The 60,850-nt window shown below is 40.3% G+C and overlaps 7 protein-coding genes across 16 annotated transcripts; 1 reads left to right on the top strand and 6 right to left on the bottom strand.

Annotated features, from left to right (window-relative positions):
- Positions 1 to 8,279: 8,279 nt before the first annotated feature.
- Positions 8,280 to 12,804, bottom strand: hsd11b1la (hydroxysteroid (11-beta) dehydrogenase 1-like a). The gene is made up of 6 exons (XM_022191608.2): positions 12,532 to 12,804; positions 10,518 to 10,648; positions 10,072 to 10,275; positions 9,885 to 9,978; positions 9,080 to 9,245; positions 8,280 to 8,971 (listed from the first exon to the last, which is right to left on the bottom strand). The coding sequence occupies exons 1-6, from the start codon at positions 12,614 to 12,616 to the stop codon at positions 8,788 to 8,790; spliced, it is 864 nt and encodes a 287-aa protein (XP_022047300.2). The 5' UTR covers positions 12,617 to 12,804; the 3' UTR covers positions 8,280 to 8,787.
- A 246-nt stretch (positions 12,805 to 13,050) lies between these two features.
- micos13 (mitochondrial contact site and cristae organizing system subunit 13) lies at positions 13,051 to 15,967 on the top strand. The gene is made up of 4 exons (XM_022191618.2): positions 13,051 to 13,213; positions 13,638 to 13,794; positions 15,248 to 15,305; positions 15,441 to 15,967. Exons 1-4 carry the CDS (start codon positions 13,185 to 13,187, stop codon positions 15,536 to 15,538), a joined length of 342 nt encoding a protein of 113 aa, XP_022047310.1. The 5' UTR covers positions 13,051 to 13,184; the 3' UTR covers positions 15,539 to 15,967.
- An 85-nt stretch (positions 15,968 to 16,052) lies between these two features.
- Positions 16,053 to 23,570, bottom strand: LOC110949516 (spindlin-1-like). Of its 2 annotated transcripts, XM_051947034.1 has the most exons (6): positions 23,427 to 23,548; positions 23,044 to 23,113; positions 21,612 to 21,653; positions 21,017 to 21,264; positions 20,675 to 20,908; positions 16,053 to 18,126 (listed from the first exon to the last, which is right to left on the bottom strand). In XM_051947034.1, the coding sequence occupies exons 3-6, from the start codon at positions 21,629 to 21,631 to the stop codon at positions 17,921 to 17,923; spliced, it is 708 nt and encodes a 235-aa protein (XP_051802994.1). In that variant the 5' UTR covers positions 21,632 to 21,653; positions 23,044 to 23,113; positions 23,427 to 23,548; the 3' UTR covers positions 16,053 to 17,920. The 2 variants fall into 2 exon arrangements, with proteins under 2 accessions (XP_051802994.1, XP_051802993.1); XM_051947033.1 differs by lacking the exon at positions 23,044 to 23,113 and having other exon boundaries at positions 23,427 to 23,570.
- A 1,347-nt stretch (positions 23,571 to 24,917) lies between these two features.
- On the bottom strand, positions 24,918 to 40,908 carry LOC110949535 (serine protease 57-like). Of its 5 annotated transcripts, none has more exons than XM_051947030.1 (5): positions 40,438 to 40,908; positions 27,903 to 28,056; positions 25,883 to 26,018; positions 25,482 to 25,736; positions 24,918 to 25,364 (listed from the first exon to the last, which is right to left on the bottom strand). In XM_051947030.1, the coding sequence occupies exons 1-5, from the start codon at positions 40,496 to 40,498 to the stop codon at positions 25,212 to 25,214; spliced, it is 759 nt and encodes a 252-aa protein (XP_051802990.1). In that variant the 5' UTR covers positions 40,499 to 40,908; the 3' UTR covers positions 24,918 to 25,211. The 5 variants fall into 5 exon arrangements, with proteins under 5 accessions (XP_051802990.1, XP_051802992.1, XP_022047353.1 ...); XM_051947032.1 differs by lacking the exon at positions 40,438 to 40,908 and adding an exon at positions 33,752 to 34,777; XM_022191661.2 differs by lacking the exon at positions 40,438 to 40,908 and adding an exon at positions 28,227 to 28,356.
- On the bottom strand, positions 34,901 to 46,799 carry LOC110946316 (granzyme-like protein 1). 5 transcript variants are annotated; one of them, XM_051947028.1, is made up of 5 exons: positions 46,687 to 46,799; positions 46,460 to 46,604; positions 45,866 to 45,998; positions 35,403 to 35,657; positions 34,901 to 35,322 (listed from the first exon to the last, which is right to left on the bottom strand). In XM_051947028.1, the coding sequence occupies exons 1-5, from the start codon at positions 46,733 to 46,735 to the stop codon at positions 35,167 to 35,169; spliced, it is 738 nt and encodes a 245-aa protein (XP_051802988.1). In that variant the 5' UTR covers positions 46,736 to 46,799; the 3' UTR covers positions 34,901 to 35,166. The 5 variants fall into 5 exon arrangements, with proteins under 5 accessions (XP_051802988.1, XP_051802984.1, XP_051802985.1 ...); XM_051947024.1 differs by lacking the exon at positions 45,866 to 45,998 and adding an exon at positions 35,884 to 36,019; XM_051947025.1 differs by lacking the exons at positions 45,866 to 45,998; positions 46,460 to 46,604 and adding exons at positions 35,884 to 36,019; positions 36,112 to 36,256.
- A 4,410-nt stretch (positions 46,800 to 51,209) lies between these two features.
- On the bottom strand, positions 51,210 to 52,322 carry LOC110949548 (mast cell protease 1A-like; the record flags this gene model as incomplete). The annotated part of the gene is made up of 4 exons (XM_022191672.2): positions 51,210 to 51,371; positions 51,461 to 51,727; positions 51,919 to 52,054; positions 52,159 to 52,322. Coding segments are annotated over 4 exons (729 nt in total), but the record flags the coding sequence as incomplete, so codon positions are not given.
- A 3,507-nt stretch (positions 52,323 to 55,829) lies between these two features.
- Positions 55,830 to 59,796, bottom strand: LOC110949526 (duodenase-1-like). Its single transcript, XM_022191640.2, has 5 exons — positions 58,877 to 59,796; positions 58,648 to 58,795; positions 58,417 to 58,552; positions 56,984 to 57,247; positions 55,830 to 56,878 (listed from the first exon to the last, which is right to left on the bottom strand). Exons 1-5 carry the CDS (start codon positions 58,932 to 58,934, stop codon positions 56,714 to 56,716), a joined length of 771 nt encoding a protein of 256 aa, XP_022047332.2. The 5' UTR covers positions 58,935 to 59,796; the 3' UTR covers positions 55,830 to 56,713.
- Between the last annotated feature and the right edge of the window lie 1,054 nt (positions 59,797 to 60,850).

The raw sequence follows: 60,850 nt of genomic DNA, 5'->3' as shown, positions 1-60,850 counted from the left end.
CAGGAGATTTGTAAATCCTGTGCAAATTACTGTTTTCTCCCCGCCGTACTCCTCTTTGAAACTCTTCTTCTGAGGCAATCGCTCCCAGATGGAGAATATTAGATGTAATCACTTCCATTTGCCGGCTCTTTTACTCTCACTGCGAGGTGACACGCTGTCTCCCTCTGACATCTCCTCACAATGGACAATTACCGAGCACTCATCAATCACTTTCAACGAAGAAATTTGACACTCCAAATCTGGTAGAAATCATCTCATTTGATAACCCGGAGAAATCTACAAATCTGCCTCATAATAGATTCTCTCCACTGAGTGCCCCTATCTGAGCTATTTTGTATGCCGTTTCAAAAACTGTCAAGTGCACTCTATATAAATTCCATAAGCCCTTTGCTTACAGTGTCTAGCACATACATACTGGAAGAGTTCCTTTTGATCTGCTGTTTGACACAAATACTGTGTCAAGGGTATTGGCTCAGCTTTAAAGATAGCCATGTGCCTTACAGCTATTCTACTGTCGGGAATCTGTCTTTCACTCTGCCATATGGAAAAGATGAAGATCACAGATGAGGGAGACTGACGTGTGGAGTAAGTGGTATCCACCTCTCTACCTCCACACTTCTTTTTTCATCTCTCCAGCTCCCCACATGTGAAATCCTCTTCTCTTTTCCTAATTTCTAATTCGTTCCTCTTAATCTCCTTGCTCGTCTTCTTCTTCCTCTCTTGCACCAACCGCCTACCTCCCTCCTCTCCCATCCACCCTCTCTCTCTCTCTCTTTTCTCTATCCTTCATTCTCCGAGACAGACAATAAAGTAAGCTTTTCCATGGCTGACCTGCAGTTCACCCCTACCTCCGCACCATCCCAAACCCACAGACAGTGAGGGTGAGTTACTGCCCAGGATCCACGCTGGTGCACAACAGTCGTGCATCCTGGGCCAGAACTCGGGTCCCACAGGGCTTTTTTGAGAGGTCTACTCTGTTTTGCTCAGCGCTAAAGGGGGCCACGCAGACTCCAGACATGCACACACCACCGTTGGGGGAGAGAAGAATGTCAAAATGAAGAAAAGAGGAAATTCTATTTCACCGACCTGCAATCCCACTGAGGCCTCCTCTTATCGTTCCTCAGACAAAAACTTGAGCAAATTTTGATGTTCATCTAATTCTAGCCCCATTTTTGCTTTTCTCACGACCCGCATTTGACACAGTCACATCGCTGACCTCTGGATCTGTCATTTGGTGAGCAGAAATTACAGTTCATGCGAATCAGATGTTCCAGAGAGGAAAGCGAGTGCTCCTTTGTAGCTCAGACCGCAGGAGGAGCACCTGTTTCCAAATAAATCTTCCGATAAAAATGATATACTGTAGCTCGATCACATGTGGAAATCTGATTCCATGCACACTCATACTGTTTTTTCACTCCCACATGAATTCTTCATCTATCGCCTCGAGGTATAAGTTCCCATTTAGCACTCCCCTTATCTTAAGTAAAGCCCAGAATTCTGAATTTAAAGCGAAGGCCGGAGTCACATGCTTCTCCAGCCGCCTTCATCCTAGAGAGGCTGCATTTTGACCCTGGGGTTACCGGGTTTGAGGTAGAGGCCCAGCAAGCCCTCACATGAACCGTGTCAGGTCATGTCAGCTCTCTGCTCAGCTCCCCTTACTTGAATGTAAATAAAGCCAGACTGGCTCGGTTCCACATCGGCAGCACCGCTCAGCCTCTTTTGTTAGGGCTTGGATGACATCCTAACAGGAAGGCCTTTTATTTCAACTCCCTTGTTCCTCTGTGGAAAATAATAAAGTTGGGCAATTAATGTCACTAATTGAGAACTATTTCAGCTTTTTGATGCTTTTTTTTTTTAGATAATTTGACATCTTGGGAAATCTGATTATTTGCATTCATTGAGAGATAGATGAGAAGATGGATATCACTCTAATGTCTCGCTTAGCTATGTGGAAAAGTAAGACAAAAAAATCTCTTTAATTAACAGATGAAATGAGAAAAATGCTTCCAGTGAAGTTCAATCATCTATTTAAAATGAGCTATGTATTGTTTTCATGCTATATTGTGACCTAAAAGGACCCACAAAAGGAAAATCCAATTCAAACTTTGTTCCATCCCCAAGAATAACCATTTTAACTGGAGACCTCATCCCAAAGTAAAGAAAGAGGAGAGCACAGACCTGGTCCCAAGAAGTCGTAAATTTTCGAGGCAGACCCAGTTTAGGCAGGGAATTGAGTCCAAGCAGAAGCTCCCTTTAAAGAATCTAGTGGTCTCTGTTTCTCTCAGAGTTTAACCCTCTCACCTCTCCTTACTGGCCACTCCTTTATTCACCATGGGCTGATTTATTGGGGTTCACGAGGGAGAAAAACAAGCATAGCGTAGCCATCAGCCTCGCCTGTGATAAATGACCCACGCAGCTATCGTCATCTCAATTGGGACCTACAGTTCCAGTGGATGAGAAAGAGAACACGTGTGTATAAACTGGGATCATGTTTAGATTATTATTATATTTTCTCCATAAAATATGCTAATGACAGCTGAAAAAATGGAGAAAATAAAGCTTAGGGAGAGAATTTATAATACAAATATCTCAATCAGTGACAGAGATAAGAGTGACTGATCATTATATGCTTGCATAAGGGAAGAAAACCATTATCAGCACATGACGCTTTTATTTTTATAAAGGTCTTTTTGATGTCTTTTTGCTGCTAATTTGTAGTTTTTCTCTGTTGTCCCCCTCTGTCTCACCAGTGTCCCTGCTATCCCTGGTTCTAGCCCCTCTTCTCCCCAAATGAAATTCTTTGGAAAGTCATTTTATATCACCCTTTGACTGTGCATTGAACTGTAAAACCACCCCATTGGAAACAAAATAAAAGGACAGGAGAGGGGAGAGAGAAAGGGGTGGGGGGTGGGGGGGGTGGGGCAAGGAGGAGAATTATAATTCTTTGCAGGCCTTTGGTATTAACCCAAACACCAGAGCTGTCAGCAGTTCAGAGAGGGAGGTGCGAGGGGCAAACATTCAGTGTTAATTGGCACTTTGTAAGCTCTGAGCCTTCCTTTTGTGAGGGGAAGTGGAAGAGAGAGTGAGTGAGCAAGAGCAAGGGGGGAGGTTGGGGAGGAGTGGTCAGCAGAGGGGGGTGAGAGAGAGAGAGAGAGAGCTTGTTCTTGTAGGTTTGTTGGGCCTTGTTGAGGGTGTTTACGGTTCACTTCTTATCCTTTGTTAATTGGGCATTCTCTCCTCCAATGAAAAAGAAGAAAAAAGAAAAAGAAGAATTCATGTAACCCCCAGCCTGACACCCATGCTCCCTGTGACTCCCCCCTCAACCAGCAAGAGAAGGGGATAAATGACAAGAACATAACGAAGGGATTGTCCCGGGGAATATTATTAAAGTTTTACATGCTCCATATTTTACAGAAACTGGAATTGCTCTCGTTGTGGTAGCTGCTGCAGCAAAAACATGCTGGATTTGGCAAACGTGCATGCACAAAACCTCGAATTGTTTCATTTTTTTTTTAGAGAGAAATAAGCTATTTGTCATTTCTTGCGTGTGCATATTCCAAAATAACAGTTAAAAAACCCTTTCCCCCTAAATCTAACCTGATGCCCTGTGTGTTAATGGTGATACAGATAAGCAGGGATGCAGCAACGTCAGACCATTAGGTACAGGATGTAAAAACACCCCGTCTGTCCTCTGTGTGGATGCTCTGCTTCCGCCGACGTGTTTGGAGTTATCTGAAATAATTAGAGAGAAACAGATTGGCAGACAGAGAGAGAGAGAGGAAGGCACCTGTCTTTGAAACAGCGAAGGAGGGGAGGGAAGAGTTGTTGGCATGAGGCTGGTGCACTCTACTTCACAGCACCTCTGGCCTCTTTCTGTCTTCCCCTCTCTCTCCCACTGACTGATGTAAATAATAATAGAAGCAGGACTGAAAGGACACAGGTGTCAACCATTGTGCCGCTCTGAATGGACCTGGGGGAAGGAGGTCAGGGGTCACAGGGCCACCTCAGCCACCTCTCACACCCACAGTTTTTATTCACCCTGACGCTCCCTTTCATAGGTTTTCATCTCGCTACTCCCCCCCTCCTCTGTCTCCCTCACTCACTCTCTCCTTTTGTTATCATAGCTCAATGTTTTGTGAAAACTTTTCAGAGGTCATGCACAAGCGCGGTATTCGGGGAAGATTAACATTCTTTTGGAAATTAATCAGCTCGCGCAACAACGTGGATCAATGGCAGGTTTTTCATTTGAAGAGCCAATAAATGGATGAAATTTGACACATCAAAGAGAATCGGAACACTGAATGTTTATAGTATCTGTCGTAGAAGCAGTATCTGTTCATGGGTTTGGTTGACTCAGCAACATTATGTTTCAGCATATAACAGAACACTTAGCCACTGCTGATGCTATCTGCACAATAATTTCACAATAATTTCACAATATAACATGAAAGAATTTCACCAAAAACATTTGAGAAATAGCATAATATTCATTATGTTGATAAGATTTAGGTGAGGAGATTGACACCACACTCTTTTGTGCTGTTTCAGTATATTGCTGTATCAATTTGCCTAGCATAGCATGGGGAAACAGCTAATCTGGCTCCATCTAAACACAATTAAATCCACCTGTCACCACCCCTAAAGCTCACTTATTAACTCTTTGTTAGCTCATTGTAACTCTTATGTTTAATTTGCACAAAAACAAAAATTGCAGGGCAGCTGGTGGAGTTATTGACCTTTATGCTTGTCTAACTCTAGGAAAGAATGTCTGTCTTCCAAAATGTTATACTATTCTTTCAGGGTTTCTATAGGAGAATTTTAAGGGTACATTTGAATTGAAACAGTACAGTTGAATGATCAGTAAAATTCCAACACCGTTTAAAAAGTGCAATTAGATAAGAAAATTGGCACCTTGTCGCTTAAATAGGTCTCTAATGCAAAAAAAACCAAAACAAAACAAAAAAAACTGGCTTATCCTAGCATACAAATGAAAAAACATGGGAAAACAACTAACCTTGCTTTATCCAAATGCAACCAAATCCACCAATCACAACCTCTGAAGCTCACTAATTAACACATTTCTTCTCTTCTATTCAATTTGCACAAAAAAATAAAACATGCAAGCAACTGTTAGACTCCAGCATCTTTCAAAAAGTGCAATTAGATAAGAAAATCAACCCCATTTTCTTGTTTGCAAGTCAATTAGCTTAACTTAGCATATAGCCTAAAACACGGAGAAACAATTCATCTGGTTTTGTTCAAATCCAACCAAATCCACCAATCGCCACCTCTAAAGCTAGTTTTTTTTTAACACATTGCATCTCTTCTGTTCAGTTTGCACAAAACCCACTCAGCTGCAAGGAAACTAATGAGTTACTGACCTTAATGATAAAGCTAAGCTAAGTTGCTGCCATCGCTATATTGCTCACATACAAGACAGGTGTCAGTCTTCTCATTTAAGTCTGTTTTCTAGGATTTTGAACTATTCCTTAGTGTTTTCTGTAGGAGAATGGCATCATTCATCCATTTTATATGTGTCTTTGCATTTTTTTTCTGTCTGTGATTGAGTTTTTCAGTAATTAATTGATATCAGCAGACGGACTATAGAGTAAAGTCTTGTGCCACATTGTAGGTCTACTGCAATACAAAAACATCATGTGCTCCACCTTTTTACCACTCTTTCTTTTACATTTGCTTGTCACACGAGGTTCTGGATTCCCATTTTCATCATTCGGTCACCTATTCTGACCACAGCTGTAGGCATGATTCATTTGAAATACACGGAGAATACACACGAGCCAGCAAACATGCAAGATTCGGTATAGCTGTGTGTGCGCCAAGGTTGTCCATCCTGTAGAGCTCAATGTAAATGATGGATGAAGTTAGACAGAGATTTGTGGACCGGTGTCCTTTGTGCTCAAAGAAGCAGGACAAGAAAGAATCATAAACTGGGCCCGATACATGACGGTTGAAGTGCGCTGGATTATTTCCATGGATAGGTGACTATAGTGTGAAACATGACACTGCTGCATCAGCAAACTTTGTGTGTAGACGTAAAACTGTGTGCTATGTGATAAAAGATTATTGACTTCACATTTCATTTGATTTTACTACTGTAGCACACCTACAGCCTGTCTGTATCTGTAGATGCAGAGATGAAGCAATATGTTAAATCACCTCCATTACAAAGTTCATTAAATAGGAGTCTGATTGGCTAATCAGTCTGCCACCTTTCAAGTTTTATGTGCAGTCAGTAAAGCAGCCAGCCTCGGCTTCGGTCTTGGCCTTGACTGTTTGAAGTCACAATGAAAATGTTTGATCTTGAGATAGGTCCCAGGCTAAACCCTGTGGAAAACCTCCACGATAGGAAAAAAGTATAGCGATTATGTAAGAGGAGTGTAGTTTAATTTGCAGCAGAGGGATAATGACAGAAAAAGACTACATTTTCTGTGCCCATGTTACCAGCAGTGTTGTGGGTGGGTGCTCCTCAGCCTATGAGATCCATGCATGGTGGAGATAGAGATGCTGGAGAAGGGTGAGAGGATTTATTACCTTGCATTAGGAGCACTAATCTGTTGCAGGTGTTTCTGGCTGTTCTCCCAGGCCACGGCTGCTCGTCTCTCCAGGAGGCCCCAGCATTGTGTGAGCATGTGTGACAGAGGAAAAGACAGAAGGAGGGAAGTGGAAGGGAAAGATGTTTTTTTTTTTTTTTTGTTCCACGGTATCTACAGGGAGATTATACCGTCTTCACAATCCACTCAAATCATCAAGAGTGTCAAGATAAGGACAGAGAGAACATGTATTCCAATTACTTCATGCCGTCAGTCATATCAGCCACAGAAAACAGGCGAATCCAAGTGAGCTGTACAGACTTCTGTGCTACAGATTCAGGGCCTCCTATTCCTGGTTTACCAAAAGCTGATGCCCCAACTTTTCAAACTACACTACCAGTTGTAGTGAATTTTTTTTTTTTTTAGTTTTTTTTTAGGTGACAAGGACAGTGCACTCCTGTAGAAAACTGCTTTAACAGCGGGGTACAACTTCTAGGGTGCGTTACAATAGAGAAAGACCACCAGGATGGATTGAGCCAACAGCTTCACAGGAAGCCTGTGGTGCCTTTGGGGATGATGAACAAAGGCACAAAGGAGCCCACTGAGAAAGTGTTGCTCTGTAGGAAGTCTGCAACGCCTACTGTGGCTAGGACGAAACTAAGTGAAGTGGAGGAGGATGGAGATAGAGGAGAAGCCAGGGGTGGAGAACACGGGAAAAGGAATCGGGAGGTGGAGTATTGATATGGTGATGTAAAAAAAAGAAAAGAAAAAAGAAAGAAGACTCAAACTGTGACCACAGGGTTAATTAAGATAAAAATATTTCACACTAATTTGCTTTATCACAATAAAATACATGATACTCAGACATTTTTAGCTATAAATGGACTCCTCTGGCTGCTGTACGTTGTAATGTTTCTTCACTGCTTTGACACTACTGCCCTCATGTGGAAATTCAAAATACTTATCAAATTAGTTCAGATTCATGCCTAAACATGACGACTTGGTTTGCAGGAGTGTGTGCGACTGAATGGTAGCACAGAAAACAAAAGTGCTGGTAAACATGTGTAAATGTTGTCACTGCACCATTAAATGCAGCAGCCCCACCCTCCTGAACTATCTGCAGTCAAATATAAAGTCATTTACCTTTAGGATGCAATTAAACAAATGTTTCTCTGACAATGCAAATCAGATTATTTTGATCTACTGTTTCGGTTTTGCTTTTCTGTTCTTTCATCAGCTCATGATAAGTTAGTTAGCTTTACCATGTTTCCCACTACCCTATAATTATTTACTGTATTTGGGGTTTTGCGTTGTGAGACTGTTAGCTTCCTTCCTGCACTTCACATGTCCACTGAACTATATTACTATATTGTATGAAATTTTCATTGAGCAAAAGACTTACTTCAGTGGTCTGTTGCATGTCGTTCCCCGCTTTTTCTCTTTTCTTGTTTCCTGTCAATTCTAAAGTAAACTCTAACCTGATAACTTAATGGTACATAGAGTGTAGTAGTAATTTCCAAGTTTGATTTATGGTAAGAATGGCTCTTTATTGCATGTCATTCCCCTGTTCCCTTTCCCCCCACATAACCTGTCACTGTTACATAAAGGTGAAAAAAAAAATCTCAACTGTCCACTGTTCAACAAAAGCAAAATTATCTGTAAAAACTGGACAACTATTAACCACAAACTAGTAAAACAGCTACTAAGCACAAGAAACAAAGCCTGACCGAGGGGGAAATGTGTTTATTTGTTTTCCTCTTAGACCACAGAATAGCAATCATGTAAAAGTTTGATATTTCATTCACAGCCGAAAAAGAGGTGTTCTCTCATATTGTGTGCCCCACCATGTGCTGTCTTATGAGTAGTGAATCTGTGTTTTTTCCCCCTCAGTTTACACGTACTGGTGTAGTAGCTGGTGAACAGCGGGGGCTGTACTGTGCAGATAGCAGCTAATCTCTCTGAGGTAGACTAAAATGAAACAAACCCAAGCCATAAGCTTTTCTCCCTGTAGACATTTTAGAGCTGGACCACTCTCACAAGCAAAATGAGGAAAGTGGAAACCAAAGATTAGCGTACAAAATTGGGTGTACTAGAGTATGAAAGCTAAATTTGAGAGGAAAATGAGTGGAATTTACAAGATATAGACAGTGTGGTCCACGGTATAATTGTGTTTAGTGTGTTTATTATAAATTGTATATCAAAGCTCATGTACAATGGTGCTGCAGATTAATGTGCTTTATGGGCTGTAGGTGAAGGAGTTCTGGATAATAAAGTTTGTGACGGAAGGAAACATATCTTTGCAAGCTGCCACAACATAGGTAAACCAGGGGTAGAAAAGATCCAACTGTCTTGTAGCACCTGTAATGATGATATTCAAGGCAGCGTCCGAGGCAGGGTAGGCTGGTACGCTAATGACACCCCTAGGAGACCGAAAAATACTGCACTTATTATTATTGTTACTTAGCAAATGCAAACATATCAAATACTATTAGTAATGCTATTTGTTTGGGTAGATATATTTGACTCACTTGACTTTCTCCATAGCTGAGTCGGTGTCAATGAGTCCCAGTGTGCATATAGACACAGACACATTGCTTTTGTTCATAGCCAGCTCATGTTGAAGGGACCCAAAGAATCCATTCAAGGCAAATTTTGTTGAAGTATACGGCGCCACAAAGGGACTGGCCATTTTACCTGTGAACCAGTAAAAAGTGTTAGAGGTGAGGTAACTTTAGTAGCTTTTCTGGACTGTCAAACATACAGGATCTTTTTTTCTGAGCACTAGTAACAAACTTGACTCATCCTTAACATGCTGAGAAAAAAGGAAATCTGCTATTGAAGACCTTTTGGAATGACAGAAAGCTCCAGAACTGAACTTCTCAACTGCTATATCGTCAGCTGTTTTAGAGATAAGAAAAAAATAAAAATACAATTGAAAGCCCACTTCATCTAGCCACAAATTCATTTTCACTTCTTTCTTTTTTGTAAAGTATTTTGTAGCTTTACAAAGAAAGTCCTGGTCTCACACACTCATTCATGTCTACGTTTGCTGTCAGGTTGTTGACTGTTTTGCTCTGTCAGTGACAGGTACAGAGAGTTTTCTTTCTGAAGCTGCAAATAAAGCGACAGACACTAAAACAGCCTGTTTAGAACAGAACCAAAACCTAGAGTTAGACAGTAAAATAAACCATCTTTGCAGTGTTTTGAGCTGTGAAATTGCAAGACACATTATAAAGACTTTCATTCATTTGCTGAAAAGAGGCACAATATATGGCCTGTAAAATGTGTGTCTGTACAGCTTATGTTTCACAGTTTGTTGTGAGATAAACCTACCCAAAAGCGATGAAACAATCACCAGTGATCCTCTACTTTGCTCAAGGGCAGCCAAGCCTCTCCACGCCATCTGAATATAGCTGAAGAAATTGACCTTTAAAAAGCACACAAAGACATTCAATGACTGAGAGAGAGGAGTCCTTAACTTCATTTTACGTAACGATTAACCATGAAAATGCTCCATTACATTCATTAGCCATCGAGTGTGATCCACATCTCCCGTCCACATGCTGAAGGGGCTCGGGCCAATGTGGTTGAGAACCAGGTAATCCAAGCCTCCCAGCTTCTCCAGAGCAAAATCTACCACTTGAGCAGGTTCAGACTCACTGGACATATCTGCTGCTATGTAAAGAGCTTTCTGGGCTCCCAAACTCAGACACTTCTCTACCACCTATGAGCCAAGATCAAGAAGAGCGAAGAAAGTGTTTAATACAGCTGCAGAAACCAGTACAACCCAGAAAACACTGTTGATTTTGTAATGGTACACCAATCAGCTGAGTTCTGATTATAATAACATCTTAAATGGACACAGATATAAATAAAAATGTGTGCACTCAGCATTTTCAGGAAACTGCTTTTACTAGTTTGAGCTTTGATACCATTTCGTAAGTAAAGTCTGTAAAGTTCACTGACCTGTTGTAATACTTTCTCCCTCCTCGCTGTAATAACAATCTGGGCACCAAATCGGGCATAATGATATGCCATTTGTTCACCGATACCCGTGCTGGCCCCAGTCACCAACACCCGCGCACCCTTGAGAGATTCTGAAACCAGTGAATTCCATTTTAAATTGGCTTTATAACATCAATAGACAAAAGACACAATTTATAAACTGCATAGCGATGAATAGAAAGAAACTGTATATATATTCATTTCATATGTAAATATAATATTTCGACACATGGCACTGAAATAGCTATCTCAGTTTACTCTATGATTCTCATTTGACCTACTATCATTACATGGGGCTGTAAATGCAATGGATGAATGAGCTGTCCACTAATCTTAAGGCTGCTTTGGTCTTTGACCCCTCGATGTGCTGAAGTGTCTTCATTGCCGTGAGTGTGAACCACAAACACATTGTAAAGTGCTTTTGCAGAATCCAGCTAAGAATAAAAGGTGCAATACAAGTGTGAACTATTTCTGTTCACCTATATCATGAAAAGATAAGCCAATCTTGGTAAGTCGTTAAGAAAATTAGAGTTATCTAAAGGACTTTGATTGGTTTTGATTAGATAACTTTTTGTCAGGTCCAAGGGCATGTTGACAATACATGCTGTAAAAATCTCTGATCCTGTGTCGTGGCAGCGGCTTTTCAGTAGGTCATATAATGTTGCAACTGTTACAGACAGCATGTGGTGAGATGTGAAAACTACTCTAGAGACTCAAAACACATAATTTCATTAATTTAGGAAACCACAGACTGCATAGAACACTATTTTTGCACAGTCTACAGTGGACACGTTACAATAGTGTGTCCAAACAGTGTGGATAAATGCCGCGTTCTCTCGCTGGTCAGGCCTTGGTCACAAGCGGAAAGCAGATTATTACCAATTACTCGCTCTGTTTTTGCCCTCTCTCCCAAGCTTCCCAAGGGGAACATTAAACTTAGATCATCATCATTATACAGAAATTATTTTGTTCATAGCGGACTAATAAGCATGTATCACATCTCATCACCTGATCAGTTACATGATGACTTTACATGGTCCTAATCATATGGTCCACAATTGCGAACTGACCATGAAAACTGCAGAGGAGAGGCGGGGAGATTGCATATTTTAATATAACTCTCTTAATGTTTTACAATTCAGTAATATTTTCTGCTTTACAAATGGAAAGCCATGCTAATTTAGCACGGTTCTCAGTTTGATCTGGTGATATGAATGAGATTAGGTATTTGGGATTCAAATAAAACACATTTAGACATTACATAATATAATAATGTAATGTTTACTTCTGAACAATCTTCTCTACTATACTACACTATACTATACTGTACTATGCTATGATAAACTGGCCTGAGTTTTGATCTCATTTAATTATATTGCATTACACCATACTTTGATCCTATTTAAGCACACACTTGCACGCACGCACACACACACATACACACACACATATATATGTATCACAGTGACAATGCAAGTGAAGTCCTGCTTTAGCTTTGATATCATTCTATTTAAATGCAAAAAGCACACACAGTATATTTTCTGTAACACCTAATGAGCTCATTACTTTTCAGTTTAATATAGGAAACACTGCTACATGCAAAACTAGTGGCAATTTTTCCAAATCTGCTGTAAAAATTCTAATACTGGTCACATTCCTTACTTTATTACCTCACAGAATTTCAAAAACACAAATCACAGCACTTTGACTATTAGACCTGTGTGTAAATAAGTCTCACTCAAGTGTTATTTTACACAAAAAATGCATTGAGATCTATATCTTTTCTATAGTTTCACACTATTGTGTTTACAAATGACGCCCCTATGTTGCATACACCTGCAGGTCCAACAGCAGAAACACCCTCTTGCCAGCTGTATGTCTGCCCCTGTTAAAGTGACCGACATACATTTAGCATGTCAGCAGCTAATTAATTACTTCCTACATTTTACAGTAGCAATAACCTGTCTTCTCTTACCTGCATCAAACCAAGGTGAAGTCCACTTGACAGCCAGGTAGGCGACACATATACTAGCAAGTAGGACTTTAGTGAAAGCTCTCATTTTGTTAAAAAAAAATAGAATTAAAAAAAATAATTCAAAATCAAAACTTGGTGCCAGTTAATTTTAAGTGCTAGGTGTTTTAGAAGTGACTTCTTTAACTACTCCGAGTTTGACCGAAACAAGGGCCATTTATGTGATTTTCCGTCCCCCTCTGTGCTGCTGTGTAAAAGGGGGTGGGAAACTATTTGTGTTGCGCAGATAAGAGTTTTACTGGACTTCAATCAGTCCCGCCGGTCCCGCCCCGCTCCTCACATTTAAAAACGCGTTCTTTAAAATAACAAAACTTTTTGTTTTGACCACTATATTAAATGTATTATTGAAATTGATGTATAATCCTGTTGTGACAGAAAAAGAAATACAGAAATAAAGAAATAAAAAGTGAAAGTGACGAATCTGCCGCTCTGAAATAGCATGAGCACAAGCGTTTGAACGCAACTTTATTGACAAAACTGCGCAGATCAGACAGGCTTGTCCTTCAGTGCTGCTAGCCGGTTAGCCTTCATTACGCTTCATTGTTGGGAGTGTAAATAACAACAGCACGTAAAAGGAAATTTCACCGCTGTGGACTATGGCGGCAAGGATTTTGCCAGTACTGAAGTAAGTATCTTTAATTTCACTTGTAATTTCCCTTCAGTTATTGGTGATATAATTGCTAAATTCTCGATTAGCAGGTTAGCCAACTGACACTAAGATAGCTGTCAGGCTGCCCTAAAGCTTTCCAGCTGTTATCAACAGACACTTTGCTTACTGGTGAAATCGACATAATTTACTGTTCGTAATATTTTATCCTGCATGTATTGTATTGAGACGTCGGGCTCATTTATTAACGTTCGTCGCTGAAGTAAGCTAATGTTTTGAACATTGCTAACTACTGATTGGAAATTTGGCATTACAGGCATCTTAAGTGGTGTTCTGTAGTAACTGTAACATGCATCTGTGTTTTTAGTTTGGCATGTTTGTTGACTTAGGGGGTAGGTATTTCTGGCTAAAAGCCTGACAGCCTCTCTTCTTTCGTTTCCAGACTGGCCACCAAGGTGACCATTGCAGGAGGAGCCCTGTATGTTGCCGTTGACTCTGGTCTGTTGGGAAGCAGTGAGCAGGGCTCACAGGCCCTGGAGAAGGCCAAAGCAGCAATACCACCTGCCTTAGAGGAATGGATGAAGTACTTTGGTGTGGAGGTACAGACAAAATGCATTCCTTAATAAGCTAGATCTGATCCAGGAATGCCCTCGATCAAGCATAGGTGCCATCATAACTATAGACTGTAATTAGACAGCATAGGGAAAGGAAATATGTCAAATATATTGGTATCCATGTTAGTGTTAGAAATTGGCTGACTACAATAAGCAAATACACCAGTTGCTGTAGATGATTCATAAAATGATTGTATTCTTTTCTATCTCATGGCCTGTCTTTAATGATAAATACAGTAATTCTGTAAAACTTAAAAACAAGGGTTTCCAAAGTGCTATGACAAAGCAAAAGCAAGATACCCAGAAGCCAGCATAGCAATGAATAAGATGAAGTTAATGCAACAGATTCAACGGTGGAATATGTTAATATTAGCCAAGTAAAGTCATTGTTATTTCTGCAGCACATTTAAAACAACAGCTGTTCCCAGTCGATAAATAAGTTTAGTGTAATGAATTCACCCAACAAGTTTAAAGATTACGGTAGGTATTACGGTAAAGACTTTACAATACTATTATATTTTTTTCTAAATTTGCCTCATTTGCCTCATTTATACATTAAGATTAAGACTGTACAATGTTATATACAACAATCTAACCCAACTAACTTAAATGTGAAGGCGAGAATCTGCTATGCAAATGGTCCAACTAATTTAACCTTTGGGGTTGAGATCTAGCAAAATTATACATGAAAACCCAACTGAATCTGGATCATAAAACATCTTTACAAAACATATTTACAGTACAACAATGTACAACTTTCATTTTTTGCTAGTTACAATCATAATAATAATAATAAGCAGATTTAATAATATGCAACACTCTTACTATTCATCCAACTTTTACTGAATCTGAAAATGGAGCAAAGGCTTTGTCATTAAGCAAAAAGTATTAAAAAAATTCTACAAAGAACATGTATTTCACAGTGATCATATTCAGTGTTGGTACATTATCTTCTCTTTATGTCTACTCATTTTGTACTTCTTCCTCATCATACACAGAAGAAATTAGAATTTTAACTCCCAACAGTCTTTTCTTTCCTCGGTTACAAACTAGATAACTCTCAGTAGAATGATCATGCTTAACTGGCAGTAGGTGGCCAGCTCTGGTTTATTACAAATCTTACTTACTCAGCTGTGTTTTTAGGAAATGATAATAAATGGTAGATAGCTTGGTGCAACATAAGGAATTGAATAACCAAGTGTCAGTATGTTTTCCTACACAATATCCCAGTGATGACTCATAATCCTGTTGTGGCAAAATTCTTGAGAGATGAGACTAATCCATCACTACACTAGGGGGCAGAGTGCACTGTTGTATCATATGATGATACAACAGATCAAATGATGTCTTTCACTTTTCACATGACTTCAAAGCATAATACAAAACACTGTACTATGTTGTCAACACAACGTAATAGATCCTCATGTTCTCTCCTCAGGCTCAGCTGCCAACCATGCCTAAGATTGAATTTTCCCCGGTTGAGTCGTGGAATTCTGGTACGAACGTAATTTTTGTACAAATTTGCAGTAATAAATCTCAGGATTATGAATTTGAGATTAGTATTATTCTTTTGGTTTACAGCTTGTACACATTTTTAATGTCTCAAACCTAAACTGCTTATTTTATTACAGGAGTGCGGTGGACCATCTCAAGTCTTTCCGAGGCTCCAACAAAAGCAAGCGATTACACAAATCAGGGAATACAGTACCTGAAGGACCTCACCAAGTAAACAGGAACTCTCTGGGTGACCTGACACTTTCGATCCGTTTGACTTTTGCACTTGAGAAAGACATTACTTCTTCAAAAGTTGTAACCCCTCCATGAGAAAGAAGGAACATCCAGCAAGAAAGGAAACTATAAATGAAAAGAAGTTGTGAAATCCAGCTACAACGAGCGTACTCTGCTGAAAGGGTACTGTGGTTATTTAACCGGTAGTGGTATTAGTTGGGAATTACACATAATGCTGAGAAACAAATTGCATTTAAACAAAAGGTTATTCTTTCATTTTGTGTGTACCACAGACTGAATTATTATCAACTCTGTCCACTTTTAGAGTGTTGTTACCCTGTTCTCACCAAGCCCTAATAATGTTACGAAGAGGATGTCTGTTGTATATGCAGTGTCACAATTTGCGAGTAATACATCAATCTTAAAACACGTCCCGTCTTTAGCTTGATTTTTTTGAGTCAAACCAAATGTACTGCATGCTGATTATGGCAGTGTGTTCAAATAACAAGCTCAAAAATGTGCAAAAATCTTTATTACTCATGACAGAACAATAATGACACAAACTGTCGGTTGATTCTACAACTTCAGAGCAGGGGGAGGTGACTGAAAGCGCAAAGAAGAGTGCAGTCAGTTATGACTTCACTCAACACAACCTCTCTTTTTTTATTTTTTATTTTTATCTGAAAGCAGGAAAATGGCACTGATTCCGCCACAGGTTGTCACTTCTTCATGTTAAAGTAAAGTCTGAAAACCTCCAGGCACTGTTCAGATAATGCATGCAGAGTTCTGACAGCAAAAAAACAAAAGTTAGCTGAGGGATGCACTGAATGACTTTTAAAGGCTGACAAAGCCAAAACCAATTCAGAAACTAGAAGACAGTGAAGAACTTGGGATGAGCTCCATACTGCAAGCATACATGTCATGTTTGCAAGATTACAAGACGGTTATAAAGACTAGAACCAGAGTTTTGTCACTGTCAATAATAAATTGGTTTGCCAGTTGATTATAATTGTTTAATATTCAGTTACTAATTCACGTATATTATTATTTTTTCACTAGAAGCTGGTGGTGTTTTGATGAAATAGTCATACAAACTGGAGTAATCACAACAAGCAACATTACAAGGAGTAATTTTACACAAGTTTTACAGATTAAATACTGTCATCTGAATGAACTGCAGCTATTTTTTCTTTCCTTTTTTTTTCTTCATGCATGTAATTTAAAGCACAACTCCGCCACATTTGCTCTTAAGGAAAAAACATTCTGGGGAAACTGTAATAGTGTACCATAACCTAAATGTGTAAACCTTATACAATAAAGTGCTCCCCACGATATCAACAGTGAGATTACACAACCAATGATGATGCATGTTATATTTGAAGAACATACTGCATTAAGAGCAAAACACATCACTAATACAAACTGATGGCTGCAAAACTTTCCTCAAGCTGTCAGTGTTGCCTCTTCAGAATGAAAACTAAATAGCACACTCAAAGATTTGTTAAGAGCACAGACAGTCAGAGAAAGAGTATGTACAATATTGCAAAATGGCAAGCCAGAAGGCACTTTATGATTTGTGTGGGATCAAATTCAAAAGCAAATTTAGCATCTTACCTGTGAGCACAAAGGACTGGGCGTCACTGCGCTGTTAAAATTAGGATTTTGGAGCCTGTGCAGAAACCTTCTTTCAAGGTCACAAGAAGAGATGCCCAGCATGATTCACATCATGTACGTAGCCAATTCATATAGCTATGAAGACTACAATACTAAATATGGTGCAAAGGTGCAGAAGTACATTGGCTTTTTAAAGTAAAGGGGCCCCATTAAGGTGATTTTACAAAGCTGCTCACATTTATCTCTTCTGGTACCAACTCTGATTTCGATATTGTTCGGTAATTACAATACATGTATTTATCTGCCTGTTTTATTCAATAAATACAGCAGTGGACAGCATGTATTCTAGACATTGTGAACGTCGAGCTTATGAGCTATTTAGACAATTCAAATGAATGTGTCTTTAAAAGGATATTCTGAGCAGCTTTGTTGTTAACTAAGAAGTTCACTTTATGGACAGATAACGGGCAACAATGCAGGAACAGCTGCACAGCCGTTGTGCAGTGCAATCTTAGACTGTCCAAACTTAAAGTTACATATAAAGTAGAGCAGCAACAATGAAACAAATAGACTCTGTCTCCTCAAAATAGCCAAGCATAGCAGTGCTACAGTTCTGCTGTGCATACAAAAAAAGAGATTGCACTGACTTCTGAACAATAAAGCATGTCAGCTATCCAACCCTGCCATGGCTTTGAACAGATTAGAACAATGAGCAGAACAGAAGCAGATGGAGGGAGGCTGGAGAGTGAGATACAAGTGTCCACTATCTCTAGGTGGTTTTGACAAGGTCATAGACATGAATATGAAAGTCATCATCATATTTGATATAGTAGACAGAGGGCTTGGCTGGGACCTGGTAGATGACCAAGCCTGTTCTCTTCACTCCCTTGTCAGTAACATACTCCACTTGTTTCCCCACCAGGCTCTCCGTCTCTTCTCCTGGCTTCCTGTCTGCAGGCAGCAGGTGCTTGTTTTCTGGGGAGAGGAGCGAATCATTACAACACGTACACTGGAAATACAGAGGAGTCGTTTCTGTCATTTGATATCCAAGAAAGTAAAACCTCATCCAATACATTTGTAGTCTCATATCTCACAAGTATAATTTGTAAAGATAAACATTTTCCTTAATTACAAGTCAGATAACTGAGATTCTAGCCTGGAGTATCATCCGGCAACCATTCCTGTGAATAAGTGGAACACAGTGTGGGATGTACAAAATGAGTAAAGTATTTATTCATATTGTATGGCATCACACAAATCCCAGTGTAAATTATTTGACTGCAACTGTACTGTATATTATGTTCAAATCTAGAAATTTAACCCCTTTTTTCTACTGAAGGCAAAATATGTCCTGCTCAATGAATTTTAACATAAAACACAGACACTGAAGAGATAAATACCTTTGCATGACCAGTCTGATCAAACTAACGTGTATTTCCAAAAACGTCAAATTATTCCTGTAAAAAGACTCAAATACTTTCACAGTTTTTCATCTACATATATGGAATTTAAAAGGTTCATTAAATATTGTGGCTTAAGTTTGGTTCCTGAGCTAAATCACGCAAAGGATCATAAACAAAGGCTGTGTATTATTTTTAAAAATTCCAATTAAGTACACCTGTAATTTCACAAGAAAATTATCAAAAAATGGGCAATAGTGCCTCCTCTCTCTCATTAGTACTATTCAGTGTATTTTGGATAAATCAGTAATGCTAGTTTCTAAAATTTTCTAATTATCTCATTAAATTTAAAGAAAAAAATTCCAAACAATGGCCCAAATCTTGTACAGTATATGAAAGAAGTGTGTACACCCCTGTGAAATATCACTTAAATGTCAAATCAATTCAAATTTCTCTATGCCTCTCAATGACTGTATTATTTCTAAGTTGGACAGTTGACTATTTCCTCTTGCAATCAAAAACAAATAGAAAGAATTTATTGAAAATACAGGCTCCAAAGTAGAAACTCAATGCAACGGAAGCTATTACACCCATCAGAAGTCATAAAATCTGTCATCGGTGAAGTGAAATGAAGTACACTTCCGATTTACAATCAGCCGAACTGCATGCTCAAGGAAATAAATGACCCATTAAGACCAGAACTTGTTCAGTTTTGGACCTGTAGACTGTGTCCATCTGTGTATATGCAGCTCACCATGAAAAGAGAATTGTCAGGGGAACTCAAAAATCTCATCATGATGCTTCACAAAGATGAAACAGGTTATAGGGAGATTGGTGAGCTCACAAACAGTTGAAACACAGTTGCAGTAGTAATCACGAGGTACTGAATGAGCCGCAGTACCACTAAACAGAGCTACAGTTGTTGTCCTGCCTAAATGCTGCACTGGAAAAAGCAGGCGACCAAGAAAAACACCCTTGCTCGCTGTTTGGGACAAAACTGTAAGATTAAAATTTGCTAAAGGACATAAAAAGAAGCCTGATAAATGGTGGGGGCACATTATTTAGTCAGATAGGCAAGATGAATTTGTCCAGCCCACATGGGGTGTCTAATATTACCATAAACCTGGTCAGGACTACCACAGTGAATGCATAGCCCCAGCAGTCAAGCACAAAGGTGTGAGTGTGATGATTTCCAAGTACCTGAAAAAGAATATTCTCTCAGGAATGGCATGCAGTGGCCGACTGAGTCTATCATCAAAAATAATAAAATATCTGAATCTCTACACTGAACTAGTAACTTTTGTTGCACTGGGTCTACTGTGGGACTGGTAGTTATAATACAGTAAATCTAAATTGTTTTAATTCTACATAAAACAAATACCCTACTGTTAAACTTAGAAGTACTGCAAATATTCTAGGTTTATACAATTTAAAATCATTTAATATTTCAGTGATATTGCACAAGGGTGTTCTACCTTCTGTTTTGTACTGCATAAATCTTTAAACTGCAGCTTCAAATAGAGTGAAATGCAAATGGCATGACGTTTGACAAGCCTCTGCATTTGCATAATGTTCAGTATTAGCTTCCTCTATTGTTTCTTTACCTGAATTGAACTGTACTTGGAGTCACTGTGAACATCTGTGCAAATATTCACAAGTTAGAAGCTGTAGTTTCATCGTATCTAAACGCTTGATTGTCTCGGTCTTCAACTGTGGCAAAAAACATTTTCATGTGCATCGTGTAAACTTCCCGCAGACACACTGCCTGGTTGATCTCCAAAAGCTCCAAATAATGTTTGTGGACAACTTTCGCTCGAAGCAGCTTAAAATATATGCGTCTTTAGCTGCCTGTGTCAAAACACATTTTGTAGCTTATTTGTTACAGGGAGTCAACCCCCTTGATAATGACTTGGGATGAATACAGACTTTTATGTCAGCTGGTGAACTCACATGGTATCCATGTCAGACTAAATTAAATGATCTTGTATAATGGAAAAACTAATTACATACGTATATTGGTCATGTGTGAGATCAACGCTAACACCTTGGGATGAGATCATCACAGACTTAATAAAGCTTTGTGAAGTATCAGCCCAAGTTTGCTACACACAAATTAGCAATACCTGCTTCAGGCAGAATCCTGAGGTCTCCGTCAGCGTAGTCATCCCACAGCTGGTACATATAAAGAACGGGGTCCTTTTCATAAGTGATATAATACCAGTTGGTCATGATGGGAGCTCTGGAGAGGACCATTCCTCTCCATTCATTCTTCTCTCCATCTTCCTTTTCAAACAAATGCTCCACAGCTTTGCCCACCAGCTCCTCCGCCCCTGAAGGGATCTTGATTTTGTTGTTTACTGTGGAGACAAGTGAAAGATTTAAAGTAAGAAAGATAACGATTTATAACAGAGAATTTATGATCTGAAAAGTGTTTATTAACCAACTAGAAAATGAACGCAACTCACCAACTTTTTCTGACAAGATTTGCAGGTTTGATACTCTCTCATCCTTGAAGAGCTCAATGCCATAGACGCAGTCAAAGCCATCATATTTCACCATGAAGAGAGAAGGATTTACACTGAGTCTGTCGAGCACTGTTCCTTTCCATTTGCTCTGGTTGCCCCTCTCACGCCAGTTATGCTGAATGCGGACTCCCAGAATGCAGTTGGGGTCCGGGGTTACTGTGTCACTCAGTTCCCCGCTGCTTCGTTTCCTGGTAAAAACAAGACAAATATGTAGGTCTGTGTGTATAAAGCTTAAAACCAAGTATCTGCCTTACATACAGTATAAGCTGAAATAACTTATGTTTCTTAATCTGCAACATTACCACAGTCAGAATTTAAATAAGTTTTCTGTTTTTAAGTTTAGCTGAATTAAAACACAGTTTTGTTACAAATTCCAGCTATTGCTCAATGTTAGCTATTAGATAAGTGCAGTGACTTAGATATGGTTTAACCTCTTTTTCCTTGTAGGTGTTGGTGACATTCTAGTTTTGCTGAAACAAGCAATAATGGCATCGTGTGACGGCAATATACATACAAGAGCTCTGATTCCACATACCTGCCCCTTTTCTTGGACATGCCTCCAGAAATTCACAGGTTACTAATTAAGAGAAACACAGGGCAATGTTCAGTTATTATCTCTGTGTAGATTCTTAAGTCAACCAGATCATTGTCATACTATGAGCTTCAGTAAGAAAACATTTAAGCTTCTCTTTAGATCCTTGAAGACGTTTCACCTCTCATCTAAGAGCCCTCAGTGGTTGCCAACTATTAATAATAACTGATAAATAATTTTAGTGATATTTTAAACAAAAAAAAAACTGAATTCTTTGATTCCAGCTTGTTGTTTTCTGTCTTCTTTACATCTCTACCACAGTAAAATGAATTGCTTTGGGTGGTTGAAAAAATAAGACATGTCATCTTATGCTTTGAGAAAGACTAGGCAACATTTCATACCATTTTCTGACCTTTTATAGACCAAACAACTAATCGATTAATCAAGAAAATAATAAACATATTGATTTAGAATGAAAATAATTGTTATTTGCAGCCATAGTTGTAGCATACTGTACATGTCTTTTTTGACAGGCATGGTCACTTACCAAACTTCTAGGAGTGTTAGTAAAATGAACTGCAATTAGACATCTTTTTTTACGGTCTTACAGAAATGTTACATCATATCCAAGAGCTTCCATAGTTTCTGAGGTTCTTGAAGAAATTTCACCTCTCATCCAAGAGGTTTCTTGAAGAAGTTTTACTTTCCATCCAAGAGGCTTTTTCAAGGCAGCATATTGAGTCAGAGGTGAAATGTCTTCAGGAGCCTAAAAGAAAAGTCCAGCCGCTTTTCATTGAAGTTCTAAAGAGTTCAAATATTACGTGAGTGAACGTGACATCTGACACATGTACAGCATGCTATATATATCTATGACTGCAAATAATTATTTTCTCTCTAAAATAATCTCTTATTTGTCTTCTTGGTTACTCGATCAATTGTTTAGCCAATAAAATGTCAGAAAATAGTAAAAATGTTGATCGGTGTTTCCAAAAACTCATGATGACATCCTCAAATGTCTTGTTTTGTCCACAATCCAAGTGTATTAAGTTTACCATCGTAGAAAGCTTAAGAAACCAGAAAACACTACAATTTAAGAAGCCAAAATCACAGAACTTTGACACTTTTTCTTAGAAAAAAACGACTGAAATCGCATTATGTAATAGTTAACAACTAATATAATCGGTTCCACGTAATAGGGTAATCTTTACAGCCCTTGCCATGACATAATGAAGGCCTCTCCTTGCCTGTCAGAAATGAAAACCTACACACACACACAGGCTGCAACCCACTCAACAGACTGACAAATCCAGCAGCCAATGGATTAGCATGATGGAACAACTTCCTGGGTATTTACTGAGACAGCACAGCCATGGAGGTCACTGCTTGTAATGTACAGTACACCAAAGCTACACAGTGTTTGTCATACCTGACTCACCTCAGGTTAGGATTACAAAAGTCTGTGTCTGACACAACTTTAACTGAGCACGTCAGCCATTTCACTGTTGCTGTCAAATAACAGAATGTAACGTTAGCCGGTTCAAGAGTTAGCAACATACATGTCAAATGTAATGCCAGATAAGCTACCTGACAATTCATGCCCACCTGTCCTGGACTAAACCCAACAGCTCACAGTGTAGGCTATCAGTAACACTCGTCTGTCTTAGCTCTACCTCAATGCAGATGTTACTGTAGGTAAGTGGAGGCGGACAGCTACATCCACTTCTCCTGTAGCCAACGGCAGCTAACAAACACCAGCAACTCCTGCGTCTTTTACAGGCTCATTATTCTCCACTTGGAACATTCTCTTTTTTAAATTACCTTTACGCAGATTTCATATCAGTATTGTTCAGTTCGTCTGGCAGAGAAACGTTGCCACACACCAACCCGCCTATGTAAATCTCGCGAAATCTGTGGAAAATGGGAGCTTCACGGTGGAGGGAAGGAGACTCCACTTCCCGGCGAGCCTCCCTTCGCCATGAGCGCAATGGAGAACGTTATCATGCGCGCAATGCATTCTGGGAAGTGACGTTTAAGCGACAGTGATACGGAGTTTTGACAAGCGGTTGTAGAACAGTTGCTGTGGAGTGTTTGACAAGTATCGCCGTGATGTATTCTGAGTTTGTGTGTTACCAGAAATAGAGTAATGACGCCTTTAGTGCAAATTAGCGACATGACAAGCTACACAACACACCGACAACAGGTAAAGTGAGGTCATGATTTTGTGTGACGCAGGAGTTGCCTACCGTTATAATTAAAGGGACAGCCAGCAGGAGATATTTTTAGTGTTGGGTCAGTGATGTGGAACCCAAAACCAAGTTCTATGAAATATTTTAACTGAATTTTGAACATTTCTTATGTTTGCAGACCTTTACCCTCAAAAAACAGGCTTTCTTGAAAAGCAGTTTGAGGGGTTTAGCCAGCAGCTAATTTGTGTAATGTCCCAGTGCAAATATAGAACATTAGAACAACCATACAGCAATTAAGACCCTACATTAAACAATATAGAACTTCATACATCAGTGTGAAACAGTAAATTAAATGAAAGGAAATTATTGGTTGTGACAGTTTTGTGCTGACTTGAGGATGGTTTTAAACAAGGCAAAGCTCCTTGAATTTCTACTATTTGTGGAAATGGAATTCTTCAGTTCTTTTACTGAGGAAACAGATTCAACAAAATCTGCCCCTCAGCATTGTGGTACTGAATCACCTCCTTCACCTCTGGAACATGTCAAGTCCCACCTGCACTCCCACCGTTGGGATAGGCCAGGCATCTTTTAAGAGGAAGGGGTGAAAGATTATGAACATTTCCAATAATGTCTATCTTTCACAGCCCTGAAATTTAGTGGTGGTACTGACGCCCCAGAAAGTTAATGTCCATACTAAGAAGTCCAATAATTAGCAGCATTATCAATCAACTTATCAATAACACAAATTTAATGGATATGATTCCATATACCACCATATAACTTTTCTCAACAACACCCACACTACAGTTTAGTTTTATTTGCCATTGTAGTACAGATACACTGTCCTGATAGCCTAAAAGGTTTTGCCATGGTGCCCCTTTGCTAAACTGAAGTCCCACAAGTTTTCTGACATGCATGCCCTTCATCGTCTGTTTTGTTTTTTATTCAGTTACAATATTCCCAAAGAACTAATTAATCACTAACATTCCTAGTCCAAACATTCAGGTGTAACTTGTCACATGAATGCCTCACCTGTTCAGCTGTGTAGCCACCTTTATTGCTTATAAAATGGAACAACAGAGACACATTTAGTTCCCCCATAAAATCACAAGTTGCAAAAACAACAGAATGGATTTTTTTTAATTGTTTGTTTTAGGCGATACAACTGTTGACACGTTTTAAATGCAGCAACAACAAACAAAAAAAAGCCTTGGAATGTAAGAGATATTCTAACATAGTCTGTTATCTTCAGCTCTTTATATTTTACCTTTATAATGAAGTTCTGCTATTTGGAAAGCATTCTGTATAACAAACACTGATGAGTGCAAGGCGACAAAAAAACATCACATTATTTCAACAAACACAGCACTGCAATCCAGTCAAGCATGTTGACATATTATCAAACAATCTGATTGGCCTAGCTGTTATTTATCACAGTTGTTATCCATTCCCTGAAGGACGATATGCGAGTGTAGACATCAGGGGTCCGAGGGTCTCCACATCGCCGTCCAGAGAAGGAGACCACGCCGGCTGTAGCTCCATCGCACACAAGTGGACCACCCGAATCCCCCTAAAGGAGAAATGATAGAAAACACGTGCCAGTAAGTGGACTATGTTTAAAATACACTGTGATCTTTGTTCATGCTCACTATTGTGTGATCAGTGTTCAATCACGGTATTTCCTTACAAAGCAGAAGCCTTGAAAGTCACGGGCACCCCTGCCACAAATCATCGCCCTGGTGATGGAAGCTTGCCCCCATCTCCTGCGACACGCCTGTGTCGAGAGGATGGTGACGTTGACTTCTTGAAGCCTGCGCGGTAAGGTGTCGTTATCATCTATAGTCCCCCAGCCAGCTGTCAAACACCGACTCCTTGCTGTAACCCTGTCAGCTTTCAGAGAAATCAGCTGCACTTCTTCAGTCAGTCGGGCCCTGTTGTTAAGCTGAGGAGGAGATTAATGATGTCAAAATGTTAATTGTGTTTTTTTATGTGTATTTAATGCATCATATTTAATGGTGTGGTGCAACATAATAATTAGGGATTTATCTACATTACATATTCCACATTGTAGTAGACAGCAGCCCTCACCTGTATGAGCATGATGTCATTGCGAACTCGTACTGGGTCATACTGTGGATGTGGAATGAGTCTGGCAGCTCCGAACTCCTGCTTTGAGGGCTCATTAGCTGTCAGGGAATCAGCTCCAACCACCACGGTGTATGTTCTAAGTCACAGCATTACATTTGGTGTGATGTTAAGGCAGCTAATAATCTCTGTTTCCTCATAACTCTCTGCTTCTCTGTGTGAGAGAGGAAAACATGCTTAACCTTTTAAAGCAAAAGTTTGCAGATTGATTTTCCATCTGCAGATGAGTTGTTTCCATTCATTTCAGTTTAGTAGAACCATTAACTTGCAGAGCCTTGCACCATATACAGTGATCCACATTTTATTGCCTTTTATTGGTCAAAGTTATCTCTCACGTCCTCTCTCAAAATTGCAGATTCTTGAAGGTATTATTGGTATAATGTCATGGAAAAATGCACATGCTTAAACTGATGTAGAGGTCCTAGCTGATATAGTTACAGTGGGTACGGAAAGTATTCAGACCCCTTGAAATTTTTCACTCTCTGTGTCATTGAAGCCATTTGCCAAAATCAACAAAGTTCATTTTATTTCTCATTAATGTACACGCAGCACCCTGTCTTGACAGAAAAAAAAGAAATGTAAAAATGTTTGCAAATTTATTAAAAAATAAAAACTGAAATATCACATGGTCATAAGTATTCAGACCCTTTGCAGCGACATTCATATTTAACTCACATGCTGTCCATTTCTTCTGATCCTCCTCGAGATGGTTCTGCTTCTTTATTGGAGTCCAGCTGTGTTTAATTAAACTGACTGGACTTGATTAGGAAAGGCACACACCTGTTTATATAAGACCTTACAGCTCATAGTGCATGTCAGAGCAAATGAGAATCATGAGGTCAAAGGAACTGCCCAAGGAGCTCAGAGACAGAATTGTGGCAAGGCACAGATCTGGCCAAAGTTACAAAAGAATTTCTGCAGCACTCAAGGTTCCTAAGAGCACAGTGGCCTCCATAATCCTCAAATGGAAGAAGTTTGGGACGACCACAACTCTTCCTAGACCTGGCCGTCCAGCCAAACAGAGCAATGGTACTAGAAGAGCCTTGGTGAGAGAGGTAAAGAAGAACCCAAAGATCACTGTGGCTGAGCTCCAGAGATGCATTCGGGAGATAGGAGAAAGTTCCACAAAGTCAACTATCACTGCAGCCCTCCACCAGTCGGGGCTTTATGGCAGAGTGGCCCGACGGAAGCCTCTCCTCAGTGCAAGACACATGAAAGCCCGCATAGAGTTTGCCAAAAAACACATGAAGGACTCCCAGACTATGAGAAATAAGATTCTCTGGTCTGATGAGACCAAGATCGAACTTTTTGGTGTTAATTCTAAGCGGTATGTGTGGAGAAAACCAGGCACTGCTCATCACCTGCCCAATACAATCCCTACAGTGAAACATGATGGTGGGAGCATCATGTTGTGGGGGTGTTTTTCAGCTGCAGGGACAGGACGACTGGTTGCAATTGAAGGAAGGATGAATGCGGCCAAGTACAGAGATATCCTGGAGGAAAACCTCTTCCAGAGTGCTCAGGACCTCAGACTGGGCCGAAGGTTCCCTTTCAACAGGACAATGACCCTAAGCACACAGCTAAAATAACAAAGGAGTGGCTTCAGAACAACTCTGTGACCGTTCTTGACTGGCACAGCCAGAGCCCTGACCTAAACCCAATTAAGCATCTCTGGAGAGACCTCAAAATGTCTGTCCACCAACGTTCACCATCCAACCTGACAGAACTGGGGAGGATCTGCAAGGAAGAATGGCAGAGGACCCCCAAATCCAGGTGTGAAAAACTTGTTGCATCATTCCCAAGAAGACTCATGGCTGTACTAGCTGAAAAGGGTGCTTCTACTCAATACTGCGCACAGAGTATGAAAACGTGCAATGACACAGAGAGTGAAAAATTTCAAGGGGTCTAAATACTTTCCCTACCCACTGTATGTCATTTCTACTAACCAAATACAACAGCTTACCCGGGTACTCTACAATGTGCGGCAGTCACCACAAAGTCCTCCCTCACGAGTGCTCCTCCACAGATGTGTTGGCCTCCGACTTGCAAAGAGGCCATGTATGGACGTGAGTGGGATGGAGCATCTCTGCCTCCAACAATATGAGAGCCATCAGCTCCTGACACACAAAATACAGAATAATGTACTTCTGTTCATCCAAGCTAGTGTAGATTTATAGTTGATGTGGCATCTGTATCTTCACCATGTAAAACAAATGATGAATTAAGCAAACAAGGCTGGTTGTTTGGCTGCTTTTAGATTCTTGATCATAAAGATAGTGTAGCTTACCATTGAAGACAAAGAGCAGCAGAAGTACGAAGCTCACTGCCATGGTCTCTAGTGAAATCAAGACTTTCACCTTTTGGTTTTATAGTTTTTAGAGAAGAGATCTTGCTTTTTTGTGGTCTTTATTGCTTCAGTGTATTTGCCAACATGCTGTTGGCATTTTTGTGAAGTTATTGGTAAGATTACAAAAGACATGGTTTTAGCTTTTGAAAGCCATCAGTCTCTTGCATCATAATTGATGCAAGAGACTGCTGGTGTTGAAGCTCCAACAGCTTTAAAGATTTTTCAGAAAGAAGTGCACAATGTTAATGTATGCTCATATGCAGGACCTAGGAAAAGTTTTTAGCCCTTTTAATTGCTTTTTTAGATTGGATCATGGTCAGTGTAGTTTGGCCTTCCTGACAAGAATTTGCAAAGACAGACTTTTTCATATCAAAGTGAAACACATTTCTACAAAGTAATGTCAGTTCATTAAAAATGTAAAATCAGTGATTTCATAAGTATTTATTTCCTTCAAGTTGCTATTTATTAAATGCTCTTTCGGCTGCAATTTCAGCAATGAGCCTATGTGAATAGGTTTAAATCATCCGTACACATTGGACACTGCCATTTCACGCTATTTTTATTTTCAAAACTGATGAAGCTTTGTCAGGCTTCACTGGGACTATGAGGCAAATGTATAAAATTCTCGAATGTGTTGTGGTCTGGGTTGGCCACTCCAGAGCATTCACCATGTTGTCTTTAAACTATTTCTATGTAGCTTTGGCTACTTCAGGTAGCCAAAGTTACATACTTCAGGTCATTGTCTTGTTGGAAAACAAATCTTCTCCAAAATCACAGTTGTCTTCTAGACTGCATCAGGTTGTCTTCCAGGATGTCCCTCTACTTTGCTGCATTCATTTTATCCTCTGCCTTTGCAGTCCTTCCAAGGGCTACTTCTGAGAAGTATCCTCACATCATGATGTTGCCACCACCATGCTTGACAGTATGGATGGCGTGTTTGTAATGACGTGCAGTGTTTTGTGTCTGCCAAGTCTGATAGCCAAAGACCTCAATTTCTGTCTAAACAGATTAAAGAATCTTTTCTAGCTGACCTCAGAGTCTCTCACATGCCTTCAGGTGAACTCTAGTTAAGATTTCATTTTTTTCAGCAATAGCTTTCTCTTTGCCACTGTACCATAAAGCTTTGGCTCATGAAGAACCGGCAGCATTTGCTGTTTGCACAGTTTCTCCAATGTCAGCTGTTGGGCTTGCAACTCCATCAGAGGAGTCATCAGTGTCTTGATGGCCTCCTGCACTAGTCTGTTTCCCACAGTCACTAAGTTTTTGAGCACAACCTGTTGTAGACAGACTTTTGTATGTGCTGCATTCTTTCCATTCATGTAATGATTAATTTCACTGCGCTCCAATAGATATTCAGTGACTTGGATATTTGGTTCTATCCATCCCCTGATTTATGGGTTTTCATTAATAATATGTGTTGCCCCCATATTTTGTCTTGCTATGAACTGAAAGTAATATACTTACAATTACCTATAGAATTAAAACAAAATGTTTGATGGCAGGTAATATTGTCTGTTTTGTGCTTTCAAATTTGTGACCTCTTCCACGATAGTTTTACTTTGATCTTTGATCTTGCAAGACATTATGAGACTCATTTTACCTTCTTCTTTTCCATTTGGTTACTTCACCGTTCCGTTTTAAAAAGCATTGTTTGGAAAGAATGTGGTTTTGTATCATGCAACATACTGCAACTGGAGAACAACTCGTAGTTTCTCACCTTTGTGACATTGAAATTTAATTTTAAAAGTTCAAAATAAACCCTGAACAACACACACAACAGGTTAAGTGAGGTGAGGCTATTGTGTGATGCAGAAGTTCTCTATAGTTAAAATTAAAGGAACAGCCAGCAGTAGAAATGTTTTAATATTGAGTCAATAATGTGGGACCCAAAACTAAGTTCTGTAAAATATTTTGACTGAATATCATATATTCCTATGTTTACAGACTTGGATGTTTTTTGTATTTTCAACTTCAAAAAATAGGCTCGCGGTAACAACAGTTTTAAGGTTTAGTAGAGTTAACAGCAGATAATTTGCATCTATTGTCCCAGGTCAGGTGCAGAACAATCGAACAACCACACAGCAATAAAGACCCTACATGAAACAATATACAGCTTAAAGGTACATCAGTGTGAAACAATAAATTAAATGAAAGACAATCATTGGTTGTGACAGTTTTGTGCTGAGTTGAGGCTGGTTTTAAACACGGCAAAGGTTCCTGAATTTCTAATATTTGTGGGAATGGAATTCTTCACTTCTTTTACTGAGGAAACAGATTCAACAAAATCTGTCCCCCAGAATCGTGGTACCCAGTCACCTCCTTCACCTCTGGTAAATGTCAAGTCCCACCTGCACTGCCTCCATCGGGATAGGCCAGGCGTCCTTGAGGAGGAAGGGGCGAAAGATTATGAACATTTCCAATAATGTCTATATTTCACAGCCATGAAATTTAGTGGAGACAAAGACAAAATGGCATCAACAGAGGCCAAATTTAAATCATTGGCCATTGAGAAGAAAAGATATTAGGACCCCTGAAAGTATCTGTAAATATATAGAATTGATGCCACTAAAAATGTAGTCCTTGGTTAACATTTCCCCAACTTTGAGCCTTCTATCATCAGTATTATTTAATGTGAGGAAAGTATGTCAAGTTGCTATTTTGACTTGCCAAAAAATGATCTGGATTCCTTTGTAGGACCACAAAAACCAGTGTGCATAGGGATCTAAATAATTTCTTCATATGTGCAAAATTACAAATTGCTTTCATTTTGTCTTCGGGTTGAATTTTAGCTGCATACGAGTGAAATTTTTCTTTACCAAATGTTCCACTGCATATTTTTTAAAATGAATGGCCTCTGCTGCGGTTATTTGACCATTTGAGTCTGCTGGACACAATTTTGTCAATGTCCTTGCCAAATTTCATGGCTGTGAGAATTACGTCTCCAGAGATATTGAACTCCAAATATGGCTTTCCAGCAAATGATTCAGTGAGTCCAGCAGAAGACAATTTTAAATGATATACCATTCAAAATGAAAATCAGTGTACACGTTTTCAAACGAGGGTGGTACTAACGCCTCAGAAAGTTTTTGTCCATACTGGGGATGCAAATTCTCAATAACTTTTATGACCAATAATTAGCAGCAATGTCAATCAATTTATCAATAACACACGTTTAATGGCTATGATTCCATACACCACCATATAAGTTTTCTCAACAACAGTCACATTACAACTTAGTTACATTTGCCATTGTAGTACAGATGCACTGTCCTGATAGCCTAAAAAGCTTTGTCATGGTGCCCTTTTGCGACCTGAAGTCCCACAATGTTCTCTGCTCACCAACATGAAACTGACTGCCTCCTCTGATCACTACTGTCTAAAACAGGAAAAGACTTCACCTGGTGGTGCAACCAGGTACTGAATTTAACCTACAATAAGCTTTCTGACATGCATGTCCTTCTTCTTCTGTTTTGTTTTTTTATTCAGTTATCAAGTATTCCCAAAGAACTAATTAATCACTAACATTCCTAGTCCAAACATTCAGGTGTAACTTGTCACATGAATGCCTCACCTGTTCAGCTGTGTAGCCACCTTTATTGCTTATAAAATGGAACAGCAGAGACACATTTAGTTCCCCTATAAAATCACAATTTGTAACAACAACAGAATGGATTTTTTTTTTATTGTTTGTTTTAGGTGATACAACTGTTGATACATATTTTAAATGCAGCAAAACAAAAAGAAAAAAGAAAGCCTTGGAATGTAAGAGATATTCTAGCATAGTCTGTTATCTTCAGCTCTTTATATTTTACCTTTATAATGAAGTTCTGCTATTTGGAAAGCATTCTGTATAACAAACACTGATGAATGCAAGGCAACAAAAAGACATCACATTATTTCAACAAACACAGCACTGCAATCCAGTCAAGCATGCTGACATATTATCAAACAATCTGGTTGGCCTAGCTGTTATTTATCACAGTTGTTATCCATTCCCTGAAGGACGATATGCGAGTGTAGACATCAGGGGTCCGAGGGTCTCCACATCGCTGTCCAGAGAAGGAGACCACGCCGGCTGTAGCTCCATCGCACACAAGTGGACCACCCGAATCCCCCTAAAGGAGAAATGATAGAAAACATGTGCCAGTAAGTGGACTATGTTTATAATACACTGTAATCTTTGTTCATGCTCACTATTGTGTGATCAGTGTTCAATCACGGTATTTCCTTACAGAGCAGAAGCCTTGAAAGGCACGGCCACCCCTGCCACAAATCATCGCCCTGGTGATGGAAGCTTGCCCCCATCTCCTGCGACACGCTTGTGTCGAGAGGATGGTGACGTTGACTTCTTGAAGCCTGCGCGGTAAGGTGTTGTTATCATCTATAGTCCCCCAGCCAGCTGTCAGGCACCGACTCCTTGCTGTAACCCTGTCAGCTTTCAGAGGAATCAGCTGCACTTCTTCGGTCAGTCGGGCCCTGTTGTTAAGCTGAGGAGGAGATTAATGGTGTAAAAATGTTAATTGTGTTTTTTATGTGTATTTTTGCATCGTATTTAATGGTGTGGTGCAACATAATAATTAGGGATTTATCTACATTACATATTCCACATTGTAGTAGACAGCAGCCCTCACCTGTATGAGCATGATGTCATTGCGAAGTCGTCTTGGGTCATACTGTGGATGTGGAATGAGTCTGGCAGCTCTGAACTCCTGCTTTGAGGGCTCGTTAGCTGTCAGGGAATCAGCTCCAAGCACCACGGTGTATCTTCTAAAAGTCACAACATTACATTTGGTGTGATGTTAAGGCAGCTAATAATCTCTGTTTCTATGTGTGAGAGTGAAAACATGCTTAACCTTTTAAAGCAAAAGTCTGCAGATTGATTTTCCACCTGCAGATGAGTTGTTTCCATTCATTTCAGTTTAGTAGAACCATTAACTTGCAGAGACTTGCACCATATACAGTGATCCACATTTTATTGCCTTTTTTTGGTCAAAGTTATCTCTCATGTCCTTTCTCAAAATTGCAGATTCTTGAAGATATTATTAGTATAATGTCATGGAAAAATGCACATGCTTAAACTGATGTAGAGGTCCTAGCTGATATAGTTATGTCATTTTTATTAACCAAATACAACAGCTTACCCGCGTACTCTACAATGTGCGGCAGTCACCACAAAGTCCTCCCTCACGAGTGCTCCTCCACAGATGTGTTGGCCTCCGACTTGCAAAGAGGCCATGTATGGACGTGAGTGGGATGGAGCATCTCTGCCTCCAACAATATGAGAGCCATCAGCTCCTGACACACAAAATACAGAATAATGTACTTCTGTTCATCCAAGCTAGTGTAGATTTATAGTTGATGTGGCATCTGTATCTTCGCCATGTAAAACAAATTATGAATTAAGCAAACAAGGCTGGTTGTTTGGCTGCTTTTAGATTCTTGATCATAAAGATAGTGTAGCTTACCATTGAAGACAAAGAGCAGCAGAAGTACGAAGCTCACTGCCATGGTCTCTAGTGAAATCAAGACTTTCACCTTTTGGTTTTATAGTTTTTAGAGAAGAGATCTTGCTTTTTTTGTGGTCTTTATTGCTTCAGTGTATTTGCCAACATGCTGTTGGCATTTTTGTGAAGTTATTGGTAAGATTACAAAAGACATGGTTTTAGCTTTTGAAAGCCATCAGTCTCTTGCATCATAATTGATGCAAGAGATTGCTGGTGTTAAAGCTCGAAGATTTTTCAGAAAGAAGTGCACAATGTTAATGTATGCTCATATGCAGTACCTCGGAAAAGTATTTGGCCCCTTTGAAAGATGTCCCCTTTAATTGCTTTTTTAGATTGGATCATGGTCAGTGTAGTTTGGCCTTCTTGACAAGAATTTGCAACGCCAGAGTCTTTTATGTCAGAGTGAAACAGATTTCTACAAAGTAATGCCAGTCCGTTAAAAATGTAAAATCAGTGATTTCAGAAATTTTTACCTCCTTCATTTAGTATTTAGTAGATGCTCCTTTGGCTGCAATTTCAGCATTGAGCCTATGTGAATAAGTCTAAATCATCCTTACACTTCTGGACGCTTTTACAGTTTTACATTATTTTTATTTGCAACACTGCTGAACCTTTGTCAGGCTTCCTGGGGTCTGTGAGAGAACACAAGTTTTTTAAATCCTCAAATGTGTTGTGGTCTGACTTGGCCACTCCAGAACATTAACCATGTTGTCTTTAAACTATTTCTATGTAACTTTTGGATCTAGGACATTCATGACGTTGACATTTATTTTCAGGAAAACATCAAGTTGTCATATTCTTTCATGGGGCCTCAGGTGTTCTTTAAGTTCAAGCCTATCTTTGTCAGTTTTGGTTTTTATGATTGCACACAACTGTTTGCCAGAAAGTGACTCTGTTGGTGCATGTGCTGGTGCTGCTGCTAAATATTAGATATTTGAGCCTTGTGTTAAAATAACTAATTATTAAAATTATTACAATAACCCCTTACTGAGTAATCCATTGCATTAACATATACCTGAAACAAAATCACACACCACTGTTTTTATTTTCATGAATTTAATTTCTTTTGTCTATCTTCTGATGAATGTGTCACAGAAGGAAATTACACACTTATGCCAAATACACTTTTATTTGTAATTTCATTTGCATTGACAGGGTCGAGGAAATTATTTTTTTTTATTCCAGAGGGGTAATTTGTCCTACATTTAGCAGTGCAAACACACAAAAGAACACTGTGATGTATAATTCTGAAGCCACACAATAGATGAAAAATGCAGATAAAATAAAATGAAATAAGCAGAGAGCCAGAGCAATCACACAGAAACAACCTTCATACTGCAATTATGCGAAGGTAAAACTCTGAGCAGGATTTTTATTTAGAATGTTTTGATCATGCTATTGATCCAGGAGGCATGTTTTGAGATATCCGTGTAGACGTTGGGCACATTGGGGTAAGTACAGTTTCGACCTTTGTTGAAAGACACGACACCGACCGCCATCCCGTTGCACACCAGAGGACCACCAGAGTCCCCCTGTGAGGAGGAAGAGGTTTGTTAGTTTAGTATTTAATTTAAGATGGTCACAGTTTTCTATGAATGTACGGAAAACATACCTGACAAAATCCTGCCTTGGTGCCATATCCACCTGCACAGATAACATTGGCAGGGAGACGAATTTTATCCCATCTATCCTGACAGACTTGTTGGTCAATGATGGACACTTTCACCACTCTGAGCTCGTTGACAACATGGCCGCCAGTTTTAGTCTTACCCCAACCAGCCACGTAGCAGTTTGCATTTTCATTTGTTTCGGAAGTTGCGAATTGAATTGTTTTGACTCTGTTGTTCAGTTGAGCTTTTGTCGACAGCTGAGGACACACAAAATCAGAAGACGAAAATTAGCAATGCCAGATTTCATTATACAGATCAGACGAATTACCAAGCAATTGCTGGAATATTGGAATAATATGTTTGCGTGTCACATTTTGCCTTACTGGAAATAACACTTTATTTTGCTGAATGTATTGTTAGGTAATAGAAATAAGTAAACCACAAAATTATGTCAAACTGTGTCTTTGATGAAAACATACTTACTTTGAGAAGCATGATGTCATTACCCAGTACGACATCGTTCTGATATAATGGGTGCTTGAATTTCTTCTCAATACTTATCCTTTCATTAGGGGATCTCCTGAGATCGTGGGTGCCAAGAACAACATGTGTAGGGTTACTGAAAGAGAAATCAACAAGAGGGGGTCAGTACATTTTCTAAAACAGTATTCTAATGACATTAATTGACTTGCAAGAAGATCGATAACTCACTTGTCACAGTGCGCAGCAGTGACCACAAAGTCTTCAGTGATGAGAAATCCTCCACATGTATGACCTCTGGGGGTCTGCACCGAGGCCATGTACAGCAGTGAGTTCTCCGAGGCTTTTTCCCCATGTATGATGTCGCTCCCATGTGCTGCAAATTTAAGTATAACTAAATGTCAAATTAATGCCCCATTGAAAGGCTGGAGAGTATTAATCAAAGTTTGAATTCTTACCGATTTGTCCGAGACATGTCAGAAGCAGAAGTTTGTGCAGACCATTCATGGCGCCCGCAAGACCCCAACTGACTTGTATTCTTAGTGGTCGAGCTGATCTCTTTATATAGCATTTTGCTTGTTGGCAAATATGATTATTATCTATGTTTTTGTAACTTAACCACATCCTTTGCATGGTAGGTTTGCATGTTTGCAGCTTGTGTGATCATATCGTTATCTGTTCATTATCTGACTTGCATTAGTCTGAAGCAGACACACACATGACATTATCAGTGTGAGATGAGTGTATCAGACTTTCACATGAATTCATTCTTCCTTTTCTCATTTGTAAACTTCACTGATTTTTAAATGTACTTTTTGTATTTCAGCCTCAGAATCCTTTTAGACACCCTTTTGTTCTTCATTTGCTAATAAAGTGACTTTTTTAGTTCATATCAAGACTATTAGAGTGGAAATCATTTAGGGTTCTCGTCAACTGTGCTGGTTAACTTCTCTTTTCTTCATTCAAGAATCACTTCCAGTATTTTTCAATCACTGGATTTCTGTTTTGACTCTGGGCTATTTGGATGTGCCTTTTCTTACTATTTGTGATTTTTACAAGAAGTGAACTTAAATCAAGTTAATTTGATGAGTCTGTAGTTTTGGTTTATTTAATATATTTTTGACAAATAAGTAAAAATGGAATATCAACATACCAGACAGTATTGGTCTCAGTGTAAAAGCCTACTCTACCATTTCTTTGAATTCTGTGACAAACTGAAAGAACCACAGAAACCAGCTTCACGCCTCTTTTTTGTGTCAGTGGAACCTTTGTTTCGGTTATGCAACTCATGCACTGGTTAAATCCATTTCATGATTATTTGACAGCCACAAAGAGTTTCAGTACTGACTTTGAATGTTTCAGCTGACTAGAACAGAGCATGTGTCAACTCACTAACAGCAGAATTTAATGATAATCAGACTACTGGAATGTTTATTTAGTCAAAGCAGCTATATTTACAGTTTTACAGACAGTAAGTCATGGGTTAAACGAGCAGAAATGTTCCCTGATTCAATTTCAAATTAGGACTGACTGAAGAGGAAACATTTTCTCACTCATCGGAGTGCCCAGCGGTAACCTCAAAGTCTTAATTCATGAGAATTGCCCCACATACATGACCTCTATTGTGCTGCACTGAAGACACACAACAGTGAAATTTTTGGTGCCCTTTTACCCTTTAAAATTTCACTCCCATGTGGTGGAAAGGTAAGTTGAAAGTATAAGAGTGTTGTCGTCCCATTTTTAAGCAGAGGAGCAGCAATCACATGCATTCTTGTGACTGTGTGCTAAATCTGCTACTAGTAGATCCATTTATACACCAATGTTCCCAGTAGATGACACTGACATTTATCTGTTTTGTTTTGCTTTGTAGACTTTGTGATGTGCAACTCATGCTATCTTTGCATTTTCTTGTTAACATATTGATAGCGTATTTCAGCAGCACAAAGTTTTAGTTGCACATAGATCTTAACCAATCTGCTCCCTTTGTCAGTTATTATTACCTCTGCCAGGAGGTTATGTAATCACCGGAGTTTGTTTGTCTGTCTGTCCGTCTTGTGTGTGTTTATCTGTTAACAGCATAACTCAAAAAGTCATGGACGGATTTTCACCAAATTTTTACAGGATGTCCGGAAGAGCAAAAGTAACAATCGATTAGATTTTGGAGGTGATCCGGATCACCGTCTGGATCCAGGATCAATTGCGAGGGATGGCCACCAGACCATCTCTCAATTGTACAGACAGAGGTCGCTGGATCGATCCCAGGCAACGGCCGAATTCCGCGCGGCCGGTTCGGCCTGCCCGAGCGAGTCGGGACCGACGGAACGAAGCGGCGGCGACGCGTACGGTACCGTCACGTGCGCGCGCAACGCTACCGTTACGTGTGTGCGGCGCCGCCGCCGTCAAAACACTGTGCTGTTACACTGTATATGAATGTTATGCTTTGTGCACAAAGATCCCGGGCGATGGCCGAATTCCGCGCGGCCGGTTCGGCCTGCACGAGCGAGTCGGGACCGACGAAACGAAGCGGCGGCGACGCGTACGGTACCGTCACACGCGCGCGCAACGCTACCGTTATGTGCGTGCGTCAAAACACTGTGCTGTTACACTGTACATGCATGTTATGCTTTGTGCACAAACTGTTAAAACTAAATTAAATCCGTCCATTACGTTTTGGGTTATGCTGTTAACAGACAAACAGACAAACAGACAGACAGACAAACTCCGATTGGTCATCTGTACAATTGAGCGATGGCCTGGCGGAGGTCTGCACTCTCCGAATGCTTTTCTAGTCTTTACTTAAGATCGTTCCTGTCACATTTTCCATTTTGCATCTTCATTTTTAGCCATTCTAGCAGCATTGCAACCTCTGTCACTAAGTTGGTACATGTGCTGCTAAACAGATTGCCATTGTATTTAGTTTGGATATGTATGGTTCTCCACACAGTGAATCCAAATAACTGATGCCCTGACTTCTCTGTAAGGCCACCATGTGCTTGACATTTCTGGTTTTGAGCAAAGTAACTGTTGCAAATGGATGGACTGACTTGACATTTGGTCAGTTCACCAACTTCTGCTACACTTTGTATTTAGTGCTAAATAATGAGCTACCATGCTGAACTCACATGGTGAACATGGCAAACAAAGAACCTCTCAGAGCCACTGTACTCTACTGAACTTTGACACAGAAGGAATTTGCAGCTTTAGCTTTTTGTAACGATGGTAATTGATTTGCTTACATTTATTTACTGTTCTGGCAAGTTAATACCAAATCAAGTTGATATTAACAAGGAAAAACAACTCATAATTCAACAATTGAAGTCATCAGTGCTGCACTGTTTCATTTATCCAGTTTCCAGCTCTTAGTGTTGTGATCATTTTCATTTTTGATGTTACTGAGGTGTTGTTACATACGTCTAACACAAACGTTTACGCTACTCGATCAAATCCATAGCGTTTCATTAATTCACTGTCATTCAGCATTTGGATAGTATATCTCTGCTGAAGAATCTCTTATGCTTTATACAAGTGTTCTTTCCTACTCTCAACATTCTCATTAGCTCTCTGAAAAGCTAAAATGATTCGTGAAGAACTTTTATTTTTGTTTTTGATCAAGTCTAAACAATAAAGGGAAAATACTCAGAAAAAGTCGTGTCTTTTCAGAGAAAATCTTTGTAGTAGGAACCTTCGTGAATATGGGCCTTGGTGGTGCAACTGGAAGAAGCACAAATGATAAGTATGCAACAGATAATTTTCTGTTGCGCTTTGGTCAATTTTAATCTCATGATCTAATTTCTTGTACTCCAAGAGATATTAAATAACGTGGACATTTTGTTCTATCCATCCCCTGACTTATGCTTTTCATGTATATATGTTGCCCCCATATTTCACAGTGAACTGAAAGTAATACATTTATAATTAACTATAGAAGGAAAACAAAATATTTGACTGCAGATCATATTGTACAGTGAACCCTTGCTATTCACCTTATTCAGGAAGTGAGGCAGGGCGGCACCATTTTTGAGAGCGACTTCCGATTGACCGTCTTTGCCCTACAACAACATCGAGTCCTCTCGCTACTGTAGCTACTTTTAACTGTTCTTTTAAGCGATTTTAACATGTTTGGCATCAATTGCGCTGTCCGTGGGTGCCACAAAAACGGGGGAAAGATGAAGCTTTCTCTCTCTCAGAATTGTTTAGAGTACAGAAAGGTTAGATCTGAATGCTGCGGACCAGCTCATGGCTATGTAAACATACAGCTCGCATCGGTCACTGTCAGCGCAGCTACAGCGATTCTAACAAAGTTCAGTTTCCACTAAAGACCTAGCTATGCCATCAGTGAGGTAAAAAGACACTCCCTGCTATTTTGAAACGTTGTTATGACTGCGGTTTGGTCAGAATCAGTTTTTTGTTGCTCCAGGGCATTAGCATTAGCTTGTGACAGGGCTAATAACACAGTAAACTGCAGGAGCTGTTTCAGAAATGACAATACCAACCTCCGTTTGCACAGCCACATCGTATATACATGAATCAAATTAAGTTTTATTCAAATCAACATACCTTCCATAATATCGCAGCAGCGTGACTGCAGGACCGTCCCAACCCAGCGATACAGGAGCATCCCGTGGTCTCCACCACTCCATCAGCTGTCACCAACACCCACGCCATGTGTGAGGAGGTACTAGCCTGACTCGGGCTGACATTAGCTTTAAGAAATGTATATTCCCGTTCTTGATGTAACAGAACAGCGCCGACTTTACTACTGTGCAAAAATATTGATAGGCTTCAGTGCTCTTATAATCCCTCATAGCCGAGCGATCAACGCCAAGAGACAACACGAAATAGTTAAAAATATCGCCATACATGACTTGTGGCCACTTTTTCATGTCATCCTCCCACTCTGTAATAAGTCGTGGATGAGGCAGACTTGATCCATTTCTGTTTTTTTAAAGAGGTTTTCGTTTCTTCCCGCATCACTTTCTCAGTTGTAAACACCGCCATGATCGAGTTACCGGAAGTGCTACTCAAAACAGGAAGTCCCGCCCGTTGGAAAATGGGCGGAGCTGAATAAGGTGAATAACGCCGTTCACCTTTCATGGCTCCGCTGTTTCACGGATTTTTTTAGTGCATTGTGTTCTGCATCCTGATTGGCTAAGGGACTGACCAACATGAACAGTCTCCGCGCCTCGTCTCCTCTGCCATACAGGCCAGCGCTGCCTGCTGTGGAACGCTGGATCATTTCTCTCCTTGGTCTCGTGAGACACCCTGAAAGACGGAGCCGACGGAGCAGCCTTTTTCTTTTCCCACTGGACAGTGGACGTGGTCCCCAGCCGTCTCTGGCCACCGCAGCCGTGCTCCCCAGGATAAGAGCGCCGGCGCGAGCCTTCCCCACCCCCGACTGCTCCAATTGATTCAGCCGGCCCGCTCTCTGAGGCAAGAGTACCGGCGTGGCGTCCACCTGGCTGCAGCTGCAGCGCTCCCCCAAGTGCAGTATTGTATAATAACTGTAAAAAATAAAGCTGACTACTTCACGGATTTCGCCTATCACGGGTTCCTTTTGGAACCTAACCCCTGTGATAAACGAGGGTTCACTGTATATCTGTGCTTACAAAGTTGTGGGTTCTTCGTCAATAGTCTTGTTTTGATTTAAGTCTTGCAAGACATTGTGAAACTCATTTTCCCTTCTTCTTTTCCGTTTGGTTACCTCACAGTTTTGTTAAAAAAAAAAAGCATAGTTTGGAAAGAATGTGGGTTTGTGTCATGCAACATACTGCAACTGCAGAACAACTCTTAGTTTCTCATCTTTGTGAAATTGAATTTTAATTTTGAGAGTTTAAAATAAACTCTCATGTAAAGGTGTATTAATACAGTGTACATCAACTACAGAACACTGCAAGAAAAAACGTCTTTCTAAAACTTAAGTTTGTGTTGAATTCAGCTGAACATTAAAAAATATGATGTATGCATCATTTGTGGAGTTAGTTGCATGCATGCATGTTAGTTGCATTAATGTGATGGATTGTCTTGTCTGTCCACCAGTCAGTTCAGTGCTTTGGTCCACATTAGAGTTCTCAGTAACAGTTGTATGGGTTTCTATCATCACCTGGCTTTTGTCTCTATAGGGCCGGGCTATTCAATTCAAAATTCACTTGGGCCGGATTTTCAGACAAAGGACATAAGATGGGCCGGACATTTTTGGCAGACAGTGAGCAAAGTGAACCATTTAAAATAAACAACAAGCACACTGGATGTTTATTAACGTATTGCCACATCCAAAAGGACATAAACACAACAGAAGAGCAGTATTTAAACTAAACCTGTGCTGAAATACTGCTTCTTTAAACTTTGCATTTCAAACATATAACTTCAACACATTTTGATAGGTAAATACAAGCACATGTTCAGGTGCAAATGAACATAAAAACCTAAGTGCAGATTAGAAACACCATCTTTTGTTTTGGTCACATCTGAAAGTGCATAAAAAATTAACTTGCCTAACAGCAACTTTTCAGAACTTAAGGTATTTTTCTTTTTTTAAATAACAAAAAAAGCAGAGTTTGTATACCTGTCCATATTTGGTTTCATCTGAGACAGTCACATCTTCAGTGCATATTATCAAAAAAATAAACAGTGGGCACAGTAACACAGTTACTATCTCTTTAAAATGAAATAAAGCTGACATCAAAGTGCATAATAATGTGCACCTAAGTAAAATAACTGTGAAAACAAAATACCTTTCTTAAATATGAAACTTATAATAAATGAACAGAAAATAGTCACATACATAGATAAAACTACATTTAGTTAGACCCTCCAGAAAAACGCAATTATGCGATCGCATTAATTCCCGCATTAATGACCAAAATGCCGCTGATTATGCAGGGGTCAATTATTTCCCAAAAGGCCGAATAATTCCCGCAAAACAGCGCATAATTCCCACAAGAATCTCACATTTCCACGAAAAAAGGGAAATATGCGGGTCCCGCTTGATTTCACAATTTCCGCATAAAATGAGAAAACTATAACCAATATAAATGGAGTTGTGAGTGAGTTTTTATGTGACGCCCAGCCTGACGTCATCAGTTCGCGCATTCACACACACACACACACACACACACACACACACACTAGAAGCATGAGCTGATGCGGAGCGCGGCGCCAGTGTTGCCAACTTAGCGACTTTCTCGCTAAATCTAGTGACTTTTTTTGTCAAAAGCGACTAGCCACAAATCTAGCGACTTTTTCTGCCGTTTTGGAGACTGACAGGAAAACTCGGATCATTCTGTGGTTACTGTTTTCAACGAGCAGCAGATGCTGCTGTGAGCTTCTCCCCCTCCCAAAGCACAGGCTGTTAGTCCAGTAACCCTGCAGCAGTCCCAGTGTCTGATTAGAGGACACATCCCTCCGTGGCCAGACGGCAGGTGAATTGCGCATATTTTTGCATATTTCACAACTATTCGCATACTTTGCAACTTTCCGCAATTTCTCCGCATAAAATGGCAAAAAAACCTTGCATATTTATTCGCATAATCAAGGATTTTAGCCCGCATAATCAAGGATTTTTGCCCGCGTTTGTCTGGAGGGTCTATTTAGTGACTGCTTACAGTGCACTGCTTTGTTGCACTTAACCTTAAGCATTACATCTCAACTTATGTAGATATGTGTAACACTTCCCTTATTTATTTTTCTAGTGGGAGAAAGGACACTTTTTGTTTTGAACAAGAGCAAAGATGGACTGTGTCAGTTCTATCTTTAGACTCGTCTACTGCTACAGACACATTGTGAGCTTTTCTGAGATCTTTTAACAGCGTCTCGAAGACATCTGTGGTGAGAATGTCATCCCCGCGAGTCTTTGAAGTGTCAGTCAGAGGTATCTGCTTGATAGCAGATGTCACACTCATCTTAACGTTATCGTCAGTTAAAACTTCATCCACGACAGCCAACATGCAGTCCTTCACAATTTCTGAGTCTGTGAATGGCCTCTTTTTCTTTGCCATGAAGCGGTTGTGGCTCTTTCTTGAGCTTTGCAAGTCTGCTTCATTGTAGTACAACTCCGGTTGTAAGACACAGTCAAACTCTGAATTTTAGTCGCCCTCTCATGAGATCCTTCGAGAAAGTTTGTCCGAAACGTGGTATGTTTTTTAGTGTGGTGTCTTGTAATCTTTCAGCACTGCAACGCACTTGTTGCAGAGTAAACACATTGGTTTGGCGTTTGGACTTGGTTGTAAAATAAATAAATATTTGTCAGTCCACGCAAGATTAAACCGATGGTTTTCCTCGCTGAATTTTCATTTCAGGATAGAAAAAAACGTGCTGCTATTTTCATCTGTGTACTTGTATAATGGTACTTCGAAGATACAGTGGTTGTACTCTCTTACCTATACCTGTATACAACTGCTAAAGTTAACTTTTCAAACGCGCCTCATCAACAACACAATGCATCATTGGTTAGTTGCTAAGTTACGCTAAGTGTTGCATTTAATGTTTGCAATAATGTTTGATTGTTTAAAATAACTTATCAGTATTACTGAAGATGTTTTCCTGTTTTTCTCGGACCCAAGTCCCAGTAACTCGGCATTTGCTTTCGGGCTACTCGAGGGTTGCTTTCGGGCCGCATGTGGCCCGTGGGCCACTAATTGATAGGGCTGCTCTAAGGCATTCATGAGGTTGACATTTATTTTCAGGAAAACATCAAGTTGTCATATTCTTTCATGGGGCCTCAGGTGTTCTTTAAGTTCAAGCCTATCTTTGTCAGTTTTGGTTTTTATGATTGCGCACAACTGTCTAACAGAAAGTGACTCTGTTGGTGCATGTGCTGGTGCTGCTGCTAAATATTGAAATTTGAGCCCTGTGTTAAAATAACTAATTTTTTAAATTATTACAATAACCCCTTACTGCGTAATCCATTTCATTAACCTGTAGCTGAAACAAAATCACACTCTACTGTGTTTTTTTTCATGAATTTAATTTCTTTTGTCTATCTTCTGATGAATGTGTCAGAAGGAAATTACACACTTATGCCAAATACACTTTTATTTGCAATATCATCTACATTGACAGGGTCAAGGAAATGTTTTTTTATTTCAGAGGGGTAATTTGTCCTACATTTAGCAGTGCAAACACACAAAAGAACACTGTGATGTATAATTCTGAAGCCACACAATAGATGAAAAATGCAGATAAAATAAAATGAAATAAACAGAGAGCCAGAGTGATCACACACAAACAACCTTCATACTGCAATTATGCGAAGGTAAAACTCTGAGCAGGATTTTTATTTAGAATGTTTTGATCATGCTATTGATCCAGGAGGCATGTTTTGAGATATCCGTGTAGACGTTGGGCACATTGGGGTAGGTACAGTTTCGACCTTTGTTGAAAGACACGACACCGACCGCCATCCCGTTGCACACCAGAGGACCACCAGAGTCCCCCTGTGAGGAGGAAGAGGTTTGTTAGTTTAATATTTAATGTCCACAGTTTTCTATGAAAGTATGGAAAACATACCTGACAAAATCCTGCCTTGGTGCCATATCCACCTGCACAGATAACATTGGCAGGGAGACGAATTTTATCCCATCTATCCTGACAGACTTGTTGGTCAATGATGGACACTTTCACCACTCTGAGCTCGTTGACAACATGGCCGCCAGTTTTAGTCTTACCCCAACCAGCCACGTAGCAGTTTGCATTTTCATTTGTTTCGGAAGTTGCAAATTGAATTGTTTTGACTCTGTTGTTCAGTTGAGCTTTTGTCGACAGCTGAGGACACACAAAGGCAGAAGACGGAAATTAGCAATGCCAGATTTCATTATACAGATCAGACGAATTACCAAGCAATTGCTGGAATATTGGAATAATATGTTTGCGTGTTACATTTTGCCTTACCGGACATAACACTTTATTTTGCTGAATGTATTGTTAGGTAATAGAAATAAGTAAACCACAAAATTATGTCAAACTGTGTCTTGGATGAAAACATACTTACTTTAAGAAGCATGATGTCATAACCCAGTATAACGCTCTGATATAATGGGTGCTTGAATTTCTTCTCAATACTTATCCTTTCATTAGGGGATCTCCTGAGATTATGGGTGCCAAGAACAACATGTATAGGGTTTCTGAAAGAGAAATCAACAAGAGGGGGTCAGTACATTTTCTAAAACAGTATTCTAATGACATGAATTGACTTGCAGGAAGGGCTGCACAGTGGGGTAGTGGTTAGCACTTCTGCCTTGCAGGAAGAAGATCCCCAGTTCAAATCCTGGCCTGGTCCTGGGATCTTTCTGCATGGAGTTTTTATGTTCTCCCTGTGCATGCGTGGGTTTTCTCCGGCTTCCTCCCACAGTCCAAAAATATGCTGAGGTTAACTGATGACTCTAAATTGCCCGTAGGTGTGAATGCGAGTGTGCTTGTTTGTCTCTATGTGTAGCCCTGCGACAGACTGGTGACCTGTCCAGGGTGTCCCCTGCCTTCGCCCGAGTCAGCTGAGATAGGCTCCAGCACCCCCCGCGACCCTAATGAGGATAAAACGGTGTATAGAGAATGGATGGATGGACTTGCAAGAAGATCAATAACTCACTTGCCACAGTGCGCGGCAGTGACCACAAAGTCTTCAGTGATGAGAAATCCTCCACATGTATGACCTCTGGGGGTCTGCACCGAGGCCATGTACAGCAGTGAGTTCTCCGAGGCTTTTTCCCCATGTATGATGTCGCTCCCATGTGCTGCAAATTTAAGTATAACTAAATGTCAAATTAATGCCCCATTGAAAGGCTGGAGAGTATTCATCAAAGTTTGAATTCTTACCGATTTGTCCGAGACATGTCAGAAGCAGAAGTTTGTGCAGACCATTCATGGCGCCAGCAAGACCGAGACTGACTAATATTCTTAGAGGTCAAGCTGATTTCTTAATATAGCACTTTGCTTGTTCTCAAATATGATTATTATCTCTGTTTTTGTAACTTAACCACATCCTTTGCATAGTAGGTGTGCATGTTTGCAGCTTGTGTGATCATATCGTTATCTGTTCATTATCTGACTTGCATTAGTCTGAAGCAGACACACACATGACATTATCAGTGTGAGAGGAGTGTATAACACTTTCACGTTAATTTATTCTCCCTTTTCTTATTTGTAATCATTCACTGATTAATTTAATCAAGACTATTTAAGTGGAAATCAATTAGGGTTCTAGTCAACTGTGCTGGTTAACGTAACTTTCTTCATTCAAGAATCACTTCCAGTATTTTTCAATCACTGGATTTCAGTTTTGACTCTGGGCTATTTGGATGTGCCTTTTCTTACTATTTGTGATTTTTACAAGAAGTGTACTTAAAGGGATAGTTCGGGATTTTTGACATGAATCTGTATGACATCCCCGTCAGCAGTGTTGTGCATTCACACAGACTTACCCCTGACAGCGTCCGGTGAGCAGAGATGCGGTCTGGTTTTGGTCCAGACGAAAGTAGTCCGGCCAGTTTGCTGGGGTCACGCCTCCGCTGCAGCTTTAGGGAGGCGCCCCGCCTCCTCCGTGTCTTTGTCGAGGCGTCCTGCCTCCGCTGCAGCTTTAGGGTCCCGCCTCCTCCGTGTCCTTGTCGAGGCGTCCCGCCTCCTCCGTGTCGTTGTCGAGGCGTTTCACCTCCTCCGTGTCTTTGTTGAGGCGTCCCGCCTCCTCCGTGTCTTTGTCGAGGCGTCCCGCCTCCTCCGTGTCTTTGTCGAGGCGTCCCTCCTCCGCTGCAGCTTTCGGGAGGCACCCTGCCTCCTCCGTGTCCTTGTCGAGGCGTCCCGCCTGCTTCGTGTCTTTGTCGAGGCGTCCCGCCTCCTCTGTGTCCTTGTCGAGGCGTTCCCTCCACGTCCTCGGTGATGCGTCCCGCCTTCTCCGCGGCCTTGGTGAGGCATCCTGCCCCCTCCGCAGCCTCGGTGAGGCATCCTGCCTCCTGCACGGCCTTGGTAGGGCATCCTGCCTCCAATGCGGCAGCCTTGAGGGGGTATAGCCCCTCCTCGGGATCCTTAAGGAGGCCTAGCGCCTTCTCCCGAGTCCTGAAGAGGCATAACTCCTCCTTGGCAGCCTTGTAGGGACATAGCTCCTCCTCGGCAGCCTTGAGGGGACGTTGTGCCTCCCCCCAACACCTGCTGAGACTTTGCGCCACCTTAACGTCGAGTGGTCCTCCTGCAGTGGCCCCTTCAACACCCTGTGGTTCCCCTGCAGGAGTGGTCTCTCCTGTCCTGTCCCTCCAGTTCTTTTTTGTCCCTCCTATCCCTCTTGTCCCTTCTGTCCTTTCGGTCCCTCCAATCCTTTTAATCCCTCCTGTCCATTCAGTTCCTTCTGTCCCTCCAGGCCTTCCAGTCCCTCCAGCTCCTCCTGTCTCTCCAGTTCAGTCAGTCCCTCCTGTCCCTCCAGTTCAGTCAGTCCCTCCTGTCCCTCCAGTTCAGTCAGTCCCTGCAGTCCCTCCAGTTCAGTCAGTCCCTCCAGTCCCTCCAGTTCGGTCAGCCCCTCCAGTTCAGTCAGTCCCTCCTGTCCCTCCAGTCCCTCCTGTTTTTCTGTCCCTCCAGTCCTTTCTGTCCCTTCTGACCCTCCAGTCCTTTCAGTCCGACTCAAGTCCAGTTCAGTTTTAGTCCAGTCCAGTACTAAACCAGTCCAGTTCAGGTCCAATCCAGTTCCACCCAGCTCTAGTCCAGGTCAGCCATTGTCCTGTCCAGCTCAAGTCCAGTCCAGTTATTCCCCAGTCCAGGCCCCCACTCTGCCCCCGGAGGGGCTTCCGGCCCTGATTCCAGTTCCGCCCCCAGAGGGGTCGCCGGCTCCGCCCCTGGAGGGGCCGCCGGTTCCAGCTCTGCCCCCGGAGGGGCCGCCATTTCCAGCTCCGCCCCCGGAGGGGCCGCCGTTTCCAGCTCCGCCCCCGGAGGGATTCTGACTACAATCCTGTCCCCGGAGGGGTCCCTGGCCACGGTTCCAGTTCAGCCCCTGGAGGGGTCTCCGGTTCCAGTTCAGCCCCTGGAGGAATCCTGCCATTGCCAGTTCCCAGTCCGGCCACCGGCCCGACCCCTGGAGGGGTCCCGCCATCGCCTGTTCCCAGCACAGCCTTCCTGTTGGGCCCGCTGCTGGTTCCCAACTCGGCCCTACAGAGAGTTCCCATCGGGCCTGCTGCCGGTTCCCAGCCCGGCCTCCAGAGAGTTCCCGTCGGGCCTGTTGCCGATTCCTAGCCCGGCCTCCAGAAGGCATCAACCGATTCAACTGCTGGTTCCCAGTCCTACCGCCGGAGGACCTCCGTCGGCCTGGCTGTCGGTTCCCGGTCCAGCCCCAGCCTGTCCAGCACTCGGGCCGTCTTCCAGAGCGGTCCCCTCAGCCTGTCCGGATCCAGCCTGACCAGCTCCGGCCTGTCCAGCCCTGGATCGTCCTCCAACGTTGTCCCTCCCACCCACCTGGACCCAGCCTGCCCGTCCCTCGGACCGCCCCGGTAGCGATTTCCCCTGTCAGATCCCTGCCGGTCCTGAGGTCACCTGCCGGTACCCGACCAGTCCAGTGTGCGCCAGGAGGCGCACCTTGAGGGGGTGGGTATTGTCATGCTCCTCCTGCTCCACTGCAATGACTCAATCAGCCAAACGATTAACAGCTGTGCGGAGAGCACAGCTGGCAGGAATGAACAATCACTGCAGCATTTAAGCCGGCCTCTCTGCACAGCTCACTGCTGGTTCATTGCTCCATGTTTCATCTGCCTAGACCACGACGCACTCCGCCAAACCCTGCACATCGTTCCCCGTTTCCTGCATGCCGTTTTACTGGACTCTATTTCCCCTTTGGACTGTTACCTGTTTCCCTGCCCTCGCCACGTCTCTCCCTCGGCTCAGCCTGTTTAGTCCATCTTGCCGCCCGTCAGATTCTGGACAATTCTCTGGACCTCCTGTGAGTCTTCTCTCCCCGTATTTTAGTTTAGTTTGTTTATTAGTTTATTTCGGCCTTCGGGTCCGCCCTTGGTTAGTTTAGTTTATGTTCTCATTCCCTTGTTTCCCTCCTGTTGCAGCTATTAAGAGTTTTTTCCGTTAATTTATTCTTGTTGGCATTAAATCATTATTAATTTCACCCACCTGTCCGTGCCTGCTGCTTGGGTTCACACCTCTGATTTGTGACAGTATATCTCTGCTGAAGAATCTCTTTAGCTTTGTAGAAGTGTTATTTCCTACTCCCAACATTCTTATTAGCTCTCTGAAAAGCTAAAATGATTTGTGAACAACTTTTGTGTTTGTTTTTGATCAAGTCTAAACTATAAGGGGAAAATACTCAGAAAAAGTCTTGTGTCTTTTCAGAGAAAATCTTTGTCGTAGGAAGCTTCATGAATATGGGCCTTGGTGGTGTAACAGGAAGAAGCACAAATGATAAGTATGCAGCAGATAATTTTCTGTTGCGCTTTGGTCAATTTTAATCTAGTGATCTAATTTCTTGGAAGATACAGTGGTTGTACTCTCTTACCTAATACGAGGACACAGACATTGAATGAAAATGTGAAACTTTCAAACTTGTAGAGGCATAGCAGCCAGGTTTTCTTCTTACTCTCAGCTTTCCTAACCCTCTCCTCTTCCTTGGTGGATTTTACTCACATCAAATTGGATAAAAAAAAAAGAGAACCACCTATCGTCTTTGGTGTGCATCTGTTTGAGAGAGCTGATCGAAACATTGACTTGAACTCTGTGACAGAGTAGGTGAACCACTGAAACCAGAGCATCATTTGAAGATCAGTGTTCTCACTGTCAGTTATGAAACAGTGCCCTAGTTATTTTTTTTTTTCCATTACTGGGAAGCTAACAGTCAACCAATACCACTCATTTCTCTGTGTAGTGATTCGACAAAAGTCTACAATAGGTTTGAAATTCATAAAAATATTATGGACTGAAGATTCTGGCTTTAAGCAAACTTCTCCTGATGATATGTACATCCACAAATACACTTACAAGGCATTCAGGCAGACTTTGGCAGACACTTTGCATGCTTGCTAAAGACAAAACAACTCCTACTAACATGCCACTGATTTCATATTTGCATTGTTTTTGCAATAAGCTGCTGCTAATTTGACTAATACTCCTTAGATCAGCTGTGGAGAGTGGGGAATACTGTAGATGCCTTGTAGTTGTAGTTTTAGAGGTTGTATTGGGCCCTTGCACTGCAACCAAAAATAATGTACACATCAGCTGTGTGAATATCATGCAGGAAAATGATTTTTTTAATTAAAAATTAAAACACAATATTTGACAACAAAGTTTATCTTTGCATTTTTCATCAGGAGCAAGCACAGAAATACCTCTGCAGTACAAGAGATGTCTGCTATGCTGTGCTATGTTTAGCAACGTTTTTGCTTAAGAATTTGTTTGATCCACTGCAGGTATCTTGAAGTGTCTGTGTAGACATTGGGTACATTTGGGTAGTCACAGTTGTTCTTCATGTTGAACGACACAACGCCAACAGCCATCCCACCACACACTAAAGGACCACCAGAGTCACCCTGTGAGGAGGAAGAAATTCCCTTTGTTTATCTGTTATTTCAAGATTAGAAATCAGATGGTACTTTCTGTGACATGACACAAGACATACCTTACAGAATCCTTTGTTTGTTCCGCTTCCACCCGCACAGGTGACATTGTTTGGAAGCTCAAATCTAATTTGCTTCCATTTTCTTCTACATTCCTCCAGTTTGACAATAGGCACCTCCACCATTTGCAGCTTATCAACACTTTTACCACCAGTTTTTGTGAAGCCCCATCCAGCCACGCGACACTTTGCTTTGTCTTTCAGTTTAATTTCAGCCTTCGGCAGCTGAATCGGCTGTACTCTGTTGTCCAGTCGCGCTTTTTTAGACAGCTGTGGATGAAAAAAAAATCATGAAAATTCGAAACTAGCCAATACCAAATCTTGTATTAGACCTTAAGTTTAAAAAGAGCTGCTTGAATATAGAACTGTGCTAAAAGTGGATGTCTGCTCTTTATGCGTGAACGTTTCACTAAATATAATCATACCTGATATCATCTGGGTTAAAAAAAAAGTATACTTACTTTGAGAAGCATGATGTCATCACCAAACTTAGCATCCTTATACTGTGGGTACTTGCATCTGCTTATGCTGTATCTCATTGTGGCATTGTTAATCTTCTTGAGATTGTGGGTGCCAAGAACAACACTTGTAGGCTTCCTGAATTAGTCACCATTAGGAAGTTGTCAGTAACTGTTGTCTGACAAAAGAATTGCTATTCTGAAAAGTTAAAAAAAAAAAAAAAAAATTCAGTTTAAACTCACCCTTTGTCACAGTGGGCAGCAGTGACCACAAAGTCTTCACTGATAAGAAATCCTCCACAAACATGTCCTTGATTGTTCTGCACTGAAGCCATATACAGCATTAAGTCATCTGGGACCTTTTTGCCATTTATTATTTCACCCCCATGTGCTGCAGGGAAACATAAGGAGAAAAAGATGAGTTAATGTTTAATTTTTGTACCAGACAGTCATAACTGTATTTTGGGAACTTACCATTTTGTCCAAGGCTTGTCAAAGCATAGAAAAGCGTAACGACGTGCAAAGCTTGCATCATTTTGGCTGTCGTCTCTGGAGAGTCAAGACGACCCCTTTATATACAGCCTGTGGTTTTAGCTTACTTCACTGTTTATTGTCTTGCAGTGCTGAGTGCATGTGGTCAGTGAAGAGATGAAGCATTTCATAGCCGTATGGTTATTGTTACAGTAAATGCAAAGTCTGTGCTTCTGCTGCCTGGCAGCAGATCACATAACACAGCCGGTTGGATTAATAAATTTAGCCTGTTTCCTTTGTGCATATTTTTCCCTGATTGTTTCTTTAAAATTATTTAAATCGATGAACAAAACTTTCTCATGACTCAGCATTTTAGTTGCGGTCTTTTGATCACTTTGTGGCATTTTGTTTGTGCGACTTTCCACCAGAACCTTTGAAAACTTGATGAGTAACATAAGCCTCAGATTCAGACATCCGGTTTGAGTGTCGGTATTCTCATAGTTACAGATATGAGACTAATGTGTTAGTCATTTAATCATTTACTGAGAGCTAACACTCTGAAGGATCATCATGACTCAGTCTTTCATTTCTCCTAATCAGAGTGAAACATGTGATGTGTTTCTTGAAATGTGTAATCTCATTTACTGGATATACCGAAGGCTACTGCGAAGGAATATCTGTCTCTTCAGTTGTTTTTTAAACGGGTAAAGAATGTGTCAAGAGGAGGCTAGAAATGTACGAATTACAATTAATAATTTCCACATAACAAGAGCATACAAGAAGGGAAATGAAAGCACGCAGACAAGGGTAAATATTTAAAACTAAAGAATCACTTCATCCTTGAATCCAGGCAGTGGTGTGCGCAGACATTTTGGAGGGCAGGTGCTCAGTGGGAAAAAAAAGGGCACCTTGTACAGCATGTAGAACCACTGGCTGTCTTAATATAACGGTGTGAGATTTGGGGAAAAAAAAAAAAAATCAAGAACACATATTCTGTAACGGCATCTTAATAGTAACACATAAAGGTCAATAAAAGTCAGAGTTTTGATAATAGCCTATTAAGGTAAATACACAATTACTGCAAGTGTTGTAACGTAGAAGCAACTCATGGTTAGTACAAAATAATATAGTTTGCTAATACAGACTATTGCCTGATTTAGTTCCATCAAATCACTTTGTGTTGACAAAATAAATCAGGAACAGCTTTTACGATATCTCAATTAAATTAGAGGAAAAGGCCCTAAACAGTTAACATGACTCTGATGTTGACTCTGACCTTTCTTCTTCACGATCATGATCTGTCTCCTCATCCTCCTTGTTTTTTTTAATCCCGGAGAGCAGAGAGCTGCTTCTCTGGGCGACCTGCTGTAGCTCCCTTTCTTGTCTCTCTTGATCCTTTCCCTTCTGGGCATTCTGCAATTGGCAAATTAAAAGAGATCAACGATATCAAGAATGATTCCTGACATTAGGACACAACTAGGCAGAAAGCTACTTTTTGTTTTTGTCATTCAGCAAAAAAGTCACAGCAAGTGTTGCCTCTACCTAATGTAGGCTAGTAATAAACCTAGACAAACTAAATATTCACTTATAGTATGCTGATCATATGCTGTACCAGTCCATCAAATAACATTGGTTGTGTGGTCATCGTCATCACGTTATGTCGATGAATTGATTATTATTATGGGTAGCGTCGAGCTGGATAAGCAGGCTAATTTAGGCACGGTTGTTTAGCGCTGCATGAGACAGGCTACTTCACAACAGAGACAAATAAATGCACCGTGTGGCAGCTGAGGCTTATGAACAATACACCTGATTCATTGACGTGTTCCGTGGTTAGTGGCTGCAGTCAGGGTGGAGATGCCTGTTGACTGTGCAACTGCTGCCATGCGCGTGTCCGCTCCTCGTGTTTAGTGTTGTTCATGTTGTGTGTGTGTGTTTAATGTTTAAATTTTAAAAAAAAAGTTGAGACCCAGCGAGCACCTGCTTGTTACTGAGGGCAAGGGGCAGGCGCTCTAGCACTGTGACACTTGACCCAAATTTGAAAAATTTCCATCCGTGTATTCAAGTGATACGATTGCTTTCACCAAAACAGGAAAAGCACAACATCAGATAATTCCAGATAAGTGTTCTTGTTAAAATATCACATGGCCTTATCTTTCTTGCTCGTATTAACTACTGATATTTTTACATAGTTACATAATTTTGTTGAGAGTGTGAGGTGTGCTTTTAAGGTCAGGATCTTTGGAAAGCTGCACGGAGTCTCTGAGACCAAACATGCTACTGAACGAGCTGTACATCTGTTCCAAGATGAAGTGGACTGCTTGTAAAACAGAATGTCTCTTTTTCTATGTATACACATGCCAAAGACAAAAGATGCAGCATGGGTGTGGAGGATTTTTTCAAGGCAGTTTTGACGGTGCTACAGCTGAAGAACAAAAACAAAATTACCAGGAATATATGGCATAACTTTGCTGCTGAGTCATTGCTAAAGTAATGCGATCACATTTTTAATTAATAATCGAGTACCGTATTCACATAACTTGCTCAACAGTTGCTTCTGTCACATTCAAGTTCTTCATATACACATTACATTTCATAGTCCATAGTGGTAAAGTTATTGTCATGCAATGAACACGTGCTGATTTACATTAGTTAACTGTCCCCCGTCCATTATTAATTGAGTGTTGTATTCATTTTGCATCTGTGACACTTTTGATTCTATTGATTTTGTTTGTTTTGGAGCATGTTGGTTCTCTTTTCTCTCACTCTTCGTGCATATTAATATGAAGCCACATTAGACATAGACATGCTAAACATCTATAACACAATGTTCGTTTGCAGGGATCTATGTGACACACTTCATATCTTTATGTGACTTGTATGACAGTCTTGATGGACCACAACCACACAGCTGCAGATTTCAGTGCTTATGTTCCCACCGTCACAAAGACAGAGTAATAAAAAGCATTGTTACACAGTCTTTTGACGTTGTAGCTGGCTGCTGTAGATTTTATGCAGATGTTTACCATGAACGGTCTTTAGATTTATATTTTACCCAGTACCACCTTTTAGATGAAGGAGAAAACCAAGATTTCAATGTCTAAAGCAGTGGCAGAAGATAAAATAAAGATATCGTGATCAGAAACTATAAGCCGAGTAAGGCTTTAAAATGAAAACTGCAAGTATTGCATTGCATATATATACACCTTTTTTCCATTTATGATTTCGCTCCAAAATGTTGAAAGGGAAAAAAATTATAAGACATACTGTGTCATATGTGCAGTGCAGGAATCGTAACAAGTTGTGAAGAGCATGCATCATAACCGCAGCAACTTCTGCAACCTTTATTGTCTTCTGTTGATGTGGTCAGTAACGATATTACCACAAGAACACATAACAAAGGCTTGCTGAAGCATGCAAAGAAGAACAAATCGAAGACAACAGTTTTTCCAATAGTTTATTTTTTGTAACTCACTCTAACAATCAGTTGAGAATTACTTGCTGTCAGCTTCTACGAGCATTGCAGTGAAAGGAAATAATGTACAAAACTGAATATGACTTGCTTGCTTCCTTAAAAATGACTTGGTTACGTGGCAAGGCTTCAACATTTACATGAGAAAATGCTAAATTCTCCGCATGCGTTCACGAATCTCAACAGTTCAGTGAAACGCAAACCTTTGTGTTGGGCCTGGTAGTTTTTGTTATGGCTGTTTACCCATACAGCTTTCTTTCTTTCTTTTTGCTTATATCTCAGTAGAAAAGTAATTGCAATGACAGGGGTAAGAGGAGAGAGGCATTAACTCATTGTCCTCGCTACTTTTTAGTTATTTAGTTTAATTCCCCGTTTGTTTTCATTTTGCATCTGTGACACTTTCATTCTTTTTATGTATTACGTTTGGACCATGCTCATTCTCTTATTCTCATCCTTTTTATGCACATGCAGCTACATTTAATGAAGTAACGAACCACAAAGATAAGATTCCCATTGATTATATGAGCATTAATGTTCCTACCGTCACACGGCAAAAGCTGTAGCCCATGCCTTTTTTGAAAATGATTTTTCTTCTGGTGCCAGAATTGTGATTTTTAAGTGAAGTGTCATAAAAGCTTCTCTTCTTTTCTGTGGAGGCTTGTAAGGTTCACAATCTCTGTGTCTCAAGCAGCAATAAGAGAGCAGTAACATGGTCAGCAGTGATAACTATTTTCAGAGAACACTTGCATTTTTTGGTGACAGATTTCACACAAGGAAATAATGATTTGGCTCAGCAAGCAGTTAATAAGACAAAGCAATACATTCACAATACATTTCAAAAACATTTTGTTGCACTTAGCACTGCTTTTTCTTGAGGATTTTTTTGAACCAGGGAAGGAATTTTGATATGTCTGTATAGATGTTGGGCACATTTGGGTAGTCACAATTGTTGTTGCTGTTAAAGGAGACAATACCGACTGCCATCTTCCCATTGCACACCAGAGGGCCACCAGAATCACCCTGTGTATGAGGAGGATACATTTTAATAATTTATATATATATATATATATATATATATATATAGGCTGTATATACAATGTTCTCTGTGAATAAGTAGGAAAATACCTGACAGAATCCTTTGTTTGTGCCATATCCGCCTGCACAGACAACATTAGCAGGAAGTTTATCATTCCACATCGTCTGACACGTTTTCGGGTTAATGACGGGGATGTCAACCACTTGCAGCTCGTCGACACTGGAACCATTAGTCTTTGTGGCCCCCCATCCAGCTACACTGCACATTTGTTTCTCTTTGAGGGTGATGGGATTACTCGGAATTTTAATTGGCTTAATTGGTCCTTTTTTGCCCAGGCAAGCTTTCCTAGACAACTGGAGATAGAGAATGGGGAAAAATAAGCAAAAAAGAAATGTACTGTTTTCCCATAAGTCCTCCAGTGTTGTGATAACTCCGTATATATTGATCTGGATGTCTAAATATATCAAACTACTGCTATAAAGATGCAGTGCACAGACATGCAGGTATGAGAGTGGAGGAAAAGTAATTAATAATTTGTCAGGTATTACCCTAAAACATGGAAATGTATGCTACTCGATGCTGATAACTTATTATGTGACATGTTGTGCTCTAACATCTGAGAGGTTATGATGTAGAGATCTGCCATTTCAAATAAGCCCTCAAAGAAAACTGTGAGTGACAAGATGGTGGTTGTGTAATACATGTCTCAGGCGTTTGACCAAGATTTGACATGTGACTTGCCTTGAATAATGTTTTTTAATGTGCAATGTGTGTTATTTTTACAGTTCACAAGCAAAACTCTACCCACCTGTTTGTTGTTATGATTAATAAGACATTATATACACTACCACACCTTCTCATTTAGTGGCTTTTATTTAATTATTTTATACATTGTAGATAACTACTGAAGACATCAAAACTATAATAGAATACATATGGAATTATGTTGTCAACATGATAAACTTCAGTATTAATCTACAGTGTAGACAATAATACAAATAAATAAAAAGCATTGAATGTGAAGGTGTGTCCAAACTTTTGACTGGTAGTGTATAATACAAACCAAACCACATGCATGTTCTAGTTTGGGGTTTTTTGGGAGGGGAGTGAAATTACAACCAACTTACAAATGTACTTTAACACTTTATATGTAAAGAATTTTCAGTTATATTTTTAAATTGCATGTTAAAGTTACTCAAAAGTTACATGGTTTTAATGTGATTTTATATATATATATATGTGTGTGTGTGTGTGTGTGTGTGTGTGTGTTAAATTCATTTATCTCTGTAATTTCATTGATATTTTCATTATTTTTGGAAATATGCAAACATATTTTTACAAATTACAGGTTTTTTCTTTTAAAAATTTGTTAGGCCGAATCATCAGTCAGTGGTCGTGCCCCTGAATCTGTTAATCCTGTGTTTTTACTAGTTTAACTTCCATAGAAATGGCACATTTATTGGTGGAACCCGACTGAACGAGTTGTAAAAAGAAGTGTGTGAGACTAAATGGATCTACTTACTTTAAGGAGCATGATGTCATTCCCAGATATAACAGTGTCATAATCTGGGTGTTTGCACTTCTTTTTGATGTATCTCATAGTGCCATCATTCACATTCTTGAGACTGTGGGTGCCCAGAACAACGCTTGTAGGATTCCTGCATGAATGATGATTCACAAATTTACAAGTTATTTAGGTGTTTGGGTTTTTTTAGAGGAATTGAAGATTTCTTGAAGAATAAAGGTCACTCACTGGCTGTCACAGTGTGCAGCAGTCATTACAAAGTCTTTGCTAACAAGGAAACCTCCACATACATGGCCTTTGCTGTTTTGCACTGATGCCATATATGCCATGGACTTTTTCTTGGCATCTGTACCTTTTATGATTTTACTTCCAAGTGCTGAAAACAAATGAAGATTTGAAGTTTAAACAATAATTCACACATGTGCATTAGAAGAAACAGATTAACGGATTATCTTACCATTTTGTCCGAGATATAGAAGAACGTGAAAGAGCAGAACCTTGTGTAGGACATGCATTGTGCTGTGACGACAAGCAAACTGTTCCCTTTTGGGGGGATAGTCGACCACTTTAAAAAGCACTTTGCAGTCTGTTTGTGGTTTTTTCTCACTTCACCTACACTTCCCCTCTGACTCTTCTTTAACTTTTACTCCACATTCATACTCATTGTACACTTGGTCTTTATGACTCTTTCTGTAGATTTATTTTGTTTTTATGAACCTTCTTATCTTATTAATATATACTGCAAAGTCAGCTTTTGTTGGAGACATTTTAGAACTAATAGCAGAGCATAACTGTTCTTTTTTTTGTTTGTTTCTGGCAATGTGGTTTCTCGTGAAACATCCCACCATGATGCTGTCCCAAAGTGTGAGAAAACAGGATGAGACACTGAAACCACAGTTTTCACACTTTGAAGTTACATCACTGCTCAGTATGATAATACCTACTTGTTTGATCAGAGTGCAACATGCCTACAAGCAAAGTGTGTTCTAAAAATGAAGTGAATTAATTTCATTAAATGTTGACTTAACACATGCACATAAAGACATATGCACACATGCAGAAACATTCCCACTTTACCTTACACAATATTAAATCCTCTTTTCTCTCATGTATTATTAAAATACCGCCCTGATCCTCACAAGTCTCACTACACTGTGCTTCCTCTTTGCATATCTACACCCCCTGTCAAAGGTTTTGAGACACTTTCTCATTCAAATAAATTAGAACCTGTCTCAAAATGTTTGACAGGGAGTGTACATCTGGATACCATCAAATGTAATGTTGTCTTTATGTACAGCTCTGTGGTCAGTACTTGATGGTGTCCAGCAGGGAGGGCCAGAGTTCACTGAAAGACTTTTAAAGTTGCTCTGCTGTTTCACCATTAGAGGGAGCCACATGTTCATCAGTGTAAAGCCACAAATTGAGCTGTTTCACAAGACCTCTTGTTGCAAACGAGGTAGTTGGTCTAAATATGAACAACATAAGGTCGATATTGTGCTGCAAAGGAATATATGCTTATGAAGCACCATTAAGTGAACTATATCTCAGTTAAAAATTAGACTCTCGAATGTCATTATTCAAACATTACGAGTAAACATGAAACAAAATAGAATAGAATAGATTTTATTGCCATTCACGCAGGTACACTACAGTAAAGGTACAATGGAATTCTTTGAGCATTTCTTAAATTCAGCTTTGTAAAAAATAGAAAGGTGAAGAACAAAAATAAAAGCAGCAGCAAAAGAGAAGCTATATACAACTGCACATTATCAGAATAAAAGAAATAGACATTATCAGAAGCACATGAAACATCTGAAAACAATAAATATCCAGAGTAGTCGTTGCTACTATTACTGCCTAATGAGTCAATCTTTCATTGCAGCAGTCTGTATTAGCATTATTATATGGTGTAATTATATAATATTGTTTTAAAAAATGCCAACAACTGGAAGAAACTTGTCCACAAGGTTGCAGGAGTAGAGCTGGGCTGAGGCTGAGAAAACGCTGGCTGAGATGGGAGACTATTATTTATAAATATCAGTAGAGTTAGGGTTCATATTTCTCTGTTCTCCATGTTTTGCCTGTTTTATTCTGACTTTATGGTTAGTACAGCCATCCTATAATAATTCACACCTTGAAAATCTTTATAGATTGCTTGACAGAAATGACGATATGAAATGATGAGTCATGGCACTGTAGAAAGGGAAACATAGAGTTATTATACATGAAAAATGTTTTGTGCCCGCATAATATGTCTTCAAAATAAAAACAAAAAGTCTGATATTGTTGTGTTGTGATGCATGGATGAGGTTCATATAATTTACAAGGATGACAATAGAGGAACAGGTTGTCATTAAGCCACAACTTTGGCTTCCAGCTGAACCTCATAGTTTCTCCAGACTCTGCTGCTATTACTAGAATGCTTTATCTA

The sequence above is a fragment of the Acanthochromis polyacanthus genome, chromosome 4, assembly GCF_021347895.1.
Source record: "Acanthochromis polyacanthus isolate Apoly-LR-REF ecotype Palm Island chromosome 4, KAUST_Apoly_ChrSc, whole genome shotgun sequence".
In the NCBI taxonomy this organism is placed as follows: domain Eukaryota; kingdom Metazoa; phylum Chordata; class Actinopteri; family Pomacentridae; genus Acanthochromis; species Acanthochromis polyacanthus.
This window is presented reverse-complemented; position numbering and strand designations above follow the sequence as displayed.

Bases quoted from the DNA above. Each gene is read 5' to 3' on its own strand.
- LOC110949535 (XM_051947030.1), bottom strand. From the start codon at position 40,498: ATGCTCCTGTATCGCTGGGTTGGGACGGTCCTGCAGTCACGCTGCTGC. The intron at 28,057-40,437 runs GTATGTTGATTT...TTTGTGTGTCAG, and splicing joins CTGCTGCGATATTATGGAAG to GAGCTGATGGCTCTCATATT. The intron at 26,019-27,902 runs GTAAGCTGTTGT...GCTGTGACTTAG, and splicing joins GCACATTGTAGAGTACCCGG to AACATACACCGTGGTGGTTG.
- LOC110949516 (XM_051947033.1), bottom strand. From the start codon at position 21,631: ATGTCCAAGAAAAGGGGCAG. The intron at 21,265-21,611 runs GTATGTGGAATC...TGTTTTTACCAG, and splicing joins ATGTCCAAGAAAAGGGGCAG to GAAACGAAGCAGCGGGGAAC. The intron at 18,127-20,674 runs GTATTGCTAATT...TCCTCTCCCCAG, and splicing joins CAGGATTCTGCCTGAAGCAG to AAAACAAGCACCTGCTGCCT.
- micos13 (XM_022191618.2), top strand. From the start codon at position 13,185: ATGGCGGCAAGGATTTTGCCAGTACTGAA. The intron at 13,214-13,637 runs GTAAGTATCTTT...TTTCGTTTCCAG, and splicing joins AGGATTTTGCCAGTACTGAA to ACTGGCCACCAAGGTGACCA. The intron at 15,306-15,440 runs GTACGAACGTAA...ATTTTATTACAG, and splicing joins GGTTGAGTCGTGGAATTCTG to GAGTGCGGTGGACCATCTCA.
- LOC110946316 (XM_051947023.1), bottom strand. From the start codon at position 36,513: ATGCAAAGGATGTGGTTAAGTTACAAAAACATAGATAATAATCATATT. The intron at 36,020-36,111 runs GTGAGTTATCGA...TTTCTCTTTCAG, and splicing joins ACTGCTGCGCACTGTGACAA to TAACCCTACACATGTTGTTC. The intron at 35,658-35,883 runs GTAAGTATGTTT...GTGTGTCCTCAG, and splicing joins ATGACATCATGCTTCTCAAA to CTGTCGACAAAAGCTCAACT.
- LOC110949526 (XM_022191640.2), bottom strand. From the start codon at position 58,934: ATGCATGTCCTACACAAGGTTCTGCTCTTTCACGTTCTTCTATATCTC. The intron at 58,553-58,647 runs GTGAGTGACCTT...TCATTCATGCAG, and splicing joins GCTGCACACTGTGACAGCCA to GAATCCTACAAGCGTTGTTC. The intron at 57,248-58,416 runs GTAAGTAGATCC...CTCTATCTCCAG, and splicing joins ATGACATCATGCTCCTTAAA to TTGTCTAGGAAAGCTTGCCT.
- hsd11b1la (XM_022191608.2), bottom strand. From the start codon at position 12,616: ATGAGAGCTTTCACTAAAGTCCTACTTGCTAGTATATGTGTCGCCTAC. The intron at 9,246-9,884 runs GTAGGTTTATCT...ACTGGTTCACAG, and splicing joins GATTGTTTCATCGCTTTTGG to GTAAAATGGCCAGTCCCTTT. The intron at 8,972-9,079 runs GTGAGTCAAATA...TCGGTCTCCTAG, and splicing joins TCAGCTATGGAGAAAGTCAA to GGGTGTCATTAGCGTACCAG.